General features: G+C 50.0%; 1 protein-coding gene across 1 annotated transcript; it reads right to left on the bottom strand.

Annotated features, from left to right (window-relative positions):
- Positions 1-6,945: 6,945 nt before the first annotated feature.
- Positions 6,946-43,822, bottom strand: EPHA10 (EPH receptor A10; the record flags this gene model as incomplete). Its single annotated transcript, XM_080802811.1, has 17 exons — positions 6,946-7,060; positions 7,188-7,343; positions 8,213-8,406; positions 8,594-8,743; positions 9,031-9,234; positions 9,447-9,508; positions 9,969-10,154; positions 10,817-10,942; positions 11,098-11,159; positions 14,216-14,324; positions 17,789-17,960; positions 20,504-20,637; positions 33,208-33,558; positions 34,124-34,279; positions 40,326-41,004; positions 41,724-41,788; positions 43,717-43,822. 17 exons carry the CDS (start codon positions 43,820-43,822, stop codon positions 6,946-6,948), a joined length of 3,027 nt encoding a protein of 1,008 aa, XP_080658937.1.
- Between the last annotated feature and the right edge of the window lie 16,876 nt (positions 43,823-60,698).

The raw sequence follows: 60,698 nt of genomic DNA, 5'->3' as shown, positions 1-60,698 counted from the left end.
CTTCTCACTTCCCAGAGTTCCAGAGCTCTGGCAGATCTGCCTGCCTAAAATTCTTTCCACATGGACCTAATGGCAGAAGAGCAGAATGGGTCATTATCTAGTCCTTTCATCTGGCACTGACACTGATGGATGGGGCGGGATCCGTGGTCAGTGGCAGCTCTGAAATAAAGGTTACTCATTTCAAGGGACTTCGTCACAAAACCTGAGGCTTCTCCCCTTTCCTTTATCCTCTGGTGCGGTGTCAAGAAGAGCCTGGCATCAAGGAAACACTTAGGACCCAACCTGCTTGACCCGGAGACATCCTCACCCTATTTTATCCCACTAGCACCACCGCCTAAATGAGCCCAGGTGTAGGGCATGTGTAGTATGTAGCAGGTGCCCAATAGATGCCAGTCATGTGATGAAGATCGAGAGTCTTTCATCCCATATAAGGGGCGGACGTGGAGGGTAATGAGTTCCCCATCCCGGAATTGAAAGCATGGGCTGAACTATCAGAGTTGGGATGTCGCAAAGAAAATTTAAATTCTACTGCCAGCGCACAAACCAAACAGACATACATTCACTGGATTTTGTTTTTTCAAATTAGTTACAATTTTAAAATTGTGAGATTTTGCAAAAATGATTGCTAGCCTCCAAAAAATAAGATCTGGTAACACAGCCAGCTGGAGCTGAGAGCAGCTCTCCTTAGAGAATCCTCTCCCCATTCAAAACAGCCCCTGCTAGATCGCTTCCCTTTGTTACATGCCTCACCCCGGGAGGCAATTTACTTTGTACCCTCTGCTGTGTAGATGAAGTATTCGGAAGAAAAGCAGAGTTGCTCTGGGTTGAAGGGAGCAGGGGGCACCGAGTCCTCCCCTTCACTAGGGCACCTGAGGCATCCACCAAGAGCCCTAGAGTTCTGATAAATACCGGGTTCATTCTTTGCCCTGCAGGCTTCCTGATATTTCCAGAAGCCCTACCTGGGGCTTCCCGTGGAAAGAATTCCAAACGTACGGCCTTACAAAGAGGTTAAATTATTCTTACGAAGAGCTAGTTCTTGGGGTGTGAATGGTAGGACTTCACCTAAGTGTCACTCATTCACGGCGTCAGACACACTTTGTAGCTCAAAGGAACTGCGATCCCCATTCCCACCAATGAGTTTGCATGTGATGGAAAACTGTCTCCACGCCCACGTGTGCACAAGCTCTGGGAAGTGTTTTCCTTTCTAATTTCACACACTGACAGCTGTTGACCCGCACCTAAAATACAACATGACACACGTGCTGAAGGTTTTACTAGCAGATCATCCCTGAGGCTTCAGAAATGGGAGACATTGGAGACGCTAGAGAACGTGATCAGAACTGGGGTCACATTGGGCTCTGCACTCCAGGGGAGTCTAGAATCCAATTTGCTTTGGCTCGGGTGCCTCCCTCATCACAGGATGGGACATTTCCCCCCAGCCCCCACTTCCCCACCTGCATCACCTTCCCGGTTACACAAGCTCCTCCCCTCCCTCCCTCTCTCTGCTATAATCTGCACCTGCCTTCTACACTCTGCCATCCTCTTTCCCTTAGTTGATCTCGCGGTCTCTATAGTAGGCATCTTCCAATCCACAGATGATGCAGATGGTGGAGGCCAGAAGACGCCCTTGGCACCAAGATCCTGGGGAGAGCCCAGCTCCCCAGCTGTTAACTCTCAGGGCCCCATGCCACCAAGAGCTAAGGGCCATCAGGGTGGAGGTGGAGGACACTGTCCACGGCTATCCCCCTTAAAATGGGACTCAAAGGTCCGGTGTCTCAGCTCTCTTCCCCACACCCCAGCAGACTGTCACGGGAGGGGCAGGGGCAAAGTGCAGCCTGTCTGGGAGGGGGTGGGAGGTACTTGCAGTGGGGAAACATCTCATTTTGGTTTTCTAGTTTTTCTCCTCAACGTCCACGAGCAGTCTTAGCGCACATTGCTTGGAGCGAGGCTTGAGATAACCATACTCTGCCCGCAAGATACTGGTAGGCACCAGGGAGGAACCCTGAGGAGACCGGCCGGGTTCCTTCAAGATACTGGCAGAAGCCTGAGTCAAGATGGCGAAGGGCACCAAGGAATTGAACGAGAGGGCTCCTTACAGTGAGCAGTTGGACCAGAGCCCTGGACGGTGTGAAGGGGGCGATGGGAAGAGCTGAGTCCAGAACCCAGTCATGCTTGGCAAGGGTAGTGTAGACACCACGCGGCTCCCCCCGCACCCCCCCAACGGGGCCTTCTGCATCTCCCCAGGGACTAGGCCGGACGGAAGGTCACTGAACTCCCACAACACCTAGGATTTACCCCTATGGCTGTGCTTTTCATGCTGTTTACTTAACTGACTCCCCCATGAGGCCGTGAGGTCCTAACTTCCTAGTGTGCGCTACAGATTAGGAGCTGGGTTCCCTGAATGGCCAGACAGCAGGTCACACCGTCAGCAGCCCTGCTGCCGGGAATGTTCATCCAACCCCCCACCACATACTGCACGTCTACCTGCTGCCTTACACCTTGCTAATCGTATATTTAGTGAGCACTTACTGTGTGCGGGCAGTGTGAAGGTCAGTGTGAAATGTTGGTGGGGGTCCCCCATTCCTCCGCCTCTGCCTCCACTGAGGCCACCCTCCAGAGAGCCACACTTTGGACGGCCCCAACGGACTCCCTCTGCCGGCTGGGGAAGAAGTGACTCACTGAACGGGATAACCTGCTTGAATTGGCACCCCCTGGCTTGTCCCACAGGTGCGCCTGCTCAGAGCAGGGTGCCCGCTGGTCTGCTCCCCACTCTACAGGACACTGGGTCCCCGCAGAGCTGCCCGGGCAGGGCAAGTTTGCCGCTTCCTGGATCTGCCTGGGAGGGACTAATGCAGGGAAAGGCACTTTGTCCCAGTACAGCACAACTCATTTATTGAAGCTGTACATTTCATACATGTTAACGTCTCGGAAATTGGGATGCATCTTCCGACCAGATGGCGTGACACAGTTGAACTGGCTGTGATGTTTTCATCGTGGTGCATCTCACACTCAACGGCATCTTAGATTTGAAGAAACGTGGTAAGCAACATTCTCCAGCCAGCCTTATCAAGGAGCCGGGACCATGTGCTCCTTCGGTCCCAGAAAATGGTAGTCACTTGATTCTGAGCACAGGAACGGAGGAAAGGGGGGTTATCCCCTTTCCCCTATCCACCCTGCCCTGTCCCAGCCACAGCCCCAAGCACTCCCCCTGGCCTGACTAAGCAAATAAATACAACACCTCCAAGCTGTGAACACGAACAGCCCGGTCCAGGGAGAGCGGAAGCACCTGTAAGCCGGAAATGGCCAGGGCTCCGAGGTACAGGTGCGTGTGTGTGTGCACGCACGTGCCGGAGCGTGCACACGTGTGAGCCCTCAGGCGGCGCTCCAGCATTCAGCCTGCATCCCCTCCCGCCCCGTCCCCGTCACGGTCTTAACCCGCCTTCCTCCCTCTGCCACTGGTCCCAAAAGATTCCCACACTCCAGCCCTCAACCCTCTCACCTGGCTTCTGCCCCCCACCATTAAGGCCACTGTTAGGGCTTGAATTATGTCCCCTCGAAATTCCTGTGTGGAAGTCCTAACCCCGGGACCTCTGAAAGTCACTATTCTGAGACAGGGTCTTTACAGGGCTCGTCAAGTTCAAGTGCGGTCCCTCGGATGGGCCAGTCTGGGGCGACTCCTGTGCAGGGAGAAGGCAGCCAGCGGAGTGCCCGGCAGTGAGGCCTGGGACGAGTCCTTCCCTGAGTCCTCGGGAAGAGCCAATCGTGCCAACACCTGGATCTCTGACTTCTAGCCCCAGGGACTGTGGGACGATGAGCTCGGAGGTGGGAAGCAAGCCTGCGTTCCCTGGGAACAGCCCAGCCTCAGATAACAGCCCCTGACGGCTGCCCCCAGCCAGGCTCCCCCAGCTTCTCTGCATTTCACATCCGCACTCACTGCTCCTTTGCCTCGATGGCTGACTGCTTCCTGGCGTCTCTCCACCACTCCCCTCAGGCTCTGTCTCCTACTCTTCTTCACCCACAGACTGCCCCAGAGCTCCCTCAGCTCCCGGGCTAGCCCAGGGCGACCTCCTTCTCACCGTGGCTCTCAGAGTTCTGTCTCTAGCCCATGGCTGTGCCAAGTTCCAGACCCAGCACCCACCCATCTCCTAGACATCTCTCCACCTGCACGCCTCAAACACATCTAAAACCAAGCGCGTCATTTCCCGCCTTCCTCGCCCCAGTGCCTACCCAGCCCGCTCTCCTCCCCGTGTGCTGTCTAATTCAGAAAACAGCACCACCGCCCGAGTGCTACCTGCTAGGGAGAAGCTTTCCTTGGTTTACTACTTCTGAGACCTCCTTCTCTCTGCTCCCAGGCCACCCTCCCTAGACTGGGAGACGTTTCGTGGCCAAGGGCCGTTCAATTCATGTCTACACAGAGAGACCTCAGACACGCACTCTGGAGACAACCCGTGGTGGGTGGGGGATGGTGGAAACCCCCCCCCCATAAGATCTTAATGGGTAAGCAATTGTCACTGAGAGACCATATCACAGACAAGTTTTTATTACTTTGTCCTGCATATAGAACCCACGAAATATAAAAACATCTCCAGAATTAGTCAAAGGAACCACCCCCTCCCCCGCCACCAGCCCCTTCCCTTCCCAAATGGGCTCAGATGGGGGAGCCGGAGGGTTGCAGGCCACCTCCCTCTGTCCAGTGAACAAGTTCCATATAAAAATAGATCTGTAGAGGGCTCCCAGAGAGCCATCAGCCCGCATCCGTGCAGGGCAGAGGTTTGGGACCCCTCAGGATTCTGGGACCTCACTCCTTTATGGAGGGGGGTCTACCCTGGACACCGAAGTCCTGCCAGCACAGCCAGGAGCCCCCTCTGCAGAACAGCCAGGGGATGGGGAGGGGACTTGGGCCTTGAGAGCATGACTGATGTGCTGGAGATGGGGCTGAGCCTCCCTCCACCCAAGACGGGACACTGGTCCTCCCTGCCACATCCTTTCCAAGCTTGGGCAGGGGGAGGGGGCGAGCCTGGAGAGCAGCTGGCAAGGGATCATACCCTCCAGCCCTGCCAAAGATGGAAGCAGCATCTCGAGCTCCCCCGGTACCCTCAAAGTCACTGGGACAGGTGCCTAGGAGGTGGTGAGCAGAGGGAGGGGCTCCAAGGACAAAAGAGCTGCTGCTGGCAGGGTGAGGCCAAAGGCACTGATGTGAGACACTGTCCCCCACCGAGGGTGCTCCCCAAAAATGCACGGCATCTTCCACCCTCCGGGCTCCTTCTCATGCTAGCCCCTCTGCTTGGATGCCTCTTGTCCTAGGCTCTCCATCTTGGCCTGTGCAAAACTCCACCCACCCCAAGGAGAGATGTCCCCACTCCTACCTTCAAAGCCTTGTTCAACTTATGCACCAGCCTCTCGGCCAAGAAGCCTTTCCAGACACACCTCCATATACACAAATCACAAGAGTGTCCACCTGCCCTCGGGCCCACCGGCCCACAGACCCAGAGGAATCCTGTGGGGCCCAGAACACTTTTGGAAGGTGCCCCTGTCATCCTTCTCAGTGCCTGAGCTTGTCTCCCCACCTAGGCTGAGCCCTCCACAGGCCAGCTCGATGTCTCATCCACCCCCTTTGTCTCCCCCTCGGCTCTTCCTCCCCCTGACCCCGACCCCACAGCCAAGCCCGAGTAGGCATATGGCAGGGGTGACCTGGACAAATGCAGCCCCTGGAATCCTGTCCAGACCCAGCTGCCTTCCTGCCATCCTATGAAAGCCCTGGCCTCCACCACCTCCGGGAAGCCCTTCTGGATAAGGAACTCTGGAGTTAGTTCAGTGTGACCGCTCCTGCTGGAGCCCCACAGAAACCAGAGGGAGAAGGTGCCCCCAGGAGGCTGAGTGGCGCCCAGGAGATAGTGCTTGTGAGAGGTGGTCACCTCAGAGCACCCCTGGGCTGCCACGGGGTACAGGTAGGACCAGGGACTCTCTCTCCAGAGCCAACCTCTGGACTGCCCCGGACGGGGAGGTGGGCCCATGGGTTCCAACCCCAGCCCCGGCCCTCACTGAGGCACCAGCCTCCATCTCTGCACAGTGTGGCTCAGAGCCTGTCAGAGAGAGAAGGTCCACCTCTGAGGATGTCTTCACCATCGCCCGTGGTGGGACAGCAACGCTCACGGGTCTTCCGGGTAGAAAACCTCTCCCCTCATGCTTGTCTCAGATGTCCGGGCCAGTGAATTTATAAAAGGAATGCAAAGGGGAGGCCTCGCTGGGCCTCAGGGGAGCACCAGGACCTTAATGGCCTAGCCAGGACCCACTCCCTTACCAGGAACTCCCAGCCCAAGGCCAGGGGAGGCAGAAATCAACTCCAAGTCTGGGGCCCTTAGGGTCCGGGGCCGGAGCTCAGCACCACCTTCGCTGCCTGGGCCCCGGGACCAGTGTGCGGACAGGGCCGAGCCCTCGTGCAGGAAGCTGAGGACCTCGCCTCTCCGGGACCCTTCAGGACAGGCTGCCAGGAAGCGGTGGTCCCTGCCAGGTCTCTTGGGAGCTTATTAGGGACCCATGCTGCCAACTGACCAATAGGTCTGTGGGGAAAAGGGGCACCCACTGGGGTAGGCCCCAGGCCCCAGTGGGTATGGAAGACAGGAAAACATGAACCAGGCAATTTAAAGCTACTTCTTCCCTCTCTGTCCCACCCGCCATGGTCTCTGGGATCTTGCATTTTCTCCTGTGTTATCTCAGGGGTTCTCCCCGGGGATTTGAACCCTCTGGCCAGGGAAGCTGAGTCAGCCAAGGGGTCCAGACCAGGGAAAATGGGAGGAGTAGGCAGTGAAAGGAGGGGAACTGTGGTCCCAGACACGCTCCAGGCCCCAAATGCAGGGAACACGTGCTCACTCCGACCCCGCCGGGGCGCGGCGGGCCAGGGTCCCTGTGAGGGCTGGGGTCCTGGCCCCCGAGGGCCGGCGCAGCTCACACCTGCACCCCCCGGCCTTGCAGCTGGAGCACACACGCCCGCAGGGCGCTGATCCCGCTCAGGAGGGCCTCTTGATGTTCTGCCGAGGAGATGCCCAGGTTCACCAGGTCCCTGAAAGAAGGGCTGGTCAGACCCCACTGGCTCCAACCCTCTTCTGCTCTCCCTCCCTCCATTGGGACAGGGAAGGGCCCAGAACTGGGACAGGCTCGGGCCTCCCGGACACGTTCCTCCGACTCACTGGGCGGCCATGGCAGCCACGGCCTCCAGGCTCCCGTAGCCACCGGCAGTGAAGCTGTCCTTGTAGCGGCCCAGGTCCAGGGCCTCCAGCCACGCGCCCACGGAGCCGAAGGATGGGAAGGCAGAGAGGGCGCGGTCCGCCAAGGGGGTGGGGGGCCTGGGGGGCAGAGGAGCTATGGTCAGTGGACAGCAGACCCGGCCACCCTCCCGAGGAGAAGCCAGCTGAGAAAGGACAGGAGAAGGGGAGAGCAACCGAGCCCCAGGGCGGACCTGGCCCCACGGAGTACGAGGCATCATCAGAACAGGGATGGGTTTCAAGATATGCAGGCTGGTAGGTAGAGAACGGGTTGCACCTGAGCCAGCTAAAGGTACTGGGAGTATCTGGAACAGTCTTGGGGGGTAGGACACACCTAGGATGATTTGGGGGGTGACCCGTGTCATATCTGGGACAACTACAATACTCACTTCACTTCTTTATTGCAACTACAGACCTGTCAGAACTATTTCCACACGCATTCACCCAGTCGGTGGTCATTTTACTGGGACATGTGAGGCAAAACCCAGGACAAGTAGAGTGACTAAGACGGAGGACAACATCCATGTGTCTGAGGCAGGCAGAATAGCAGATCTATCCAGGGCAACTGCGTGAGCAGTCCTCCCTGGACAGGTGGGGTGGGACAGGTAGGGTGGGACAGGTGGCGTGTGGGACAGGTGGGGGGGACAGGTGGGGGGACAGGTGGGGGGACAGGTGGGGGGGACAGGTGGGGTGGGGCAAGTGGGGGGACAGGTGGGGTAGGACAGGTGGGGGGACAGATGGGACAGGTGGGGTGGGACAGGTAGGGAGAGACAGGTGGTGTGGGACAGGTAGGGGGACAGGTGGGGTGGGACAAGTGGGGGGACAGTTGGGGCAGTTATGCTCGGGCCATGTTGAGAGGCCACTTGTGGCGAGGTGAGAGGTTGGCTGTATCTGGTGGTTGGGGTGGGTGGGTGGGAGTGTATCCAGGACACATGGGGCGTCAGCTGTACCTGGGAGAGGTGGTTGTGGCACACTTCGGGGGCTCTGGGTCCTGCACCATTTTGCTCAGGAGGCTGTGGATCTGGGAGAACCTGGGCCGCTCGCTAGGGTCCTTCTGCCAGCAGTCAAGCATCAGCCGGTGTAGGGGGGCGGGGCAATTCCTGGGCGGGGGCAGCCGGAAGCCGTCCTCCACCGCCTTGATCACCTGGGCCATGGGGGCGAGGGGCAGACGGGAAGCTTTAAGTCCCTCCAGCACATGCACACAGCATCCCATCCCCAGGAGGATGTGGTCAGGCAGGACAGGGAGCAAGGAGACAGTGAAGAGGGGCCTAGGGCTGAGAGGTCAAGGGTCAATGGGCAGAGGTCAGGGAGTTGGGGCCTGAGTCACTCACATCTTGGCCAGACATGTCCCAGTAGGGCCGCTCCCCAAAGGCCATCAGCTCCCACATGACGACACCGAAGCTCCACACGTCACTGGCAGAGCTGAAGTGTCCGAACTGAAGGGTCTCAGGGGCGGCCCACAGCGCTGGGCTCCGGCCGCTCTGCGGACACACAAGCAGGTCAGGGGCAGGAAGGGACTGGCCCAAGCACACCCAGGCCTCCCCACCCCATGGAGCCCAGATCCAGCCCCACCTGCCGGCCTCCAAGTGGCACCTCTCGGGAAGGGACATAATGATGCCCACACCAGCATTAATTCGGGGCCAAGTGGGGGGAGGGGCAGGGCTATAGGGAGAGTGGCCCTGACCAGGCAGGGCGGAGGGCGGGAGTGGGTGATGGGGACCTGGTGCGGTCTGATGGGCAGGTTTGCATGGGAGAAGGGAATCCTCACCATGGTGGTATAGACGGCCTCTGCTCGGTCTCGGGGACCCCGCCCAAAGCCAGAGATCTTGCAGATAAGGCTGCTGCTGACCAGCACACGGCGGGCCGCCAGGCCCCGGTGAACGTAGCCCATTTCCGATAGATACTTCATGGCTGACGCCAGCCCGGGCAGCAGCCCCAACAGCTGCCCAGCTGCCAGCTGGCCTTCATGCCGCTGTGGGAGGAACATTCAGTTCTGGGGGCTGTGGGACTCCAGGGAAGTCACCTACCCATCTCTGGGTTTGCCCTGGGACCCACCAGGTGGGCCTGGCCAAGGGGTCCCTTTTTAGCGAATGATGCCAAGTACAAGTCCCACCAAAGAGAAAAGTGAGGAATGAAGACTCACATGGTGAGCGGTACCCCCAGCTCGGGACCCAGGCCACTCACCCGCAGGAAGCCATCCAGGGCCCCGTGGCTCATGTACTCAGTGACAATCATCAAGGTGCTTCCTGTGCCAGGCAGGGGGACACACACGCTAAGTTGCCTGCTCCCCTCTGCGTGCACACATGCTCCCCCAACCTGAGCCCCAGCCTGGGCCAGGATGGCCAGAAAGAAGTTTCCCCAGCCAGGCCACCCACCTGCATGACCCAGGACCCTCTATGCCAAAGAACAAAAGAGGGGGCATAGGGAGGAGGAAAGCGACCAAGATCTAGGAGCTGCAATAAGTTTGCTAAGAAAAATCACCCAAGGTCCAAGCCATCCTCCCCCAATGGTGTCATGACAGGTCAGAAAGGTCATTCAAGGTCAAAAGGGCCTCCCTGAATCAGTGAAAGAAAAGCTGAGGCTTTCTCTCCATACTGGGCAGCTCAGGGGCTCCCTCCCATGGCTGGAGAAAGGGTCTGGGGACATAGGAGCACCCCACCTTCCACCCCGTTTCCACCCCCATAGCTACAGAACACACGGCCCTACCTCGGGTGACAACACCCTCCAGCCTCACGATATGGCTGTGGTCGAACTGGCCCACGGTGAGGGCCTCAGCCAGGAAGCTAAGCCTCTGGGAGTCAGAGCAGCCGTCTCTGAGCATGTGCACGGCCACGGGGAGTTCCTGGCGGCCAGGAAGCTGCAGGCAGCCGAGGGACAGCTCCCCAAACCGCCCTGTGAGAAGAGAGCACCTCAGACAGTCCCCTGGAGGTCACCCCCTGGCCAACCCAGGCTCGGTGAGAAGTGGAGAGAGCAGCTTCTGGATCACGGGCCATTTCTGGCCTGGGGCTCGGGGCTCCCGAGTTCAAATCACGGTAAACTGAGAATCAGCCACATGACATGGGCTTCACAGTCCCCCCGACGAGGCAGTTCTCGTGCCCATTTCACAGACAAGGAACAGGTTCCAAGCAGGAGAGCCATGTGCCCTTGGTCACACAGCTGGTCATCGGCAGAGCCAGGACTAGAACTCAGGGGTGTCTGGTCCCCAAGTCTGTGAATGCTCCTCCCCACTGCCCCCTCCATGAAGGCTTGGGACTACACTCCCGCCAGGGGCAGTCTGCAGAGGCCAGTGGGGAAAGGGCTAGGGTGGGCAGGTCTCGGTGACCGTGGGGTCAGGGAGAGGGTAGGAAGGCAGGATCACAGACCCCCTCCGCCATCCCCTTCCCTGGAACCTGGTGGGTAGAAGTCCCATCTGGGGTGGAGCTGGGGCCTCCTGGGCAGGCTGGGACTGGGGTGAAGGCAGGGCTTCCAGAAATGGGGAAGGCCTGGGGGGCAGAGGCGGGGTAGGGAAGAGGGGGCTCTTGGGACGGACAAGGCTTCCTGGGAGCCCAGCTTGCCTGCTCCGAGGCTCCTCTCCAGGGTGACGGTTTTTGCATCCAACTCCTTGGCAAACAGATGAACAGCCTGCAGAGGGTCCCCACAGCTCTGGGGGTCTAGGAATGTGCGGCGCGTTGGGACTTTGACTGGAATGCACAGAGAGACAGAAATGGGCCAGGGTTGGGGGTGGGGAGTGGGGGGGGTGGGGGGAAGGGGTTCAGTGGCCCGGGGGTGGGGGAGGGGGTGGGGTTATGAAGGACAGCAAGGAAGAGGGCTAAGCAGGGGCCAGGTGACAACTCACAGTGGAAATACAGCTCCTCCTCATCGTGGGCGTCCTGACCTCCTTTGCCATAGGGGCAGGGCCTGGGGAGGCACAGAGGCATTCTTGGATGGAGGCAGCCCCAGCCCCACCCATCTCACCACACCCAGGGTGGCAGCTCCTTAGCCCTTCGAAGCCAGGAAGATCTGAGCCCTGGGGAGGGACCTTCCCATCCTGTTTGGAAAGATCCTCCCCACAGCTGACACAGAACCCTAGCCCCAGACCTAACCCCTCATCCCCATCTCCATTCCTAATTATTTTCACTCAGAGACACAATGCACGTTCCTGCAACTCCAGAGGCACCCAAGTCCATACCCCTGACTTTGAACCCAAGCTGCCCTGAGGCAGGGCCTTGCTGGCCCGGAGGAGAGCCCCTGGCACTGCTGAGCAGGTGAGACCATGACTCAAGCTGCTTTTTAGAAAGATCCTGCTGGGCTGCACCCACAGGAGCTGGTGGTGGTGCCTTGGGATGCAGGGGGAGCACGGAGCTGGAGAAAAGCAAGAGGATTCAAGTGACGTTTAGGTGACAGGACTGCTGGAAGGCAGAAAGGGGAAGGAGAAGGTAGGAATGACTTCTCATGTTCTGGATTGCCCAGCCGTGGACGGTGGTGCCATCTACCAGGACGGGGAGAAGAGAGGCTCGCGCTGAGCCGGTGGGAATCTGCAGAGCTCACGGGGTGAGCAGGGAGGGGTGCGCGGAGTAGGGAGTTAGAAATGAGGGGCGGATGGAGAAGAGGTCTGCTTTGGGGAGCTGTGAGCACCGTCCAGGCAGAGGACAGAGCCTGGGAAGTGGGACTGTGGACAAGTCTGAGCACCCTGACATTTAGAGACCGGGTAGAGAAGAAAGAGGTCACAGAGGAGATCACAAGTTAAAGGGAAGCAGACGGAAAATCAGGGGTGACCATGGCACAGGAAGGAAGGAAAGAAAGTGGTACAGGGGAGAGTGATGGCATGGAGGCTCAGAGGAGGGGGCAGTTAAGGAGATGTTTCTATATGGATGGGAAAGGCAGCTGAAGTAGTCACGAAGGTGGTTAGCAGCATGGGCTCTGGAACCTCATGTAGGAACTGGCTTCCCAGCTCCTGCACTTGGTAGCAGCAGGACTGGGTGGGCTCGGATTTCTTTTTAATAAAATCGGGATAAAGACAGCCCCGCCCAATACAGCAGAGTTGCACAGAGCTTACAAAGCACTCACTAAATGTCAGCTGTTATGTGGGGCAGAGGGGGACGTTACAAATAGTAGGGCTCCTGAGATGGTGAGAAGGGGCGGGGTATGCAACACAGCAGGGAGGACTGGGAGGAAGGCACCTACTCTAGAGCAGAGGGAGGGAGAGGATGGGTGCAGAGACAGGCAGGTGTGCAGACTTGGGGATGCGTGAAGCATGGAGGAGCAGGTGCAGCAGATGTGGCCGAGGGGACAAGCCATAAGGCCAGCGCACCTGCAGGGCGTAAGTGGAAGAGCCAGTCGGACACAGTATTTGGGGTGATGGCCAGCCTGATGGCAGGACACGGGAGAGGGAGGCGGAGGCGGAACGGAACAGAAGGTCCCTGGGACTGAGCAAGTCAAAGAACCGAGAAGCCAAGGGATGGGAGGTTATCCAAGGGTCACTGAAGTCACCCAGTGTGGTGACTGGACTTCCCATGAATGAGGGGAACATCCAGGAAAGGTGGGTGGAGAGGAAGGGGGCAAGGCCGATGGGATGGAGGAGGGGCAGAGAAACGGAGACGTTTCCAGTGGACAACACCCTCTGGTGAGAAGAGGGATGAGCCAGGGTGGGGTGGGGAGGGAGAGCGGAGGGGAGGAGACCCCACAGAGGACAAGGACGGCAGGGACCCCGAGAGCGATCAGCCTGTGCGGCTGGCTGGACAAGCCCGTCAGCATCTTATTGGCTGGATTTTGAGCAGGTTTTGAGAGTGAGCCCTGGCTTACTCTACCTGCCCTCGAACATCTGCTCCGAGGTGCTCCTGGGCAGCTAACCCTGTCCTGCACAGCTCCTCCCCAGAGGGGTGCTCCTCACACCCCTCTCTCCCAGGTCCTCCTCCTGCCTCCCAGAGTCCCTAATCTCCCAGCCAGGACAAGAGGCTCTCAGCTCCTGTCCAATCCTGTCCTATTTTCCTAACAGGTCCAGTGTGGGCATCTAAGCACCAGAAAGGAGCTCACGACTCCTGTCCTGCCTCCCTTACCATCCTGGCCCAGGCAGAGGGGCTCGCAGACCCCCAGGCCAAGGCTCTCCCCTCCTCGGTCACTTCCAGCGCTCCATTCGAGGCCAAGAAAGCAGTGCCGTGTGAATGCTCCCTGCCCCTCCAGCCCACAGGCAGTTCCAGGATGCTGAGATGAGCGGAATGCAGCTCCCGGAGCAGCCATCACTCTCCTCTGCACCCCGCACACCCCCCCCACACCCGCCAGCCCCTCACATGCAGACTTTCCACCCCTCACGTCTGCTGACCTCAGCCCCAGCCTGAGGTGCAGCAGAGTGTGGCCCTGGGGAGAAGGCGGAAATACATGCTATGAGGTTTCTGCCGCGTGCAAAAGAACTGGAATCTTCTCTGAACCAAACTCAAGCTCCACATCCTTCCCCCTCCTCCCATTCCCTTTCTCTGCCCACTCTCCTGCAAGCGTCCTCCTGCTGGGGGTGGGGGTGGGGGGCTCTGGTGTATGAGTTCCCCTCCCTGTCCTCCCCCCTCCCACACACAATTTCTGCCTTTCTTCCCCTTGCCTGTGTTAAAGGGCCTCAGGATCCCTTGCGGGCCAGGGCTGGGGGCCTCTGAGCGCCTCAGGAGAATCCTAATCACACTGGAGCAGCCAGGGCTTGATTCCATCCTCAGTGATGCCTTCTGACATTTAATGAGTTAAGGAGCTAAATCCCCTTCATCCCCCAGCGGCTGAGCCAGCTGCGGTGCTGGCTGCTGCCGCAAGGAGCGGGAAGTGGGGGGAGGGGCTGCGAGCTCGCCAGCCCAGCTTCGGTCTACACAGTAAGATGTCTGCATGCGCAGATCTGCACACGTGCAAATGCAGGTACAGACAGAGGGACTGTGATGCACATGAGGGTGCTCAGGGACCCCACCCCCTGGGAGTCAGCCCGGCTGGGACCAGCCACCTACCTCCTCCACATGGCCAGCACGCTCATCACGGAGCCCAGGACGAGGAGGGCTGAGACGGTCACCACGGTGACGACCACCGCAGGGTTGTGGTCTCTGGACCCTGAGGCAGCTGGGGGTAAAGCACACGGTTGAGACAGGCAGAGGGCCTGCCCCAGGCCCCAGGCCTGACCCCTGCCACGCCCCCGCAGCCGAGGGCCCGCAGTGGCACCCGGAGCTTCCTGCTCTCCCTGCAGTCCAGCTCTTCGAGAGAGAGAGGACCCCCCCGGGGTCCAGACAGGCACGCCTGTGCCTCTCTTTGTGCCTTTCCGTCGGGCCCTGACTTAACGGAGCTCTACAGGGGGAACAGCCTCTCCCCGCAGCTCCCCAGCCCCATCCAGACTGGCTGGCATCACAGTAAGGGAACGCCAAAGGCACGTTTACTCCATTCAAGATACTGTGCCACGTGCCTTAACTAAATGACGCCGCTCGAGGTCACAACCAGCCGGTAAGGTGGTGGTGTCTCCATTTCATAGCCGAGGAGACGGACACTGAGAAAAGTTGTGCAATCTGCCCAGGGTCCCACGACTAATACATGGTGAACCTAAGATTCGAACCTGATTCCAAAAGCCTCTACTGTGAACTCTTTCCCCAAGAAAGGGGCCAAGAGGACCCCAGGTTCCCAATCCCATCTATCCATCCATCCATCCATCCGTCCATCCTTCCACCCAACCTGTACGACAGGCTGCCACCAGCCCTCAGAAGACAGCGATGAATGAGCCAGAATCCCTGCCCCGGGAAGTGTACAGACCAGTGGGGGAGACAGAAACAGAATTCCGAACTGTAGAACGAAAACAGAAGCGGAGAGCTGAGCAGAGACAGGCTCCTTTCCTCCTAAAGCCAGTGAGGAAGGCCTCACAGAAGAGCCGTGGCATCTGCACCGGGCCTCGGAGCTCAGCGAGGTTTTGGTGCTGCTCGGGAGCACAAGCTGGGTCTGGAAAATGGCAAGCCATCCCGTGGGGCTGGGGAAACAGATCGCATGGGGGCTGAGAGGGGCCAGATGTGAAGCTGGATGGAAGTTGGAGGAAAAGGGGAAGGGGGGGGTGGACAGCACCTGAATGGCCTGGGATGCCAGGCCATGGAGCAGGGACTTCATCCTGAGGGTGACAGGGAGACATGGACAGAGATCCTGCCTGAGGCGAAAGGGATGAAGGCATCTGTCGGGAGCAGGGATGGACATGAAGTGCCTGAGAGAGGAGGCCTTTTGGGAAAACTACTTAGAATGGGGGAGATGCCACGCAGCCCCAGAGACTCAACTGAGATTAGGCGAGGTGTGGGACACAGGACTGAGGCCGGCTCCTGGCTCCAGGCTCTGGGATGAGCAGGGCAGGTGCAGCACAGTGTCCACAGAGTGGGGACCAACACGGCTGGAGAGCATTTTCCCGGGGAGGATCCACAGGGGCCGGGGTAACATGGGGCCAGGAGGGGGCTCACAGCCTCAGAGATGAGGTCGGATCTCCAGGCCTGTAAGGAGGATGTCACAGTCAAGTGACAAGAGACAGAGGAGGAAAGGAGAGTTAGAGGCCAACAAGGCCAAGGTCAATGAAGAGATTTTAGAGCCTGTGGTTCCAGAAGTGGGGACAGGACCCAGGGTCTGGCCGGGACAGAGGCGGGTGGAGTTGCTGAGAAGTGTCTGAAATGAGATGTCCACGTGGACACGGAAATGGAGACAGGGCGGTGGTGCCAGGTGGTCTCCAAGATGTGCCCTCTGGATTCCCCACCAACTGGTATTCAGTCCCTTTGAGCGTGGGCTTGACATAGTAACTCATTTCTAATGAAGAGAATGCCACCGAAGGGGTGGGATGTCACAGACAGGAGACTGCAGCTTGTCCTGAGCACCCTCTCTTTCTCTCTCACTCACAGTCTCCAAAAGAATCGCGTTCCTGGGTGACGAGGAGCTCTAGGGAGAAACCCAAGAGGCAGGGAACCCCTGCCTCCGGCAAAGAGCCAGCGAGAACCCGAGCCTTGAGGGACCACAGCCGGGAGGGACCCTGAGCCCGTGGCACCTAGTTAAGCAGCACCCAGGTGCCTGACCCACAAAACCCATGAGAGAACAAGTGTTGGCTGTTCACAGCTACTCGCTTTGGGGTAATCTGTTACAAGCAATGGGTAGCTGATACGGGGTCCTTCGTCGTGCTCCTGAGTCAGGGTCACAGCTCAGCGGAAGGAGTGCTCTGCAGACTGGGAGTCCCATTCCCCCAGAGCCTGGGCAACGGCCAAGGAGGCAGGGGGACCAAGCAGGGTCTACTCACTGAGAAGCACCAAATGAACAGAAATCATCGGCCCATTTCAGCTAACAGCCCCCAGCTCCCGCCCCCACTGCACTCACTCCAGCCAAACCCGTGAGCCTTTGTTCAGATGGGTTCGTCTACCCCACGTGCCTTCCCTGCCCATCTCCACACATTCAAATGCTCCCCAGCCTTCAACACAGAGCTCTAATCTCCTCCTGCCAGCACCTGGCCGGGGCCTGGCACAGACAGGCATTCGAGCAAGAAGTGCTGTCTCTCTTCCCAGAACCCAAACTCCCTTCACATTTTATCTCCACCTCCCTTTGGGCTCCGAGCTCTTCCTATCTTGGATTAGACTCGTGTAGCAGGTTGGAAAGAATTATTATCTTGACAGCTGGTGTCAGAACGCCTCTTAGGGGGAACTGCCTTTGTCCAGGAAAATACTTTTCGTGAACTGCTCAGGGTAGATAGAGGTGAGACCCCGAGGGCAGGGTTAGCAGCAGGCAAAACCGCCCGAGCCACAGCTAAGCTGCTCATCTCTCATCATGAAAGGGACTTTGGAGGTGGTGGGGGGGGACAGGAGCCAGGGGAGGGAGGGGAAGGGAGGAAGCGGATAGCAGGATGCCACGGAGGGGGCGGGGTGGGGGGACTAGCCAGTGCTGTTTTAGAATCAGGGTATCCGATGTTCAGCTTTTGTTTTGTTTTGTTGTTTTGTCTTGATAACAGCTTTGCTGGAGAAATGGTTCACATACCATACAGTTCCCCCCCCCACACCAAACATGCACAGCTCGCCCTCTGTTTTTTGTTTATTGCTGTGGTGCAACTCCTTTGTGTCCCCAAGCTTCAGTGAAGTGTGCTTCTCACTCTAAGGCCTAGTGGGGAAAGGGAGGGCATCCCATCCCACGTTTGAGTCTCCATCAGGACAGAGAGAAGGAAGCAGAACGGGAAAGAATTTACCCATTGGAGCAAGGGGTGTCCACGAGACAACAGCTCCTCCCAAGGAAAATGGCAAGAATCTTGGAGGGGGCACGGGAGGTTTCTACAAGACACGGGAGGTCCCGGGAGGCTGGGAGACCCCAGCTGAGATGTGGCTTATGGTTCTTCATGAGCCCCTCCCCGTGAGCTCCCCCAGGACGGGGCCCCCCATTTAATTCATGTCACTGAATAGGCCCTCGGTGGTGGATTCCAAATTCATGAATTATTTAGGTTGTAATTAAACTGTTCTGCAGGTTCCCTTAATTGCACGGATAACCACCCCCTCCCCAGTTGGTCTCCCTACCCAACCCTTCCCCGAATACACATCACTTACCCTCCCCTGGGGTCTGCACTTCAATGGAGGGATTGAAGCTCTGGGTCTCCCAGGAGGGTCCTGGGGAAGCCGCCCGGATCTGAAAGACGTAGCGGGTAGCCGGCTTCAGGTTGGTGACAGTGACCGCAGGTGCCCCTGTCTTCACCGTGGAGTACGTCTGCTCACTCTGACCCTGAGGAAGGACCAAGAAGTGAGGCCCAGATCCAGCACCAGACCTGAGCTCCTTGAAGAATGCGGGGCAAGGAGTAGGGGGCTGGAGAAGTGCCCTGAGGCGAGCATGGACCGGGTGGGAAAGCCTGACTCGGACCTTGTGGGGAGGGCCCCGCAGGCTTCTTCCACAGGCTCTCCAACCCCTCTCTGCACCCAAGTTCCCACCTACACTCAGTGGTACTTCCGGCTAAAAATACTAAGAGAAACTTTAGAGAAGATGCTAGATCCCCCTTCTTGGGGACAGACATCAGGGCCTGATGGTCCCGAGAGTGGGCTGGGGCTGATGCCTCAGAGGAATGACACTTGACACCTGCCTGGCCCCTGTCAGCTCACAAAGTTTTTCCTTCTCTCTGTCATCTGGTTTTCACGATGTCCTGCAAGGCACGGATTCACAGACGAGGAATTGGGCACAGAGGGATGGAGAGACTTGCCTGAGGCTGGACAGCAGGGACAGTGGCAGCTGTCACGGAGTGAGGGCTGGCTCACTGCCAGCTGCTGTGCTAGACCCTTTCAGAGGCCTCGCTACCTACAGTGCTCGCAGTAGCATTTCATTCTTTTATAGGTGACGGTCACATCAAGGAAGGATCAGAACAACACCATCTTGATTCCTTCGGGCCCCGTGCTTTATCTCTATGTCATACTGCCCCCCAGCATGTCTGATAATGGCATGTACTAGAGATGTGGCCATTGTTTCATCTCTGCTCACCCTCCCACCTTATTAGAGCCCCAGTCACGCCCACAGCCCATTATCATGTGGCCCTGTTCTTTGGTCACAGTATTCAGGAATGGGGCAGACTCTGAACTGAAATGGGCCACTCGGAATCTCTCTTCCAGGTATCTGAATGACCCAGGGAAAGGCAGTGAGACTGGGAGGGCAGGGGCAGGGCAGGGCAGCCATCAGATGCCCTGAGCAAGCCCCTGAGCAGGGGATGAGGGACTGGTGTGCACAGATATGGGCAGATGAGGAGCACCGTGCCTCCAGGAGTTGGATCTGCGATGCCCCTGAAGGCTTTCAAACTGAGCCCCTTTTGCACAGGCTCCTCTTTTCAAGGGTTTCGGTTCCCTGCAAATTCATGTCCCCTTGGGGTCTGGAGCACCCACCCAGCTCAGCTTCGGGACTCTGTCTCTTATGATCTGACCTCTCCCGCCCCCGGGATGTCAGTTCAGTGAGCCCTCTGTGAGCAGTGACTGCATGCCCAGCTCCTTCTCCATGTCCCCCTCTGCTGTCTCCTAACCTCAGGGCTCCTCAGAGCTCTGTCTCTGCTGCTCTTCTCACTCTCATGGTCCTTCTTGGCCTTCCCTTCCAGCCCCTGGCTTCGATCAGTTACCAGCCCTATGCTGAAAGGCCCCACCTCTCTTTTTCCAGGACAGGCCTCTCCCTTGAGCGTCCAGACCCCCAAACCCACCTGGATGTACCAGGGACTCCCTGGACGTTGCATGGGCCAACCCAAGCTCACCCTCTTAGCCCAGACCTGGTCCTCCTCCTCCGTGGGTGGCTCCCCATCCCCTAGATCACCTAACAGTGACTCAGGAGCCCCTCCTCTTCGGTGTTCACTCCCCACCCTCCACCCCCCGACTCACAGCTCTCAGTAGACTTCCAGTATCCAAAAACTATTATCTGATTCAGCCAAGAAGTCCCTTGAGTCACTAAGGAGTGAGAGAAGTTCTGACATGACATGCTGAAGATGAAAGCAAGGTTTCGCTTGAATGAATAAAATTTACACCAAGGTGAGAAACATTTTAACAGTAGATTACAGATCACATTTAAAGACAATGCATTTATGGGGAAAAGAGATAGTGGACTGGGACATCTCTCCATTTGTCAAGTCGAGGTTGAACTGCAACCATAGACGGACAACAGATAGAAGCCGTCAGCAAAAATCGGCAAAAACCTCCTATAAGGATCATTCAGCTAGATGCAGTTTACAATAAGGACACTGTATATCTTTTCTTCTTATTTGTAAACCATGCGTTACACATCCTGTATGTCAGTAAAACTGTAACAATAACTCATCCATCCAGGCATTGCTCGGGAGAGCAGGCAGTTAAATATTAGGAGCACCTAAGTTCCAGTGGACCACTCGACCTAGGTCAGACATTTTGTAATTTGTTTCAAAATTTGTAAATTTTGAAACAGTATGGTATTTCTGCATTCGTTTTCTTAAAAAAGAGTTGGAAATTGTATGTCTATGATCTGGCCACAGCAAGATCTGGATCAGCCCCCAGGGAACGCTCTGAGTCAACTGTAAACCCCAGGCAAAAGCGGCGACAATGGAGCTGATGACTGGTGAGGAAGCAGAGAGCGGTGACAGCAGAGGAACCGTGGGGTCCAGGCACGGAGTGGAGGGGACAGGAAGGAACTCAGGCCTTAGAAGGCCGGTGGATATGTTCACGAAGAAAGTAAGGAGGACTTCTGCGGCGAGAAGGTACAAAAGGAAGCAGCTGCATGGAGACAGACCACGGCCCCAGAACCCAGCCCCAGGTGCCGCCCATACCGCGCCTCACCTTCTCGTAGTACCGGATCTCGTACTCCGTGCCGTTGGCCCCCGGAGCTCCGACGGGGATGGGCTCCCGCCATGACAGAGACACACTCTGGGGCTCCACTCGGTCCCTCCGGATCTCATCCTCCTCCCAGGGCGCTGAAAGTAAGTAACGCGGGGCTCTCCACGGGATCCCACAGTGGGACAGGGCTGGCGTAGGGGCTGGTAGGGCGGGGCATGCAGGGAGTGGGGCGGGGGCCGGGCGGGGCCGGGCGGGGCCAGGGGCGGGGCGAGGCCAGAGGCTCCTGAGGGGCGGGGCCTGAGCTGCGGCGTCCTGAGACCACTCTCACCTCGCAGCTCTCAACTTCTCCTGTCTCTGCGGCGGGGAAAGGCCAAGCCACCTGCTTCTTGCCCACCACCTGCCCTCCAGCTGCCCTAGTGGTGGCTGGTTCTAATCCCCCAGGTGCTTTCTACACTTTCTGTGGTTTGGAGACGTTAAAGAGCATAGGAGGCAGGAAAACAACCTACTTTGCTATTCTAACGATCTGGTTACGAGGCAATACACTGGACGCACTAGGGACCGCAGGAAACTACCTCATCCTAATAAAGACCATGTGTGAAAAGCCACAGCAGGCATGCTCAAAGGTGGAAAACTGATAGCCTTCCCTTGAAGAACAAGCCCAAGGCAAGGATGTCCACGCTTGCCACTTCTATTTAACATAGTACCGAAGTCCTCGCCAGAGAGCTTAGGCAAGAGAAAGAAATAAAAGGCACTGAGACTGGAAAGAAAGAAGTAAAATTATTTCACTCCACAGGTGACATATACATAGAAAATCCTAAAAATTCCACAAAAACACCGTTAGAACTGATAAACAAAGACAGCAAAGATGCAATAAATAAAGTCAACACGCAAGTGTGTAAACCTGGCAATTCACAGACCTGTACCCCTGGGGCTAATAATACATCATATGTTAATAAAAAAAGAAAGAAAGAAAGAAAGTCAACACGCAAAAATCAGCCGTGTTTCCACACACTAACAACGGACAATCAGAACAGGAAATGAAGAAAACAATCCCATTTCCAATTGTAGCAAAAAGAATACAATACTTAGAAATACAGTTAACAAAAAATGAGAAAATATTGCTGAAAGAGATTAAAGAAGACACGAATAAGTGGAAAGACATCGTGTTTATAGAGTGGAACACTTAATATTGTTGCAATGTCCGTGCTACCCAAAGTGACCCACAAGTTCAACTCAATTCCCATCAAAATCCCAAAGATGTTCTATGTAGAAATAGAAAAAGAAATCCTAAAATTCACATGGAAAATCAAAGAACCAGGAATAGCAAGATAATCTTGAAAAAGAAAAAGAAAAACAAGGCTAGAAGCCTCACACTTTTTGACCTCAAAAACATTACAAAGCCAGGGGCGCCTGGGTGGCTCAGCGGTTTAAGCCTCTGCCTTCAGCTCAGGTCATGGTCTCAGGGTCCTGGGATCGAGCCCCGCATCGGGCTCTCTGCTCAGCATGAGGCTGCTTCCCTTCCTCTCCCTCTGCCTGCCTCTCTGCCTACTTGTGATCTCTCTCTCTCTCTCTCTCTGTCAAGTAAATAAATAAAATCTTAAAAAAAAACACATTACAAAGCCACCATAATCAAAACAGTTTGATACCGGTATGAAAACAGAAATACAGACCAACTGAACAGAATAGAGAGCCCAGAAATAGACCCTCACATATGCCGAATGATTTTGGACAAGAGTGCCAAGCTGACACAATGGGGAAAGGACAGTCTTTTCAACAAACAGTGCTGGGAAAACTGATTATCCACATGCAAAATAATGAAGTTGGGCCCTTACCTTATACCACATACAAAATCTAACATGAAATAAATTACAGACCTAAATGTAAGACCTGAAACTATAAAACTCCTGGAAGAAAAGATAGAGGAGGGGTGCCTAGGTGGCTCAGTCTGACTCTTACTTGTTTTTTAAGATTTATTTATTTATTTTAAGGAGGGCACAGGGGGAAGGGCAGAGGATGAGGGAGGGAGAGAGGAGAGACTCCTAAGCAGACTCCCTGCTGAGCACAGAGCCCGATGAAGGGCTCTATGGCACAACCCTGAGATCATGACCTGAGGTGAAATCAACTGTGTCCAGGTGCCCTTGTCCAACTCTTTGATTTCAGCTCAGGTCTTGATCTCAGGGTTGTGAGTTTGAGTTTGTGAGTTTGAGGCCCGCATCCATGTCTAGCATGGAGCCTACTTAAAATAATAAAAATATATTTAAGGGACACTTGGGTGGCTCAGTTGGTTAAGCATTTGACCCTTGATTTCAGCTCAGGTCAAGATCTCAGGGTCATGAGATTGAGCCCCACAACTGGCTCTGCACTCACCCGGGAGTCTGCTTGAGATTCTCTCTCTCTCCCTCCCCTGTCAAGTAATAAATTTTAAAAATATATTTTAAAGGGGCACCTGGGTGGCTCAGTGGTTTAAGCCTCTGCCTTCGGCTCAGGTCATGATCTCAGGGTTCTGGGATCGAGCCCCACATCGGGCTCTCTGCTCAGCAGGAGCCTGCTTCCCCCTCTCTCTGTCTGCCTCTCTGCCTAGCTCTGATTTCTCTCTGTCAAATAAATAAAAAAAAAAAAAAATCTAAAAAAAAAAAAAAAAAAAAAAATATTTTAAAGGGGCACCTGGGTGGCTCAGTGGGTTAAGCCTCTGCCTTCGGCTCAGGTCATGATCTCAGGGTCCTGGGATCGAGCCCCACATCAGGATCTCTGCTCGGCAGGGAGCCTGCTTCCTCCTCTCTCTCTCTGTCTGCCTCTCTGCCTACTTGTGATCTCTGTCTGTCAAATAAATTTTAAAAAAATATTTTAAAAAAGAAAAGAAAATACATAGAAAAGCTTCCTGCCATTGGACTTGGAAATGATTTCTTGGATATGCCACCAAAAGTACCGGAAACAAAAGCAAAAATAGACAAATGGGACCACATCAAACTTAAAAACATCTCCACAGTAAAGGAAACCATCAACAAAATGAAAGGCAACCTATGAAATGGGAGAAAATATTTGCTAACCACATATCTGATACGGGGTTAATATCTAGAATATGTAAAGAACTCCTACAACTCAACAAAAGCCCCCACAAATAACCCAATTTAAAAATAGGTAGAGAGACATGGGCACCTGGGGTGGCTCAGTTGGTTAAGTGTCTGCGTTCGGCTTACGTCATGATCTCAGGGTCCTGGGATGGATCCTTGTATCTGGCTCCCTGCTCAGTGGGGAGTCTACTTCTCCCTCTCCCTCTGCCCCACTGCTAGTATGTATCCCAAAAAATGAAATCACTATCTTGAAGAGATATCTGCACTCTCGTGTCCACTGCAGTATCATTCACAATAGCCGGGATATGGAAATTACTTCAGTATCTGTTGATGGATGAATGAATAAAGAAAAGAAAATGATATATATAAATGAATGCTATTCACCCATAAAAAAGAAAGAAATCCTGTCATCATCAAGAACATGGATGAACCTTGAGGGCATTATGTTAAGTGAAATAAGAAAAACAAAGAAGAATGTTGTATGTTTTCACTTATATGTGGAATCTGAAAAAGCCAAACTCATAGAAACAGAGAGTAGATTGGTGGTTGCCAAAGGCTAGGGGCTGGGGAAAATGGGAGAAGTTGGTCAAAGGTTACAAACTTCTAGTCAGAAGTTGAAAAAGTTCTAGGGATCTAATATACAGCAGGTGACTCTAGCCAACAATACTGTTTTGTATCCTTTAAAATTGGTAAGAGAGATCTTAAGTGATCTCATCACACACACACACACACACACACACACACACACACACAAGGTAACTCTGTGAGGTGACAGATGTGTTAACTAACGGTATCGTGGTAATCATTCTACAATATATACATATACCAAACTATCACAATGGAACCTTAAACTTACACAAGTTGCATATCAATTATATCTCAATAAAGCTGGAGGGGAAAAAAAAGAAAATGCGATATAGACATACAATGGAATATCATTCAGCAAAAAAAAAAAAAAAGGAAATCCTATCACAGGCTATGACATGAATGAACTTGACGCCAAGTGAAATAAGTCAGTCACAAAAAGAAAAATACTACATGATTCCAGTTATATGAGGCATCTAAAGTCTTCAAGCTTAGAAACAGAAAGCAGAATGGAGGGGAAGAGGGCAAGGAGCAGTTTTCGTTCAGTGGGTACAGGATGTGAGTTTTGCAAGATGAAAGCCCAATGTGGGGCTCGATCCCAGGACCCTGAGATCATGGCCTGAGCTGAAGGCAGAGGCTTAACCCACTGAGCCACCCAGGCGCCCCATCTTAACCATTTTTAAGTGCATAGTATGCAGTAGTGTTAACTATAGGCACATCCTTGTGCAACAGATCTCAACGCTTTCATCTTGCAAAACTCACATCCTGTACCATTGAAGAAGGTTCCCTTCTGACTCTTCTGGTCATGAGCTATTGGTCCATGAGCAAGAGCCTCCGTTTCCTCACATGTAGAATGGGAAGAATGAGGACCTCATTAGGCTGGCTGTGAGAATTTTATGAAGTCATGAAGACCTTAGCACGATACCTGACACAGAGGCCGCCTGGGTGGCTCATTGGTTAGGTGACTGTCTTTGGCTCAGATCATGATCCTGGAGTCCTGGGATTGAGTCCCTCGTGGGGCTGGCCCCCGTCTCCACAAGGAGTCTGCTTCTCCCTCTGACCTCCTCCCCTCTCATGCTCTCACTCTCTCTCTCTCTCAAATAAATAAATAAAATTTTCAAAAAAAAAAATAACCACAAGAACAATAATAACTGACACAGAGCACGCACGCTGTGCAAGCTAACCGGCAAGAGGAACCTGTGGGTGGCGGGCGGCAATGTCGTGTGCTAAGAAGAGACAGGGTTAGACCGCCATTCAAAGTGCCCTCTGGCTTTAATGATGTGGAGGGTCCTGGTGACTGCAGGGGACTGAGGGAAGCAGATACCAGGGGGAAGGGGCCAAGGAAGGAGAGACAGGATGTATGTAGCTCAGTCTTTTAAAAGTGCATGAACATGGCTTCTAGTTCTAAATGGCAACCACCTAGCAGTCCCCACCTCCCGTCTCTCCCAAATTCTAACTCAAACATAAAGGTACAGAAAGAGTCGAAAACCCAGAACATCGCCATAACCCAGAACATCGCCATAACCCAGAACTAGATTGAAAGTGCAATTGTCGTGGACCCCCAGGTTATGCTGCCCACAGAGTGACCCTGCCTCCCCACCTAAAAATAACTTGAAAGATCTTTTATCCCTCCTCCCACTGTCTGACCCTTAAAAAAAGGCAAGGTCTTTGTCAACCGGACAATGCACAGCCATCACTCTCCCGCATAGTTGCTCCAGAGGAAAAGTGTTCTTCCTTATCCCCAGGAGTGCCTCTCAGCCTAAATCTACCTGGAGATGGTAGCTCGCAGAGAAGACATGGGTTCAAGGGGGGAGGAGTGAGGAAGCATCTGAGGAGGAGACACAGCTCCCTGCAGACACAGACAGACAGCACAGATAGGAAGAGGCTAGGAATGTCCGTTTTTGGAACTACATTTGTTGAAAGCATCAGAGGGCTAGGATACAGAGGTAAGAGAAGGTTCCATTTCAACCCGAAGAGATATGTTAGATGAAAGCCTGGTAAATCCTGAGAATGGAGCTGAAAACCAAGCCCAGGCACCTGCTCTCCTGCTGCAGATCAGTGAGGAAATTCGGCCAGTGTCCAAGCGGGACCAAGAGCACAGCAGATGCTGCTGGAAAACCATTAAACAGCCGTGTCCCCCTTCCTTGCCTGTGGAGCCCAACCTTTGATTCAGGGTGTACTGCCTCCCCTCATGGGACTCAGGTGAATTCTGATTGTTCTAAGATATCTGTGCACACTCATTTTCTAGGCCAGTGACTGGGGTCGGGCTTGTAATCCAGTTCTGGCCAACATGAGAGAAATCAGCTAAGGGGAGGATGGATTCTGGGAAAGGTTTCTTGCTCTTAAATGACACCTACAAGGAAGAAACAGTTCTTCTTCTGCTCTGGATGGTAAGGATGCAATGTATGGAGCTGCTGCATCCAACTTGCCACCATGAGGGAGTCAGCCCAATGTGATAAGGAAGGCATATAGAAAGACAGAAAGTACCTGGGTCCTTGAGGACCCTGGAGAACTGCTGAAGTAACCATGCTCTACCTCCACCTGCAGGTAAGCTGAGAAAGCATTTTTAGGGGGCACCCAGGTGTCTCAGTCACTTAAGTGTCTAACTCTTGATTTTGGCTCAGGGTCATGAGCTCAAGCCCCGTGTGGGGCCCTGAGCTTAGCAAAGAATCTGCCTGGGATTCTCTGTCTCTCTCCCTCTGCCCCCCCCCGCCCCCGTTCTCTCAATCTCTCTCTCTCTCTCGATAAATAAATAAAATCTTTTAAGAAATCATTTTTAGGTGAACACCAGCTGGATTGAGATTTATTGTTACTTGCACCTGAAAGCCTTACAAACCAACCCAGGGGCCAAGTCGCACATTGGGATTTTTTGGCAGACGCTAGTTATCTCCTTGTTCAAGAACATGGAAACAGAAAACACCAAGAAATCGGGCTTGTGAAGAAAACCTTTCAGAATAAATGAACAGTAAAATTATTCTGAAGCTCCAGGAGGAGCAGCTTCTTCCGAGGGATTTAGTGTGACGGAGAAACAAGTGAGTGATTGTCTGGCGTATGCAAGGAGAGGAGAGAAAACACAGCCTCCGGAAAATGGGAGCAGAAGGCCACAAAGTAACAACAGGCGGAGAAGAAAAAAAAGATGGGGGGGTGGGTACAAGCAGAGAGGGTGAGCGAGGCCTGTGGGGAAACCACAGGTGCGTTAGCAAAACCGAAATATTTAAAAGAAAAGGTGCTGCAAACATAAGGAATTTTGACCGAATCACATGCAGGATGGGAACATCAGGCAGACAAGAAGAAGGTAGTAGAAATGAAGAGTAAGTTTACTTGATTCATGGAGACCCCGAGAGCAAGCGTGCAGCATGGGAATGATAGACCTTGCTTTCAAGGAGCCGGGAAGCAATTAAAATGTTAACCCTACCTTTCACAACCTCAGTGGTGACTTTAAAAAGGAAAACCTGTACAAACCTCTTTCTCTAAGCAGTAAAATCAGCAACAAAAAGAAAAAGCAAATCATCCAGGAATTGAAACACATTCTCTAAAATAAATTCAGGCAAAACAGCACTACGAGAACAAAACCATGGGTCTCAATTTTCATGACCGTGAACCAGGTAGTGGTCTCTTAGATAGGAAACCAAAGGCACAGGCAACCCAAGATTTCACCAAAACATAAAATTCGGAGCTTCAAAAGACACGACTCAAGGTGAGAGACGCATGTCAGGTCATGAAACCAGGGTCCCGGGATAGAGTCCCGCGTTGGGCTCCCAGCTCAGCAGCAAGCTTTTTAAAAAGATTTTATTTATTTATTTGAGAAAGAGAGACTGACATAGGGAGAGAGAACACAGCTGGGAGGAGAGGGAGAAGGAGGCTCCCTGCTCAGCATCCCTGATGCAGGACTCAGTCCCAGGACCCTGGGGTCATGACCTGAGCCGAAGGCAGACACTTCACTGACTGAGCCACCCAGGCGCCCGTAAATAAAATCTTTTTCAAAAACTACCATGTTGCATTTTTGGAAGTTGCTAAGAGAGTAGACCCTAAAAGATCTCATCACAAGAAAAAACTGTCTAACTATATGTGGTGATGGACATTAACTAGACTTCCTATGGTGATCATTGCACAACATATACAAATAAAAAATCATGATGTCGCACCCAAAATGAATATTATTTATCAATTATATCTCAATTTTTTAAGAAAGTGACTGGTAATCCACAGAGCAGGAGAAAAATTTTGTTAAGTCCTATATCTGGTCAGGGTTATTATGTGTTGAATTGTGTCCCCCAAAAAGAATGTTGAAGCCCCAGCCCCTCTAGAATGTGACTTCCTCTGGAACTAGGGTCTTCCCAATGGTAATCAAGTTCCCATGAGGTCACTCAAGTGGGCCCTCATCCACTATGAATGATGTCCTTTGGGAAAGGGGAAATTTGGACACAGAGGCAGACCCTCACAGAGAGGAGACAAGATGAAGACACTCAGGGAGAAGAGGTCACGTGCCTGGAACGTGCATCTACATGCCAACAAGGAACAGGGACTGCCAGCAAACCCAGGAGCCTGGAAGCAAGTAAGGATCCTCCCCCAGAGCAGCCAGAGCGCTCAAGGCTCCGCAGCTGCCTTGACTGCAGACTTCCCGCTTCCGCAGGTGTGAGACAGCACATTGCTTTGGTTTTAAGCCATCTAATGTTTGGTACTTGGTTACAGCAGTCTTAGAAAACTTAGAAAAATGCAAAGACCTAATATCCAGAAGACATAGATTTTTAAAAAAGAGAGAGAGCTCATAACTCAAGGACAAAAAGAAAACCCAGCATATGAAAAGACGTTCAAGGTCACTAGTCAGGAGATGCAAACCCAAACCACAGGGAGATACTGCTTCACACCCACGAGGATGGCTGCAACCAAAAAAGACAGAAACCAATTTCGAGGGCCAGGTGGAGAGACTGGAACCCTTGTGCCCCTCCCCCGCAGGAACGTGGGGTAGGGCTGCCGCTTTGGAAGACTGCGCCCCTTCCACGGCAAGTCCATCGGTTCCTCGAAAAGATGAAAAGCCACTGTATGTTTTAGTCGGCTCAGGCTGTCTAACCAGACGCAACAGACTCCATGGCGCAAACAACAAAAATGAATTTTTTTCACAGTTCTAGAGGCTAGAACTCCCAGCTCGAGAGGTTTACAGATTCGTACCCTTAGTATTCAGGTAAGCATTCTCTTCCTGACTTACAGACAACTGTTTCTGGCTGTGTCCTGTCTTGGCCTTCCTTTTGCGTAAGCACAGGGAGAGCATGGGAGTTCTGATTTCTCTTCCCTTTCTGGAAGGATGCCAGTCCTCTGGGCTTAGGGCCCCACCCTTACGCTCTCATTAACCTTACTTCCTTAAAGGCCCTGTCTCCAAAGACAATCACACTGGGGTTAGGGCTTCAGCCTACGAATTTAGGGGAGACACAATTCAGTCTATAACTTCATAGGACCTAGCAATTCCACTGCTACATTTACACTCAAGAAAACTGAAAACATGTTTTTGCAAAACTGTGTACATGACTATTCCTAGCATCATTATTCAAAATAGCCAAAAAGTAGAAAAACTGCCCATAAACTGATAAACAGATAAACAAAATTGTGGTATGCAATGGAATATTACTCACCCATATAAGGGAATGAGGTGGTGATACACATTACAACACGGGCAAACCTTGAAAACATTATGCTAAAGAACAAAAAAAGGCAGACACAAAATTCCACATAGTGTATAAGTGTGTATATGAGTTGCCCAGACCAGACAATTCTATAGAGACAGAAAGTAGATTAACGGTTACTAAGTGCTAGAGGGGGTGGGAGGAATGGAGAGTAACTATTATTAGGTTTCTCTTGGGGGTGATGAGAATGTTCTGAAATTAAATAGTGTGGGTTGCATAACTGTGAATATATGAAAAGGCACTAAATTGTACACTTTATTTTTTTTTAATTTTTTTGAATTGTACATTTTAAAATGTAGGTGAAATTTAAGGGTATGTGAATATATCCCCCCCAAAATGATCATACTAAGCATGTGTTATATTAGGTATAAAAACATACGGATGTGACCAAAGTTATACTCAGAGGAAAATTCATAGGCTTAAAATATGAAAACAAAACTAAGCACTGAACTCACCTAGAAAAAGACTTCGGGAAAATAAGAAGATGGCATCAATAAAGGTAAAACCAAAAAATAAGTGACAAAAATACAGAACACTGAAATTGACAAATTCAAGACCTGATTCTTTATCATAACCTGTAAAATAAACTTCTAGCAAGGATAATTAACGAAAAGGAAATATCAAACATATAACATGAAAAAAGAAGAAAAGTTAGCTACAGATACTGAGGAAAGTTTTTTTTTTTCTTTTTTAAAAAGCTTTTATTTAGGGGCACCTGGGTGGCTCAGTGGGTTAAGCCTCTGCCTTCGGCTCAGGTCATGATCCCAGGGTCCTGGGATCGAGCCCCACATTGGGCTCTCTGTTCAGCAGGGAGTCTGCTTCCCACCCCCCGCCCCCCCGCCTGCCTCTCTGCCCACTTGTGATCTCTGTTGAATAAATAAATAAAATCTTTTTAAAAAAAGATTTTATTTATTTATTTGACAAAGAGAGACACACGAGAGAGGGAACACAAGCAGAGGGAGTGGGAGAGGGAGAAGCAGGCTTCCCGCCAGAACAGGGAGACTGGTGTGGGGTTTGATCCCAAGACCCTGGGACCATGACCTAGCTGAAGGCAGACATTTAACTGAGCCAACCAGGTGCCCCTGAGGAAAGTTTTAAAATGTACATTTCTAAGTTACTGAATAAGAAAAAGGTCATCAAAATATTTGCTACAAAAACACAAATTAACAAAACTAATTCAGAAAGTATGGAAAGGGTTGAGAATATCATCCAGCTTTCCCCCAGAGAAGGTGCAGGGCCCCAAAAGTGGTTTTGCACACCTTCAAAGAATGATAATTATTGTATTTAAATTGTTGCAGAACAGAAAAAAGAAATTTTTCCTGATGCCTTTTCCAAAGCCAGCAAGACTTGACAAAGAATACAATTTTTTAAAAAAGCACTAATCTCTCTTGTAAATGTATGTGAAAAAAAATAGTAAAATATAAGCAAATTAATTCAGCAAAATATTAAAAGAATAATACACTCATATCCAGTAGGGTATAATCTGGGAATGCAAAAAGAGCTCACATTGAAAAATCCATGAATAGAATTCATCATGCCAATAGGTCAAAGGAGAAAAAAACATAAGGTCATCTTGAAAGATGCTTAAGAAGCATTTTATAAAATTAACATCCATTCCTGATTTTTTTTTTTTAAAGTTCAGTAAAAAGTGAAAGCATTATATGGCCAAGGAGCTAAAGCACAGGGTTTCTACTTCCTAGCAGGGTGACTTTGGACAATTCACTTGGACAATTCACTGAGGCTCTCGGGCCTCAGTTTCATTATTTGAAAGATGATTATCATTCCACTTAAATGAGTGAATGTAGAAAATCATACTGCACAGGGCCAATGCCAAACACAGAGCAGCACTCGATCAGTGGAGGCTTAGTATTTTTATTAGTAAAATGGAAACAGCGTCTCCTCAACAGAATTTTTAAATCCATCTATATCAAAAACAGGATTGCTAATATGAAACACCAGATAAAAATCTCATATCACATATATTATACGAAAGGGATTTTATAGTAGATGGTTCTAGATATGGATATAGAGATAGGAAAAAAATGTGGAAGGATATACTCCAAGATATTAATAGTTGTATAGCTCTGAGTAACAGGATTATGGGTGCTTTTTTCTTTTCCTGTATTGAATGTTTTTAATGTAAATGCAATAGCAAATGTTAAGTCACAGTAGAGATAGTTTAAAAAAAAAAACAACAGAACAAAACTGTTACTCCAGAAAACCAGACAAATTGGAAATCTCTCTCAAAAGGCAGAGAAAATGGATTAAGAGCTAAAAATGATGAAGGGTGTGACAAGATTTGAGAATCAGAAAATAGATGTACAACCTAAGGCTTAGAGAGATTCTTAGAGAGATATTGGACCTATCAGAAATTCTAGTTAAAGCAATAACAGAAAAAAAAAAAGTTCTTTTCCAGGAATAAAAAACTGTGTGCAGATCAAACGTTTTGCTAGGTATCAGCCAAACTCAATGAAAAGAGATCAACAGTGGTTAAATTTTATTTTCACTAGTAGGTTGACAGAATTCTACAAATACACACGCCCAAGCTACTTACACAAGGATAAAAGTTATCCTGGCCTCAGACCTCTCTGCAACACAGAGAAGACAGGGAAGTACAAACCAATCGGGTCTCAGACAGGAAAAGACCCGGAAACCCTACCACTCACTTATCTTTCTTGCAAAGGATACTTGAAGGATTACTTGAACGTGTTGTACCCCAGCTGGGATTAAAGACAAATGAAAAGTCAGTTTCACTAAAGGGGAAGGTGTGGCACGAAAGGAGTGTAGGTCTTTATTTCCTCTTCTCTACCCCAGACTCAGAAATGTGACTGCTACCGGTTGGCCAGTGACTTCTGGCGTCCCTAGAGTCTGACCCTGCTGTGCCTCCTTGCTCTCTGCCAAGACCAGGGAAGAGGGTGACCTGTGCGGCAGGGATGGAGGCTGGGGGACACACGACAGAATCCCTTTTTCTGAGGAGGGACGAATCTGCTTTTCCTGCTGAAATTTTTGAAAAGGGCGGGCAAAAGATTGCAGGGCTGTCCGCCTGGTTGCCCTGGGAGAGGAGAGGCAGGGCGGCTCCGAGCGGGGCGTGGTGCCGGGCTCTCTGCCAGGTCGGGAGCCGGGGCGCCCGCGGGTTCTCGCACACCCTCCCCCGAGGCGCCCGCCACCGCTCGAGTCACCGCGTCCTCAGTCCCTTCCCTTCCGCACCCCCCGCCAGGGTCTTCAGGAAGGGCCGGCAGTCAGAGGGGGTCCCCGCGGTCGGGGAGGTTGGTTGGGGGCCTCGCCTCCTGGACAGACGCCGGGCGCGCGTTCTAAGCCCGGAGGGCGAGGGCGGCCGGTGAGGGGCGGCTGCGGGGCGGGCGGGCGGCCTTACCCCCGGGCCCCGTGGACACGGTGACCTGCGCGTAGGTGGCTCCCGCGGCGGCAGCCGGGCCCGAGACGCCGTTGAGCGCCGCCACGCGCACGGTGTAGCGCGCCCCGGGCCGCAGGTGGAGCAGCGTGGCGGCGCGCTCCCGCAGCCCGGCCTGGCGCGGCACGAAGGCCACCCGCGGCCCGCACGGCTCGCACGCGCCCTCCGGGCCCTCTCGGCCGCAGCGCAGGCACAGCAGCGAGTACGTGACGTCCGAGCGGCCGCCCGAGTCGGCCGGCGGCAGCCAGCGCAGCCTCAGCGCCAGCGGCGAGCGGCTCAGGCTGTACTGCAGGTCCCGCGGCGCCGACGGCGGCCCTGGGGGGACGGGAGGGGGGGGCAGGGGGAGCTGTCAGCGGGGCAAGCGGTGGAGGGGGCGGGGCGGGGGTAGTGAAGGGGGAGGGGCAGGAGGAGACGCGGGGGCGGGAAGTGGGGAGGAGGGACGGGGTGGTGTGGGGCCAGTGAGGCGTGAGGGACAGGGAAGGGGGGCGTGGGTTCCAGCGCGCGGAGAAGGGTAGCGAGGGGAAGGGGATGAGGATGCACGACGGCACAGAGTGTGCGGGGCGCGGGAGTCCCCCTCCTGGCTGGGGCGCAGGGTGAGGTGACGGCGAGGGGAGGGGAGGCGGGACGAGGGGCAGTCCACTGCAGGACCAGCCAAGAAGCCTGACCTGCGTCTCGGGACCCTCGTCCTGGTTCTTACAATCCCAGGCCCGGGACCCCATCCCCATCCCAGGGTCCCCTCCCTCCACCCCGCCGTCTGGGTCGCTGGTCCCCACGCTCCCCACGCGCTCCAGTGCCCAGCCCCCTGCCCTCGGCAACCCCTCCACCAGGCTTTTCCTGATCCGCCCCCCACCCCGCGAACGCTTTGGACCGGGGCACTCACGGGTGCAGGAGGCCGAGGGCGGGTCGGTGGGCGAGCGCGCGTAGCTGTCCTGGCACACGCAGAAGGTGGAGGCGTTTTCCAGGGCCCGGCTGTGCTCTGGGCACGGGGAGCAGAGCAGCCGGCGCGAGGACAACTTGTAAAACCCTGGGGGACAGGCTGCGGGGCAAAGCCACGTGAGGAGGGGTCTCCTCCACAACTCCTCCCTCCCCCACTCTCCTGCCTGCCCCATTCGGGTGAGTTTAGGTCCCGGAACTGTGCGGAGAAAGGGGTTCTCCTCTGTTCCAGCACTGCCCCAAGAGGCAGCAGCTCCGGACCCAACCGCCCAGTACTACCTGACCCTTAGTAAGCGCTTACTGTGTGCCGAACACCATTTTACTTTCAGTAGTTCACTGAACCCTCACAACAGCCTGTGAGGTATGTACTTTATCCTCATTTTTAAAATGAGGAAATTAAGGCTCAGAGAGGTTCAGTAGCTTGGCCAATGTCCCACGGCTGGTACATGGTGGGATTCCAACCCAAGCAGACACCATCCTACCCTAATGCCCACTGGGGGAAGAAAATAAGCCAGACTCTTCCGGTCTTGATGTGAGGCCAGAAGACAGGTGCCTCGGAGGGGTGTGTCACAGCTCCTCAGGGACAGACACCCACAGGCTTCTCGTTATGCCCATGCACACTCACACTGTTGTCGGAGCCCAACCTCCCACCCCTACCATTTGGGTTCATCATCACAGATCCTCAAGTGACACCCTTGGTTGCAGTTTGGAAGTGGAGCCAGACAGATGGAGGGGAGTAGAGGGAGGAGGGCGAAGTTTCCCCGGTTCTAGTCTTGACACCCTCCTCAGTGACTTTGCTTCTCTCACTGCTCTGCTTCTCTGGCCTCATCCAGGACACAGGCTGTTGAGAGCACAGGCTTTTGTATCTGGACAACCTGGGTTTGCCGCTGGGCTTTACCCCTTAGTTGCTGGTGGCCTCGGGCAGATCTCTTGACCTCTCTGAGCCTTGTGTAGAATACCCACCTCAAAAAGGTTGGTGGGGGATTAGCTGAGATGAAGTGTAAGCTGCTTAGCCCAGCACAGACAACACACACACAACCGTGGTAGTAATTACTGTTCCTCCATCACACGCCTGAAGTAGAAACTGAGTAACGCCCACTTGAAAACTTTGCTCACCAGCTGGGCCAGGTGGGCGGGAGGCAGTGGCTCCCGGGCCCTCCTCTGGGAGTCCCAGTGGTTCTCACCTTGATCTCGGCCCCCACCCACCTGGCCTTCTTTCTAGTTTATCTGGTTCTGGAAGACTGGCTGCTCTCCAGCCCCAAGAAGACATGGTACAGTAGAAGGGATGCACAGGAGCGCTCAGGAAGAATGTTCGGGCTGTGTGAGGAAGAGGGGAGTGGGCTAAGGGTCTCCATGATCTGGAAGACTTTAGGCAGGGGAGGCTCGGTCTTGCTTGGGCAGCAGAGCTTTGGGCAGGGTCTCTGAAGTCCCAGGGGCTTTGGAACTATCTGCCTTCAGAACAGAGCATGGACTCACTAACATCGTGGTCTGGCGGGTGGCAGCAGCCCCCGCTGGGACTCAGGTGGCCTGGGTTCCCGTGTTGGCTCTGCCACTCCCTATGCCTCTCTGGCCTCAAGAAACCATCAGTCAGGTGGGGGTAATAACCACCGCCTGCCACCCTCCGCTGTGAAGTCAGAGCGGGGATCTGTTTGCAGGGTCTCACAGCGGTCAGAAAAAAGGACCAGAGGCTCCTTTTCTCCGTGTGTTGGTGGACACTTGGGGTCCCGGAGATGTGTGTCACAGCAGAGACAGCAGTGGTTATCTCTACTTTGACAGGCTCTGCGTAGAGGAGGTTCACTTTGAGGGGCAGGTTCACAAAGCGTCCAGACCACTGGCCCCTCCCTTTCTTCCTCAAGGTCAGAGTCAAGTGTCAGAGATCACCTAGCTCCACTCCCCTGACCAGGTCCTCCAGCAGCTTTCCTAGCAGGAGCCACAATCTTTGCTTAAAAATGGGGAGCCCACCTTCTTCTGTGCCCCTGCTGAATGGCACTGGCAAGTGAGAAAGGGCTTTCTTATGTTGAATCCAAATTGGCCCCTCTGTCTGGAATCCCCCCTCATGCCACCCCGTCACAGGGCATCTGTGTGCCCTGTGGAGACTTAGAGATTGTGTCTGCTTGGGTCAACTCCCCAGTGCCAACCACCCCACCCATGCCACACTAAACTCTTCTTTTCACACTTCTGACTCTTGTCCTATAAGGTTTTACACTCCTCTCCTTTCTTTCTTTTTTTCTTTTTACAAATTTTTACATTATTTTTTTTAAGATTTTATTTATTTAGTTGACAGAGAGAGACACAGCAAGAGAGGGAACACAAGCAGGGGGAGTGGGAGAGGGAGAAGCAGGCTTCCCGCTGAGCAGGGAGCCCAACATGGCCTCTATCCCAAGACCCTGGGATCATGACCTGAGCCAAAGGCAGATGCTTAACGACTGAGCCAGCCAGGCGCCCCAACCCCTTCTCTCCTGGCAAACTCCTATGTTTCTCCAGACCTCAGCTCAAAATAATAATACCTCCCCTGTGAAGCACTCCCCGACATTCTCCGCAGCTCCCTATTCCTCAAGGCAGAGCTGATGCCATTTAAAGTGACTTTTGTCTAGTCTCAGCTTAAGTCAAAAGTGGGACTGGGTTTCTGAGTGTGTGTGTGTGTGTGTGTGTATGACTGCATGATTGCCCTCAATGTGTATCCAAACCCTCTCCTCCAGACCCTGATCCATTCATCGGATGTTTTTTGTTTTGTTTTATTTTGTTTTGTTTTGTTTTGTTTTGTTTTGTTTTGTTTTGTTTTGTTTTTTAGCACTTACTATGAGCCAGGTGCTCCGGAGCAGGGCCCTGGAGATAGACTGCATAAAACAGACCAGAATCCTACTGCCCGCTGGCCCAGATGCCCTCCTCCCACCTCACAGGGAGAAGAGAGACTGTCAGCTGGTAATTCCCTCAAGGTCTGGCCATCAAACACAAACTTCCATCTACACCCACCTTCCTTCTCCTCCTTCCTTCCAGGCCTACACGAAGGGATGGGCCACCTCCCTTTGAAGGCCTCCAGCCCCTCCTCCTCCACTCGGGGTCCTGCCCCTTCTCCACCTCCTAGACTATATCCCATCAGTCTTATGGCTCCTAATTCTTACATCACTCCTTCTCTACCTGTTCTTCCCAGTGACAGAACGAGGAAGTGCTGCAGTAAGTGTGGTCCATTTCGGGTGCAGACAGTGAGGGTATTATCTACAGAGCATTAAAAAACAATAAAACTGGGGCGACTGGGTGGCTCAGCCGGTTAAGCGTCTGCCTGTAGCTCAGGTCATGATTCCAGGGTCCTGGGTTCAAGCCCTGCATCGGACTCCCTGCTCAGCGGGAGTCTGCTTTTCCCTCTTCCCCGTCCCCCCTCCCCCATGAGTACATTCTCTCTCTCAAATAAATAGAAATATATTTTTTAAAAAAACAATAAAGCTGACTAAAACATGGCCTGATCTTTGTTAGCAGCTAGCATCAGCAATTCTAAACCATGTCAGTAATAAAACACATCCCCCTGGGGCAGGCTGCTCCCACCACACCCCACTTGGTACCCCCATGGGCTCCTTCCTCAGCAGATAAACAAGGATCCTATTTACAGCCAAAATCTTCTCCCAATCCGGTTTCCTCTTTAAGATACCACCCCCTCTCCTCGCCTTTCAAATCCAGCCTTCCAGGAGTTTTGCACATTCCCTGACTCTCACTCCATATCTTCCTCCATCCCCCAACCTGATGAGCCCGGTCTGTCTGTCTGTCTGTCTCTCCATTACTCTCTCTCTCTCTCCATTGCTCTTGCCTGGGCCACCAAGCAGAGACTGTCCAAAGCTCGCCTTACCTGAGTGCTCACCCACACTATAAGCTGTTCCTTCCCGGACCCCTCCATGTGCCCGGGGCTGCCATGAGATCACACTTTCCTGGATCTCCTCCAACCTCTGATTCTCCCTCAACATCCTTTTTTATGGGCTTCAATTCTTCTACGCCCCCTTACATACTGCTGTTGTGTGAGACTCCATCACCAGCCCTCCTGCTTCCTACCTCACCTTGGTCAGTCCCAGCCACACCCATGGCTTCTAGTGGTACCTATATTTCTGTTGCTGAGTTCCAGACTCACTTCCTACCTACCTCTCCTTGAACGCACCACAAACATCATAAATTCAGTGTCCCGTGTTCTCTATCCCAGTGAATGATCCTCTGTCCACTCAGTCCTCTAGAAGCATACAGATCAAAAAGGACTCTTCTCTCTTCCCTCATCACGTGGTCACCAGGGGCTGTGGATGCATCTCATTTTCCCACCCATCTTCATGTTCAGTGATCTCTGCCTCAGTTCAGACCTTGTGCTCTTTCTCCTGGACTACCGTACCATCTTTTTCTAGTCTTTAATCCTTCCTTCCCCCAATCATTTCTTTGCAATTACAACTCAAGTGATCTTTTGAAAATATAAATCTAAACATGTCAGATTCCTGCTTTAAATCCTCCACATTGGTCTACAGCATAAAGTCTAAGCTCTTTATTCTAACGTTCAAGGTCCTTCATGATCTATTCCTGCCCCTCTCCAGCCCCATCACCCCTCACACTCCCAAAGGCCCTCTGTTCCTAGCCCCAATCACGCTACATTCTCTCCTGCCTCCATGTTTCTACAGACAATCTCTTAACTGAGAATGCTTTTAGCTGCCTGGAAGAAAGTCCTTCTCCACACTTCAAATTGGCTTCTCCCTTCTCTAGGCTTCCTCAACTCTGTTCATATGTGTCACACCCTATGGTAACCACTCCTTCACCCAGTACTTTTTCACTGGGCACCTACCATATCCTGTTATGGACCCTGAGGCTGGCGAGACTGATTCAGTCATTGCCTGAGGTCAGTTGCTAGTCCAGTGGTGGAAACACACGTAAGTAGATCACTGTGTACCATGAGGTGAGTGCAGAAATAGAGGTTGCCATCAACTACACTTCAATTAAAAAAAAAAAAAAAAGAAGTAGAAGTTGCAATGGGTGCTGGAGAGCAGAAGTGGATCCTAACCCTAGTTGGAGAGCTCGGGAAGGTTCATGCCTCCAAGTCCCTTACTAATCCACAAGTTCTCCCTGAGGAAAGAGATGGTGACATCTAAATAAAATAAGCCCTCCTAAATGCATTTGGTAAGTTCTCAGGTCAAAATGAATGGACAATTGAACAAAGGACAGAGTACCTTTAGTCATTTCTTCCTCTGTCTTCCCACCACTGTATTAATCCCTCTGTTAGATCATGTAATACCTTGTTGTGATTTTTCAATTTTTACATTTTCATCTGTAGAGCTGCTGAAGAGTTGAAACTATACCTGACTCATTTCTGTTGTCCTGCCATCCACAAAGGGATGTAGCTTAGAAGAAGCATCCCTTGCTCATTTTACATTAAGGGCAAACATCCATACTCCATCCTTACCCTCAGTCCTCAGAGCCAGAGATCAGCGAGAAAAGGAGAGGTCTTGTCCTGGTGCCCTACAGACCTGAGAACCCAACCAAACCTGCACATGACCAGGGTCTCCCTCAGGGGGCACAGTGACTCATAGTTCAGAGAGTTGGGCGGGATCTTGGTGGTCATCTAGTGCAAACTCCTCTCTCTCTCTCTCTCCAGCTCAAGAATCCCACTGCCAGCCTCCAATGTGCATATGGTCAGGGAACAGGAACTCACTCTATAATGTAACCAATCCGTCAGCTAGTAGAGGTGGGTTGCTGTATCCTTCTTCCCTATGCCTAAGGGAGGCAGTATGGTGTAATAGAAGGAACTTGACAGTTGGGCAAATCTGGATTCAAATCCTGGTTCCCCATTTGCTAACTTTGCAAATGAGGTGTTAATAATTCTCTGAGCCTCCGTTTCCCCATCTGCGAAACAGGGATACTGGCGACTTACTTTATTGTCGGGAATAAATGAGACGTCCTTTGTGAGGTGCTGATCATAGTGCCTGAAACGCACGCCCCTAATGCCCCCCTATATAGAGTCAAATTTACTTCCTAGTAACTTCATTCAACGGTCCTGGCTGGACTCACTGGAAAGCTCCACAGCCCACAGCTTCTCCACTCCCCCTCCTGCCTCTTTCAGCCAGCGCACACTCTCTCCCTGTCGCCACCTGAGCGCTACACTCCCACGCCCCACCCCCTCGTCCGCTGAATACCTTCACAGATGTCACCACGTTCCTGGAATCCCGCACTGCAGCTGCAGCGGCCCACGGGCACCAGCCACTCACCATCAGCGCCACAGTGCATGCGCGGGGGGCTGCCGGGCTCCCCTTCTGAGTGCGCCACGCATGTTCCCGTCACCTCCACCAACGTGGAGAAGGCGCTCTCGGCCGCGGTGGCCGGGAACGCTGCCAGGCCCCGCACCGTGGCGCGGCACTGCTTGTAGTAGACGCGCACGGAGACCAGCGCCACGCATGCGCCCACGTCCTGAAAGGCCAGGTGGAAACCCCGCCGGCTGAGCGGACCGATCTCTCGCACCTCTGTGTTCAGCTTCATCTTGCGCTCGCCCAGGTCGCCCTGCGTGAAGCTCTCATCCGCCGCGATTGTATCGATCTTGCGGGGCCGGCTGCCACTTGCTCGGAGACGCCCGCGACCCAGGTCAGCCTCTGTTTCCAGGTAGTAGACGTTGAAAGTCTCCTTGCAGGTGCCAGCGGCGCCCGGGATGCTGCTGCAGTCGCGCAGCGTGAACTGCAGCTCCACGAAGATGCGCTGCCCGCGGCCACGGCTGATCCAGCCAGTTTGCAACCAGTTGTCCTGGTTGGGCTCCAGCACGTTGCACACCTGATATGTGCGGATGGGACGGTCATGCTCGTCCACGCCGCTGATCTCCTCCCACTGGGGAGGAGAACAAAGATGCGGGAAACTCAGAGCCTAGGCGCCCCCAGGAGGTCAAGTCCTGGAGGTGACGAAAGCTGAAAACCCCCTTCCCCATCATCCCTCATTCTCCCTCCCTCCACCTCAGGCCCCTGAAATTGTAAGATGCAGAGCTGGGCGAGACGTTGGAGACAACGAAGCACAATCTATAATTTTATATGTGGGGAAACTGAGGTTCCAGAGAGTGAGAGAGAGTGATTTGACTGGATATGAACCTGAGTTAGCCCCAAAGTTGGGAATGAAGTCTCCTGGCTCTCCACCAGGTGCCCATTCAGTAACCAGGCTGCAGTCACAGAGCCACATCTCCCAACCCCCACGCCTAGTTTCCAAGCCTCTTTTAGGATTGTAAGTCTTGCTTGTTCTGTCAATCCATCAATCAACAACACTGCTTAGAGGGTCTACTACATGCAAGGTATTGTCCAGCATTGGATCATCTAGATGACACATTTATGTTGCTACACACAGGTAGTTTACTCCTTGCTATCTTTTTTCCCCCTTTTCTTTTCTTCTTGGGCTAAGAACAACGTTTCCTAATAGGCCACTCTGGCATGAAGCCAGTGCTGCTGAAGACCACATGCTCTGAGGAGCATTTTGTGTTGCTGTAACCACAAGGAACCAAAGGATTTGAGTCCCAGACCACCAGAACATTCCTGGCACAGGGAGAGAAAGTTTACACTTACCCCATTACTTGGCAGTGCAGTCCAGCCCAGCTCAGCCTGGGAGGCTTTGGAATCCAGGAGGATAACTATGGAGAAGGAAGAACAGAGAGGTCAGAAAACCAGAAGTCAGGAAGGTGGGAGGGACCCTTTTGTGAGTTCACTGTAAATTTGCTGAGGGGACAGAGACAAATTTTTCCTGTGCCATATCTTCCCATGAAGGGGAGGGATGTGAGTTAGCTCAAATCCAGAAAGATATAGCCATGACTATTGGGGAAGGAACAGGTATTAGTTTCCTGTAGCTGCTGTAACAAATTTTCACAGACTCAGTGGCTTCAAGTAACAGTAACTTATTCTTTTACAGTTCTGGAGGTCGGAGGTTGGAAATCAGCTTCACTGGCCTAAAGTCGGGGTGGCAGCAGGACTGGCTCCATCTGTAGGTTCAGAGGGGAAAATCCATTTCCACTAAAATTTTTCAGCCCCTTAGATTCTTTGGCTTGTGGTCCCCTCCTCCATCTTCAAACTACATCTCTCTAATCTCCTTTAGTGATCAAATTGCCTTCTCCTTTGGCTCTGACTCCTCCTGCACCCTCTTCTAAGGACCATTGTGATTACATCGGGGCTATCCAAATAATCCAGGACAACGTCTTCATCTCAAGATCCCTACCCATATCGGCAAAGTCTTTTGCCATTTGTAATAACATTCACAGGTTCTGGGGATTAGGGTGTGGACATATTTGGAGAGTCATTATTCAGCCTGCCACAAAGTTCATGGAAGTACTCTAAGATTGTCTCTAAGATGGAGGTGGTGGTGTCAGTGAGCCTTCTTCCTGCCTTCCTAGGCTCCCTAAATTACAACTATAGTGCCAAGAAGAGGGAGAAGGTGAATATATTAAAGGATTTCTGCATACATCCTGAATTCACTCATACTCAGGGGCTCTTCTGAGGTCTGAAGTCACCAAAGATGGAAGAGGCTTGAACCTTCTTAGTTTGGCCCCAGGGGCTCTGGGGGAAATGAGTGGAGAGACTCTGCCAGCAGCAGGAGAAATAAAAATCTCTTCTCTCCTCTGCTATCAGTGTCAGTTCCAAAGAAGCACTGGTCTGGACGGCACAACAGCAGCTCAGAGGCAGGAACCCAGGCTATCCTGAAGGCTTGGAAGATTACAAAGCTGGAGCTTAAACAAGGGGGCGGGGCTCCAAGGAGAGGGTCTCTAAGAGGGTTGGCTTCAGAGGCATCGGAGACTGTAAGCAGGACCGCCGACAGCTCTCCCGATTTGGGTATAACTGACAGCACATCGGAATTGCATAGTGGAAAGCCTCAGAGATCCGGCTCCCCAACCCCCGATCAGCGCTTCAGATTCCAGCTCCTCAGGATTCTGCACCTGGATATGACGCCTCTGGATTCAGTTCAGTGTGCAGCTCCCCCAAATCCAGAATCAGAGGCAAGGCGCGGGCTCTGGTACCGCAGGCAACCCCAAGCCCAGCGACGCGGACCGCGTCGGGTAGTCACCGCTCCAAATTCAGCACTGCGGACAGTTCCCTCGCCAGCAAGTCGGGTTGCTCTCGGCCCCAGCCACCCCTTCCGGATCAGAGCGCCCCACCTCCTGCCTCGCTATTCGGGCTCCATCCCGTCGTCCCGTACTTCGATCTCACCTCCACATCTCCCTGTCTCCTCTGCTCTCTTCATCTCCCCGCCCCCACACCTCCCACCTCCAATCGCTCAGCCTGTCCGTCTCACCGGTCCCTGAACCGCCGCTTCTGGCTCCCACGGTTCCTGGGCTCTTTCTTCCCTGGCCTCCCAGGTCTCTAGCCCGATCTCCTCAATACCCCTCTCTTTCCCATTGCTTAGCTACCGTTTTCTCTGTTTCTTTAGTTCTTCGCTCCCCGGTGCCCGCTTGCTTCAAATCCCAATACAGACTCCAGTCTCTCTATACGACTCCTTTCCTCAGAACCCCAGTTCTCCAGCCCCTTATCTTCTGGCATCCCAAGCTCCAAGAACAGCCACCAGTCTCCTCACCTTCCTCAGCGGTCCCGGGCCTCCCTGGTCCCAAAAGCAACGCCAGACAGAGCGGCATCAGGCAGAAGAACAAGCGCAGCGGATATGGGCCGGCGCCGGTCTCCATGGTCCGCAGACCGAGCTGTCAGTGCGGCGGCGGCTCAAGCCGCGCCAGCCCCAGCACCGCTGAGCAGTGCCCCCAGACCCTAGCGCCGTCTGGGGGCGGGATCTCGCTGGTTACCATCATCCACGGGGACCAATCACCAGGCACCGCCGCGGGAGGTCCACCAATCCTCGCCAGCAGAAGGTAGAGGGGTGGAGTTTCATAGGCCAGGGGCGGAACAACTAAATGGAGGGGGGGAAGGAAGGGGTCCCGCCAGTCTCCAAACGTGGGGGTGGGGCAGCGCTGAGCGCTAGCCTGGCTCCTGGGGGGGAAGATGAGCCCGCGGCGATGGCCCAGAGCGCGAAACCTTAGCCTCTCATTCCGGAGAAGTAGACAATGTGGGCGTGGCTTAAGGACGGGTGAACCTCGGGGAGGCAGCGACACTTGGAGCCTCTGAGCTAGCCTGGAAGCTCCCTTGTTCCCAGGACTTGCAAGGGATGTTGAAGCCTGATGTCCTGACCCCAAGCTCTGGGGAGTTCCTCAATCTCCCAGCTCTTGGCTTCTTCCTATGTCTGCGGCTCCTGGCGTCTGCTGGCTCGGTCCCGCCCCCTTCTCTCCCCTCCCTCCCTACACACACACACACACACACACACACGCACACACACCCCGGCTGCAGGAAGGGGCTAAGCCCGACCCTGGGAGCTACTCGAGAAAGGAGAGCAAAGTGGGAGACGGAGTCCCACCCTACCAGCAGCGCTTCCAAGGTTGGGAAAACATGTGGACGCGTGGATGGGGTTGGTGGTAGATTTTGCATGAACGATTGGTTCCTCGGGTTGTTGCTCTTGCTGCCAGCACACAGGCAGCACTCTGCACAATTACCCATTTCCCGGGTCTGCTCAGAGCCTGAGTCCCCCCCCCCCCCCCTTGACAATCCCTCTCCGCCCATCCCAGGGTACTGGTGAAGAGCTCAGCGGCCGAGATTCGGGGGCGTCTGCGAGACAGGCGGACCAAGCCTCACAGAGTTCAACCAGCGCTGGAGAAGCTGCAAGGAAACGTGGAACACGACCTCTATCTAGTGAAGGTCATTTATGTGCAAGCTGAGGGTTTAAGGCGTTGGTGGTGGGAAGGGCTGAAGCCCTCCAGGACGAGGGAGGCGGCTATTGAGCGCCACCATCTGGGCTGAACTTGGGCAGACAAAGCTCCACCCACCCTGTAGCTTTTCAGTGCTCTTTTCTTGGGGGACCCAGCCCCTCTGCTTTTGGAAGCTAAAGTACCTGGAGAACCCTTGAAAATCATTGCGTCTTGTGTCTCCATGACCTGCGTGGCTTGACTGTGCGTTTTGTATATATGTGTTCCCTACCCTCCCAACCAAGACTCCCTGAGTGCCATGCTCTGTGCTGAAAATATCTGGGTGAATCTCTGTCTCTGCCACAGTCCATACCTCCTTGAGCACGGAGAATTATGAAAATTCGTGGCATCGTGGAATTCTGCTCACTTACAAGCCGCTTTTATGTGTCATTTCTGTGTGTGTGTGTGTGTGTGTGTGTGTGTACGTACACACACGCGTCTAGTATGTGTATACAAACACTTGTTCACTCACAGACATACTTGCTGGACAGCCCCAATAGGAGGAGTGGCTGGGAGGCGTTGGACTCCTTTGTAGGTAGAAAGAAAGGTTATCAGGAGAGGCTGGGGCTCAGAAACCACAGGAGACCCAAGCCGGTTGAGGAAGCAGAAGGAGGTGTGGCGTCCAGCAGGTTCTTGGATGCAGGCGGGGTCTTTGAAATCAGATCTACCTGAAGAAGCGCTCTCACACCCCCCACCTCTTTCCATTTTCATTCTTCTCACTATTGGTTTTCCCCTCCCCCTCTACCCCCAGCGTTGGGAGTTGGTATTTTTAGAAGCTGCTTAGAGACCCAGGACTCCTTTCATTTCAAAATGAGTCCTCATGCCTCTACCCCTCACCCTTTTCTTCAAAACAAGGCCCCATCCCCTATGCAGTCTTAAGGCACCAGTCATGGCTTCTTACCTGAGCTCCAGGGACTTCAACCCAGAGCTTCTGACCCTTATGTGCTAATACAAAATGCAAACTCTGTATGAGCCTCGAAAGGATCTTCCAGGAGCCAAGCATATGGGGGAGATTATCTGGGGAAAGCCATATAGAATGCCCCAACAAACCTCTGGCTGTCAGGAGTCTGGTTCCCCCACCATCACCACCACCACCACCACCACACATACATGCAAGCTCCTTGTGCCTTGGGGAATTCGCCAGATCGAGAGCCCAGCAATGGGGGAAACAAGAGGAAAAGAAGAATTGAAACAATTCTTGTATTTCTTCCTTTGAGCAATTCATTTATAATAAAACCAGAACGGAGAAGCCTCAGTGTATGAGGATGTATGCAAAGCAGCAAAACTTTAAGAGATACTCCAAGGCAGACTCTCTACTAGGTGACAGAGGAATAAACACCTATGTGAAGATATTCAAAAGGGCCTTAGAAGGAAACTAAGTCATGGTTTACTGCTAATTTTAAGTGCTGGGGTCCAGTCCACCAAGAACTAAGTTAGATCCTTTCCTGGAATAGTGAAGTCGGGAGTCAGATGGGGGTGGTGGTCTGGCGTGGTGATGAACTGTGAGACAGTGGCCGGCTTTAGCCTTTTAACTTTTCTGTCCATGGTACCGAACCCACTAAAGTCTGGACTCTCCATTTTCAACCGGACCTGGGACCTGTCTGCTGCCCTGCTCCAATCCTCAGTCCAGGGCTTGCTGCATGTTGTTCCAGCCTATAACCCAGATCCAACCATGTGAGCCTCCAGAAGACAAGCAGCTTTACTCCCTGGAGTAGGAGTGGAGGGACCTGGAACCCATCTGGAGACTCCTATTTTCTCTTCTGTTCATCCCAAACCCCATATGAGGTAGTAGAGAAAGAATCCTTCTCTCTTCTTCTACGTCACTATCTGCAGAATGATGTGGAGAACACCTGCTGGAGTTGAGCAGGTTCATTAAACATCCAAATAGTTAAAGTGATCTTCCAAGGAGCAGATCCAACTTTACAGCATCTCCAAACTACTGGAGGTTACAAATTAAGGGGCTGAACATTTTATCTCTTCTTTTTGCACAAATCCAAAAGTACATCCATCCTGGCTGAACAGAAAAAGCCATCTCCTCCATGGAGAAGACTAAGATTTCTTCAGAGAAATCAGGGTCAAGTCCTGTCCTCAACAAAGAAGACAAAGAGGGAGTAAAGAGCACTGGTGATCACTACTGCTCAAAGGGACATTTCCAATTTGTCTCTTTCCTCTTCCATTCTATCCCCTTCTTCCAAGCTTAAGAAAAACTTAATAATTCACCTTGGGGGGACACCTGGGTGGCTCAGTGGGTTAAGCCGCTGCCTTCGGCTCAGGTCATGATCTCAGGGTACTGGGATCGAGTCCCGCATCGGGCTCTCTGCTCAGCAGGGAGCCTGCTTCCCTCTCTTTCTCTCTCTCTCTCTGCCTGCCTCTCTGCCTATCTGTGATCTCTCTCTGTCAAATAAATAAATAAAATCTTTAAAAAAAAAAGATTTCATTTAAAAAAATAATAATTCACCTTGTGTGAATTATTAAGACAATACACTCACAGGCAAACATAAGATGGAGGTTATATACAAATGTTTGAATTGTATTTTTCTAAGATAAAGGAAATATAAAAATTTAATTTATTGACTTTGAAAATTAAGCAGCAGAAACCTTTCATTATCAAATACAACCATTTAGACTTTATGATACTCTACTTTCTCCTCTGTGAAATAAGAATGAACACATTTCAGAATTATTGCAAAGTGAGAATATAATTTATTTGTATGGCCCAGCATATGGAATTTGGCACATAGTTCTGGTATATTTTATTATTTAACCTCATGGTTAAATTAAGGTGAAAAACAGAAAGAAAAAAGGAAAGGATAAAGAAAGGTTAGGTGGTGAGATAGGAGGAAAGAGAGATAGAATTAGGGAACAGTCATAGAGGAAAATAATGAAGGATAAAGAAGGAGACAGTCTGTTGTGATGAATGTGGTTAAGAAGCACAAGAGCCTGAAAGAAATGTACTTGAGGAAGCAGGAGTGTCATGAGTGAAGGCTGGCTGGCCAGCTGCCAAGTGGCCTCAGAGGTGACACTTACCTTGGTGAATTAATCATGGTCCAGGATCATAAACTTGACTTTAACAGCATTAAGAAAGAACCTATGTGTTGGAGGGTTGGAAAGTAGATCGTAACTAACTCAGCTCTGATCCTGTTATCTGAGCCAAAGAACCAATGAATTAATACACAATGAGAAATGGAACTGCCAAGGGAGTCAGAATTCTCACATTGCCATGTCCAGCAAATTCTTCCCTTGTAGGAAAAAATTTGCACAGGAAGCCAGTTTATGATGTGAAGGTTGCTTTGAGAGTTTAAGGGGAGGCAGTTGGATGGTTTAAATATTTGATAGCATCAGACTCTGGTAGCCTTGTGCCTCCAAATTCCCAATAGGGATAAACCAACCAGGGGCACCTCAGTGACCGTACTAAGGGCCAGGGCTTGGAATGGGATCTGTCAACATACGTTTCTCTGACTTATTTTAAAATCCTAATTTCATTTCTGAGGAGCTCATTTTAAGATTGAAAAAGCCCTTTTAAATTTAAATGACCAGAATAAACTTGTAAACTTACAAAAATTTATAAAAATTTTATATGTAAGGGCTCCCTACTTAACCTCAGTGGGTTAAGCCTCTGCCTTCTGCTTAGGTCATGATCCCAGGGTCTTGGGATAGAGGCCTGCATTGGGCTCTCTGCTCAGTGGGGTTCTGTAAAAAATTGGGTTCTATAAAAATGGAAAATTGGGTTCTATAAAAATAAAGTTGTTTTTAAAAATTTTTTTTTAATTTTTATAAGTAAAAACTAAAGATATCCATAAAGATATCCAAAAGTAAAGATACACCACCTCCACATAATCCCATTTCAAATTTTAAACCTGTTAACAGATTGATATGTACCCTTCCTGATCTTTTCTATGAACACACACACACACACACACACAGACACACACAATTTTACAGAAAATGAATATAGTCATTAGTGAGGTAAACACTGTTGATTACCCAATATATTTTCCTTTTCATATTTTTCATTGCTGAGAAAGCCCCAATTGTGTTTGGATGTTCATAGTCCTTTGCTCAGAGAAGATGAGTCTCTTTCCAAGTTCAGGGATGAATAAAGATTGTTATTGGCTAATTGTTGTCATCCTATTCCATTTGTCAGAGTTAGCATAGACATGGGTATGTGATATAACTCTGGCCTTCTGAATTAGGGATTTTAGAAAAGGTTTTCTCTTCTAATAAAAAGAATTGCATAGGGATGCCTGGGAGGTTCAGTTGGTTAAGTGACTGCGTTCAGCTGGGGTCATGACCCAGGAGTCCTGGCCCCACATCGGGCCCCCTGCTCAGTGGGGAGTCTGCTTCTCCCTCTGACTCTCCCCTCTCTCATGCCCTCTTTCTCTCAAATAAATAAATAAGAAATCTTTTTTTTTAATTGCATAACAGGCAACATCTCACTTTTCCATATGTCATGTCTGCATCTGACACCTGAAGTTGCAGCAGCCATCTTGACATGGTGAAGAGAGATATCTCAACACTTTGGTAAGATTTTTCAGTTGCATGTAGCTGGAAACCTAACCAAAACTGGCTTAAACAAAAATGATATTTTATTAGTTTTATTTACTCTATTTTAAGATTTTTTTTTATTTGATAGACAGAGATCACAAGTAGGCAGAGAGACAAGGCAGAGAGAGAGGAAGAAGTAGGCTCCCCATGGAGCAGAGAGCCCGATGTGGGGCTCACTCCCAGGACCCTGGGATCACGACCCAAGCCGAAGGCAGAGGCTTTAACCCACTGAGCCACCCAGGCACCCCAGGTTTTATTTACTCTATTTTATTAGAGTAACTGAATGAGGTTGATCTGCATACAAGAGCAATGATTAGCATTGGGATTGTGGTAGAGTATCAGCTAATCACCAAATTTGGATATTCTAAAGAGGAATGCAGTTGAGATCCTAGAACTAAAAAAATACAGTAACTGTATGTAACCCAATAGATGGATCTAACATAAGATTAGAAACAACTAATTCTAGAGTTAATAAACTGGAAGATCGGTCAGTATAAAATATCCATACTGAAGTGCATAGCGAGAGAAAAGAATAGAAAATTATAGATAAGAGACTAGGAGACATATGGGACATGCTGAATAAGCCTAAATATATGGAATTAGAAAGACAGAAGAGAGAATGGGAATGAAGAAATATCTGAACAGATAGTAATTGAAAAATTTCTAAAACTGATGAAAGACATCAAAACATATATGCAAGAAGTGTCATCAACCCCAAGCAGGATTAAAGGAAAGAAAATAACACCTAGGGGCGCCTGGGTGGCTCAGTGGGTTAAAGCCTCTGCCTTTGGCTCAGGTCATGGTCCCAGGGTCCTGGGATCGAGCCCCGCATCGGGCTCTCTGCTCAGCAGGGAGCCTGCTTTCCTTCCTCTCTCTCTCTGCCTGCCTTTCTGCCTGGTTGTGATCTCTGTCTGTCAAATAAATAAATAAAATCTTTAAAAAAAAGAAGAAAGAAAATAACACCTAAACACCTCATAATAAAACTGCTAAAAAACCAAAGACAAAGAAAATAAAACCTAAAAGCAGCTTGAGTGAGAAAAAAAATACACATTACCTTCAAAGGAAGAATATTAAGACTAACAACTGACTCCCCAGCATAAATGATAAAATCAAGAAAATGATGGAATAGTATCTTTAAAGGGCTGAAAGAAAATATGGTTAATCTAAAATTCTATACCCAGTGAAAACATCCCTCAAAAATGAAAGAAAGATATATGTTTTCAAACAATCAAAACCTGAGAAAAAATTTTCATCCGTAGAGCCACACTAAAAGAAATACTAAGGGGACTTTTTCAAGCAGAATGAAAATACCCCAAAAGGAAGCATGATTCTGCAGGAAGAAACAGAGCAACAGAAAAAGATAAATATATGGGTAAAAGTAAACGAGCAATGACTGTATAAAGCAATAATGTCTTGCAGAGTTTTAAGCATATGTAAAATTGAACCACACCACAGAAATAGTACACACTGTGGGGAACAGGTGAATAGAGTTAAAGCATTTTAAGATCCTTGCATTGTTCAGGAAATGGTAGAAGAATTCATTTAAATTAAACTTTAACAAGTCAATAATGCATGCTATAATCACCATGGTAATCATGGAAAAATAATAAATATGTATATCACTAACAAGCTACTGTAGGAAAATAATGGAATAATAAAACCAATCCAAAAAAGTTTTTTAAAAAGACTTTATGTATTTATTTGAGAGAGAGAGAGAGAAAGCTCAAGCAGGGGGAACAGCAAACAAAGGAAGAGGGAGAAACAGGGTCCCTGCCAAGCAAGGAGCTGGATGGGATTCAAGGCTCAATCCCAGGACCCTGGGATCATGGCCTGAGCCAAAGGCAGACACTTAACCAACTGAGCCACCCAGGTACCCCTCAAAAAAGGTTTAAAAGATGAGAGGAAAAAGGAACATAGAACATGTGGGAGAAAAAGAAAACAAATACTGTAATATCTTGAAACTCAAACATACAAATAGCTATTAAATGTAAGTGAAGTAAATACCCCTATTAAAAAACAAAAATTGTCAAATTGTTTTTTAGAAAGCAACTCTATACTGCTATAAAAAATTTGTATATATAGGAGTTCCTGGGTGGCTGAGTTAGTTGGGCATTGGACTCTTGATTTTGGCTTTGGTCATGATCTAATGATCATGAGATCGAGTCCCGTGTTGGGCTCAACGTGGGGCATGGAGCCTGCTTGAGAGTCTCTCTCTCCCTCTCCTTCTGCCCCTACACAACCCCCTCTCTAAACAAACTCTAAAACAAACAAACAAGACTCAAAAGCAAACAAATATAAAAAAAACTCTTACATATAAGGATTTGGATATTTTAAAGAAAAGACATGTGATACAAATGGTAACTAAAAGACAATCAGTGAAGCAAAACTAATATTATACAAATTAGACTTCAAGGCAAAAAGCATTATTAGATGCTATGTAAAGAATAAAATGTCAATAAACTAGGAAGATAAAACAATTATAAATTTGTTTATACCAGTAACAGAGCCTTAAAGTATATAAAAGCACATCACACCACACTCCACATCTGCAGTATAAAACTGATTCTTGGGAATCCAAGAAAAGAGAATTAGGGCAAAAGAATGAACATGGAAGAAAAGGTGTACCCAGTGATATGAACACAGCACAAGAGTATCACTCGGCATTATCAACAATAGCCCAAACGTCCATCAACTGATGAATGGATAAAGAAGATGCTGTATATCTACAATGGAATATCACTCAGCCATCAAAAAGAATGAAATATTCCCATTTCCAACGATGCGGTTGGAGGTCAAGTGTATTATGTTAAGCAAAATAAGTCAGTCAGAGAAAGACAAATAATGTATGTTACCACTCATATGTGGACTTTAAGAAAGAAAACAGATGAACATACCGGAAAGCAGGGAAGAGGAAAAAGAGAGAGAGAGACAAACAGTAAGCAACTCTTAATGATAGAGAACAAACTGACGGTTGATGGAGGAAGGTGAGTGAGGGATGGGCTAGATAGGTGTTGGGGATTAAGGAGGGCACTTGTTGTGAGGAACACTGGGTGTTGTATGTAAGTAATGAATCCTGAATTCTACTCCAGAAAACAATATTGCACTGTACGTTAACTACCTAAAATTTAAATTAAAAAATAAAATGAATAAAAATAAAGATAAAGATAAATAGTAAAAAAAAAAAAAAGAATATTGCTTGGTGTAATTAACTGCTTGCTGCTGCAACAGATAAATCCCCCCAAATTCCGATGACCTAATTCAACAAATTTATTTTTAGCTTTCATTACATATTCAGTGTAGCTTAGTGGGGACTCTGCTTCATTGCCAGTCCTCAGGGGGAAGAAACTGACAGAAGCTTTAACATGTTGACCCTGTAGAATCAGGACATGTGATGGGGGAAGAGGAAGGTGTATAAGACACACAAAATTCTTTTTTTTTTAAGATTGTTTATTTATTTATTTGACAGAGATCACAAGTAGGCAGAGAGAGAGAGAAGAGGAAGCAGGCTCCTCGCTGAGCAGAGAGCCCAATGTGGGGCTCAATCCCAAGACCCTGGGATCATGACCTGAGCAAAAGGCAAAGGCTTTAACCCACTGATCCACCCAGGCGCCCCATAAAATTCTTTTTTTAAAAAAAAAGTTTTATTTATTTACTTGACACAGAGAGAGCACAAGTAAGAGGAGTGGGAGAGGGGAGGAGTGGGAGAGGAAGAAGCAGGTTTCTTGCTGAACAGGGAGCCCGATGCAGGGCTCAATCCCAGGACCCTGGAATCATGACCTGAGCTGAAGGCAGTTGCTTAACTGACTAAACCACCCAGGTGCCCCAAGACACACAAAACTCTTAACTCTCTCAGCTCAGAAGTAACACAAGTCATTTCTGCTCAAAGATCATTGGCTGGGTCCATTCACGTGGTTCTGTTCTTATTTCAAAGAGAATGGGAAATGTAGGGGAACACAAGGAATATTTGGTGGGCACACTATTTGTTACAGGAATTCCCCAGCTCCTCAGAGGAAAATACAGTCACCCCTTGAACATGCTGGCATAAGGGATGCCAATCCCTGTACCACTGAAAATCTGTGTATAACTTTTGACCAAAAACTTAATAGCCTACTATTGACCAGAAGCCTTACCAGTAACACAGGCTGTATTTTTTAAGATTTATTTATTTACTTTAGAGAGGAGGGAGGGGCAGAGGGAAAGAGAGAAAGAGTCCCAAGCTGACTCCACACCGAGCGTGGAGCCCATTGTGGGGCTCAAACCCACCACCCTGAGATCAGGACCTGAGTCAAAACCAAGAGTCAGATACTTAACTGACTGCACCACCCAGGGGTCCTAACACAAACTGTTGATTAACACACATTTTGTATGTTATATGTATTGTATACTGTATTTTTTCAATAGAGTAAGCTAGAGGAAAGAAATGTTATTAAGAAAATCATAAGAAAGAGAAAATACATTTATAGAACTGTACTGTATTTATCGATACTGTAAGTTTATGTTGTCTGTTTACAAGATGAATCATCTCTCAGTACCTACATGCATATCCTATTATATGACATAAATACTGTAGATATTACATGTTTTACTATCATTAGACATAAAAAATGAAAAGATAATGTGAAAAAGGCATTCAGATTTATTTACGGATATAATGATTCATGCACTGATAATGAAGAAACAGCAATATGATTGTTTTGTAGTAGCCTAGTGTAATCAATATGATTATTTCATGGTAGCCTAGCCTATACACTAATGAATGAATCATTATAAAATTTTTATGGCATACAGTATCAGGGTCATATTCATAATACAGTATTAGACACACTGTTACATTTTTTAAAACCCCCATACCCATGATAGGCTGATACTCAGTTTCTCCAGTTACAAGAGACAGAAAGGCATACTGTACAATAATGTAATTCTTTGAAAGCAAAGTTATAAAACAATGAGGAAAACGAACACGTTATTAATTGTATATTAAACATCACTGGTCATACGACTCCATAAGGATTGGCTATCCACTTCCACACAAGTCTTGCATGCAGAATTCTATGTGACAGATACTTAGGTGATGAGGGTGACAATGACACAAAAATCAAGCATATGACTCCATTCCAAAAACGTCTATGATAAGAGGGAGAGAAAAGACTCTCCTGTCTTACAGTTAATAGATATTCACACAAAGACACACACATGCACACAACAGGCTAGCTTATTAACTATATAGCATGATGGTTATTTGTTATTTATGAAGTGGAACTGAGTCATCATAAAGCTCTTCATTTTCATGGCCTTCATGTTGAGTAGGCTGGAGAGGAGGAGAGGAGGAGGGCTTGGTCTTACTGTCTCAGAGGGGGCAGAAGTGGAAGGGGTGGAGGAAGTGGAATGGGATGCAGGAGAGATGGGTACACGCCATGCAACTTTGTGGAAATACATAGTAATTTCTGTCTAGCCCTTTTTTTGCCTTATCATGTCTCTAAAAATGTTTCTGAAGGGTGTTAATCCTTCTTTCACCATTTGCTTTGGTTCCAGTGCTGGGATTATAGAAGGATCCATGTCATGAAAGAAGTCAAAAGCTGTCTTGGATAATCAAGCCCTTGGTTGTCTAATGTCTGTTGTCTTTGGTACTGCTTTTTCCATGTCTTCCCCATTGTCTGGACCTGGTTCGGAAGTATTCATCCGGATCAAGTCATCTTCTGTTAGTTCTTCTGCTGTGGCATCTTGAATTTCTCCAAGATCCATGTGCTTAAATCCTTCGCCCATCACTTTTTTTGCCATATTCACAATCTTTTTTTTTTTTAAGATTTTATTTATTTACTTGAAAGAGAGACCGAGAGAGAGCACAAGCAGGGGTGAGAGGAGACAGGGAGAAGCAGACTCCCCGCTGAGCAGAGAGCCTGATGCAGGGGTCCATCCGTGGACCCCAGGATCCTGACCTGAGTCAAAGGCAGATGCTTAACCTACTGAGCCACCCAGGCTCCCGTGCCATGTTCACAATCTTTTTCATGATTTCCTTGACTGGCTCTCTTGTAAATCTTGTGAAGTTATATAAAATATCTGGACACAGTTTTCTCCACCAGGAATTTATTGTTTCAGGTTTGATGGCTTTCACAGCTTTTCAATAACAGGATGGCATCTGTAGTGGTGTAACCCCTTCCAGACTTTCATGACATTCTCTTCCTTAGGGTTCTCTTCCATAGCACTAACAATTCTTTCTGTAGGGTACCATGTGTAATGAGCCTTAAAGGTCCTTATGACTCCCTGATGTAGAGGCTGAATTCAAGATGTTGTGTTTGGGGGCAAGTATACCCCTTGGATGCCCTTGGCATTGAACTCAGGGGATTTGGGGTGGCCAGGGGCATTGTCCAATATCAAAAGAACTTCAAAAGGCAGTCCTACTGGCAAGACACTTCCTGACAATACATCAGTGAAACCAATCCAGAAAAAGCGTTCTCATTGCCCATGCCTTCTTATTGTACAATCAAAAGACTAGCAACCACAGTTTATCTTTTTCCTTCAAGGCTCAGGGGTTAGCAGCTTTACATAGGAAGGCAGTCCTGATCACAAACCTAACTGCATTTGCACAAAACAGTAGAGTTGACCTATCCCTTTCTGCCTCAAGTCCTGCCTCAAGTGCTTGCTTCTCTTTCTTACTAATAAATGTCCTTCATGGATTTCCCCTCCCTCCAGAATAGGGCGCTTTCATCTACATTAAAAACCTGTTCAGACAGATACCGTTTCTTCTCAATGGTTTTCCTAATGGCATCTGGGAGCTTGTCTGCTGCCTCTTGGTTGGCAGACGCTGCTTCTCCTTTTATCTTGACATTTTTAAAGCCAAACCTCTTCCTAAAATTATCAAACCATCCTTTGCTGGCATTAAATTCTCCAACTTAAGATCCTTTACCTTTCTTTTGCTTCAAGTTGTCATTTAATGACTTCACTTTTTTCAAATCATATTAGACTTTACAGGTACACTTTCTTATAGCAATCCTGCACTCACATAAAAGCTGCATTTTTCAATATGAGATAAAAAGCTACTTTGCAAGAAATGCAAGGTTTTTGGGCTTGCTGGCACAGCTACAGTGACTGCTCCACAAATTTCCTTTCCCTTTTTTTTTTTTTTTTAACAATAGTGTTTACAGTGGATTCATTTATCTTGAAATGGAGGGCAACCATAGCAGCAGACCTCAATCTACAGTACATATCAAGCAAGTCAACTTTTTCCTTGTAATGTCATGACTTTTCTTCTGGGGAGCTCTCCTAGCATCACTAGTGGCATTTCATATGGGTCCCCTGGTGATATTCAAAGTTTACAGTATTGCCCTAAGCAGAAGAGATACACAAGAACCATCACAGATCACTTTTTACTCCAAATACCCAATCTACTGGAGAGACCAATTTCTCACTCAGAGATGATTAGCATCAATCACATGTTGCTTTTTAAAACTTGAAGGAGAGTTGACACACAATGTTACATACGTTTCAGGTGTACAACACAGCAGTTCCACAACTCTATAGTTATGCTGTGCTCACCACAATGGTAGCTACCATCCATCACCATACAATGTTAATACAATACTATTGACTCTAATTCCTTATACTATATCTTTCATCCCCTTGACTTATTCATTCCATACCTGGAAGCCTCTATCTCCCACTCCCTTTTACCCATTTCACCCATCCCCACCCCTCTTTCTCCTCGGGCAACCACCAGTTTATTCTACAATCACATGTTGTTTTAAGCAGATACTTGCAACACTTGAGCTCACTGCAACAGGGGGCAGCTAAAAAATTATTGGGGTAGTACAGTATGCATACAGTTAATTTTATGCAGTTATGATTTATACTGTGTCTTTACCTTTGTTTATATTTCTCTGGTGTCACAAATGGTCTGTAAGTGTTTGAGTGAGTTTTGATTAGTTTTAACTTTTTAAAAAGATTTTGTTTATTCATTTGAGAGAGAGAGAGAGCCCATAAACAGGGGGAGGAGCAGAGGGAGAGGAAAGGGAAAAAAAAATCTCAAGCATATGGGGATCCTGGGTGGCTCAGTAGGTTAAGTGGCCAATTCTGGATTTCAGCTCAGGTCATGATCTCAGGGTCCTGAAATCAAGTCCCATGATGGGCTCCATGCTCAGGGGAGAACCTGTCTGAGAGTCTCTCCCTCTGCCCCTCCTCCCATTTGCATTCTCTCTTTCTCTGTAAAATAAATAAATAAATCTTTAAAAAGGAAACAAAGAAAGACTCCCAAGCAGACTCAACCCTGAGGTCATGACCTGAGCTAAAACCAAGAGTCAGTCACCCAACTGTTGAGCCACCCAGGCACCCTAAGTTTTAACTTTTTTTTTTAAAGATTTTTATTTATTCATTTGACAGACAGATATCACAAGTAGGCAGAGAGGCAGGCAGAGAAGAGAGGAAGGGAAGCAGGCTCCCTGCTGAGCAGAGAGGCCAATGCGGGGCTCAATCCCAGGACCCTGAGATCATGACCTGAGCCGAAGGCAGAGGCTTTAACCCACTGAGCCACCCAGGCACCCCAATTTTAACTTTTATAAGTGTGTGTATATTTTATGGTAGTAAATGATAAAATACACTAATATCTACGTATGTTTTAGGAATACATGACTTAGCCAACTTTTAATTTTTTTGATATGTCTAAGCTATGCGGTTTGTCTGTGAGTTATTTTTTTTTCAAATGGCCACAAATCTCCAAAAAGTTTTCCAGTATATTTATTAGGGAAAAAAAATCCGTGAATAAGTGGACCTATGCGGCTCAAATTGTGTTGTTCAAGAGTCAACTGTATGTCTTTTATTAATGTATGACATTACTTGAAAATTGTGTAATGAATTCTTTTTCTAGGGCGCCTGGGTTGCTCAGTTGGTTATGCAACTGCCTGTGGCTCAGGTCATGATCCTGGAGTCCCGGGATTGAGTCCTGCATGGGGCTCCCTGTTCAGCAGGGAGTCTGCTTCTCCCTCTGACCTTCCCCTTCTTATGCTCTCTCTCTCTCTCTCTCTCATTCTCAAATAAATAAAATCTTTTTTTTTAAGTTAGATTTTTTTTAAAATTCTTTTTCTACCTTCCCAGTAATTTCTCAGTTGTTTTATCTTTAAAATAGCATCTATCTGGGGCACCTGGCTGGGTCAGTCTGTAGAGCCTGTGACTCTTGATCTAGTGGTTGTGAGTTCAAGCCCCATGTTGGGTATAGAGACTATTTTTTAAAAATAAGATCTTAAAATGAAAATAAAACAAAATAGCATCTACCCATTTCTCTCTTTCTGTCTCTGTCTCTCTCCTTTCCTCTCTTCTTTCCCTTCTCTCCCACATAACATCTTCCTTAGCTCATTCAAAACTCCTGGAAGAAAAAAAAATACAACTCCTGGAAGAGGTCCTATGGTGATCCAGGGTTAAAAGAAACAGTTGTATCCCTTCATACAATGCGGTTCCGACTATAGACCATAAATTCAAATACAGTCCCTTCCTCACTCCTTACCCGCCCCCCAACATTTATATTAATAGGCCCAGCAGGGGGAGGCTGCATGGTTTCACAAAAGGACTGTGGCAAAATTGGGAGACCAAACAATGAGTTAGGATTTACACCCCCAGATAGGGGCAGTAATTTTGTTTTGGAGCCCTCTGAGAGGAAAAATGAAGTCAACATACACCACTCCACAAGAGGACAGTGGTCAGGGACAACATCCAAAACACTGCATCTGAAAAGGACATTAGAGCTCCACTAGTCCACTTGCCCTTTGTACAGATGAGGAACCTGAGGCCCAGAGAGGGAAAGACATTTGCCTGGGTCCAAGAAAACTACTGCAAAGCTTAGACTAGAAACTGGGCATCCTGATGAAAACTTTCAAGCCCATTTGTTTGGTCAAAGTTGGTTGGAAGGACGGGGTGTTACTTTTCTATGCTGTACTAACAAATTACCACAAACTTGGCAGCTTAAAAGAGTATATATAATAATATCTCACATTTTCCATGGGGCAGTTCCATGGGGCATAACCTAGGTGGGTCCTTTGCTTGGGGTCTCACAGCAGGCAGTCAAGGTTTTGGCAAGGTGCATTCTCATCAGAGGCTCAACTAGGGAAGAGTTCGCTTCCAAGCTCATTCACTTTGTGGGCAATGTGTATGAGTCCTTATGACTGTAGGACTGAGGAGGCTGGATTTTTGCTGGCTGTTGGTTGGAGGCTGCCCAAAGCTCCCTGCTATAGGAGCTTCCCAAAGTGGCTGCTCACTTCCTCAAGCCTACAAGACTCTATCACCTCAGGGGCACCCAGTCCTTGTGTTAAGGGCCTTTCTCATGATTAAGTCAGAATAATCTCCCTTTCAGTGAACTCAGACTCCCTGATCTGGAACCTTATTAATATCTACAGAATTTCTCACTTTTGCTCTATTCTACTGGTTAGCAGCAAGTCACATGTCCCACCCACACACAGGAGGGGATTTCAGAAAGACATGTGCACCAGGGAACAGGAATCATGGAGATCATGCTGCGGTCTGTCTGTCACAGACAGAAATATTTAAATCTACTCAAGCGAAGGAGAGAGGACTTATCAGGTGGATGGAAATATGTACAAAGAATGAACTGGATGACCTGGTGGCAAATGAAGCAGGTCTGAAAGCTGCCAGATACCAAGGCAGCTGATTTCTTCTTTAAAAAAAAAGAAAAAAGAAAAAAGCCTTTTGCTTGCTCTCTCTTCCTCTTTCCTCCTGAGGTCAAATTATCTCTGGTTTCTTCTTCTTGTGGCATAGTTGCTGCATTTGCCCTTTTGTAGACAAACTGCTCACCTCAGCCTCCTCACGACATCTGCTCTTAAACTCTGGTCTCCCCATGACGTTGGCTTTTCGTGGTCTACCTAGCTTCTCATGTCTACTCTGGCTTCTGCTGTGTCCCTGAGCCTACATGGTCTTTCAGCTTGCCTCCCCACAGCCAATTTTGGTGAATTCTGATGAATCAGAATCTGATTGGAGGAATCTGATGGTCTAACTTGGTTCAAATGTCTGTTACTGGTCCAAAAGCCATGATCAGGGGAACAAAATGGCCATTTAAGCAGGTGTGTGTGTGTGTGTGTGTGTGTGTGTGTGTGTGTGTGTGTAAAGGAGCAGGCACTCCAATTCCTGTCTTTTATTTAATTCCATTGCACCCAACTGGGCAGCAGGAAATGGAGATAACCTCTACTTGCCAGAGGCCTCCTCTGCCCTGGTAGTTGCTCTGGTTACCACA

The sequence above is a fragment of the Martes martes genome (genome assembly GCF_963455335.1).
Source record: "Martes martes genome assembly, chromosome: 4".
NCBI lineage: Eukaryota > Metazoa > Chordata > Mammalia > Carnivora > Mustelidae > Martes > Martes martes.
Note: the sequence above shows the minus strand (reverse complement) of the source record. Positions and strands in the feature narration are given on the sequence as shown.